Consider the following 72,089-nt stretch of genomic DNA (forward strand, 5'->3'; position numbering starts at 1 on the left):
CAACAACACAAACATTTAGGAAAGGGCGCAACATTTGAGAACGTGGTAAATTTCTGAAGATCTGGGGAAAAGGAGCAGTAGTTAAAGTCACAATGACAAAGCCAAGTGAAATTGGAGTCCGAGTCTAGTCAGTCGGACCTGAGCCTCCTTCGACTAAACTTGGAGGGGAGGCTTGTGATACAGTGCATAATGATATGGTCCGGTAGTCAGAAGTCAAGGGGATGTGGCAGTCAGAAGTCAAGGGGATGTGGTAGTCAGAAGTCAAGGGGAGGTGGCAATCAGAAGTCAAGAGGACGTGGCAGTCAACGTACGGAGTAGAAACGCCCGGGGTCATCCGGTGTATAAAGCCAGGGCGGGGTCTACCGGTCAGGAAAACCAGGTATGCGACAGGACGCGTTATCAGGGCATAAGCCTGCCCTGGCTTTACCGGTCGGGTTTTCTCAAGCTAGCTCGCATAAACAGATTTGTCATTCTCGGTCGGGTTTGAATCGAGATAGCATGGAGAAGGGGACTCTGGTCACGCCCCCTTCGTCCATCCAGTCTGTTCCTCAACACTTAGCAGACAGGCCCGGGCTGCCTCAATCACACCCGAGCGGGGGACAGAAGGCGCTATGCGTCAACAGGTCAGGGAATCGTAACCACCTGTCAGAGAATAACTACTGCATGTCAGGGAATATTCCAACGGTCGGGGTCATCTGCAAATAGAACCTTCCTCCAATCTATAGGAGAAAACCACGTGTCCTCCACCACTCGACAAGTCCTGACATCCGACACCCTCTGACAAGGATCAGTCTCCAGAAGGTACACACTGTCATATAAAAAGGGGCGTCCTCTCCCTTGCGCAGGTACGCTCACTCGCACACTTGTCTACTTTTCTTCTTCCTTCATACACTGTTCTTCTGGGAAAAAAAGTACCTGACTTAAGCGTCGGAGGGCCTGCTCCGAGGACTTTTTCCCTGATTCTCGGTCTCTAACGTTCCGTGTACTTGTCTGAGTATGCGCAGAGTTCCAGTATCACCGGCTCAGACTAAATAGTCCTTCAAGGCCATATGGGGGTTCGTTCTTCGAAGCCCACATGACCGTAACATCACAGTCTCTCCTCCGTCAATACCAATGATATCTCATCCGATCTTCATCCGATTCAATTTTTGGACAGGATAAATGATGATAGAGTTTTTGCTAGTTCCTCCCATAAACATCATGTCATTAAAACCGAAAGTGTGATACGTTTCCAAGTCAAAAGGTGAACGTTATCGATATCATTTTTCTTGATAATTGTTTTGTTTGTGCTAAATTTTTGGTTATTTATTTGCTTGATGTCTGCATCAAATGTCAAATCTCCATCTCAACCTCTAGATGTGCATATTTTACATTGTATTTCCCACATAATTCATTTATCTAGTACTTTTTCCATGCAATTCAGTAATTGCTATATTACAACTGACATTTCTCATGGAAATCTACATGAACACTACTCTATCTTACTTAATGGATCAATTAACTGCACCTTCTAACAAATCAAATCAACTTGAGATTGATCATAAACCATTTCTAACAAGATTGATCATACAATGTTTGTAAGGAATGGTGACTGCATTCCACATTCTCTTCTTTCATCTACATGAACCTTTAATATTCGCCCAAATTACACTCTACAAAAACTTCAATAATTTTGTATCATATAGTGTTCATGAAGAAATACTTCACATGTCTGGATCATAGCTTCCGTCTAACACTGGGTGCATCCGATGGTTGTCTAAATATGGGACAGAGCACGGATCACAAGTCAGACAGATTTCAATTTTTGTATTCCAACATTTCATTTTGGCGGTTAGTTTGTCGATTTTTACTATCATATGGTTCATCTTTGTACAATTGTTGCACACCACATTATTATCTGTGTTCATCTGAAGGAACTCTTTGGAATTTCTACAGAAGTTTGAAAACACAAAGCAATCTCGAAAAGGAAATGAATGAAGAAGAAGGTATGATAAACTCCATTGAAGGCAAGTCGCCAAACACAATGCACGGACACAAGTCTAAGAAACGAACTCGTGACGATAGATAGATCATGATGTTGGAAAACATGCCTTTGGAAGCATTATTTATTAGCATCCGTAAGCAATATCAAGATCAACCACTTGCCATAATGATGTTGTAGATTAAAATGTTTATCGGGGATGTTTATTAAATTTAATCATTTTATATTCCCGAGTTATTAGCAACAAGTTGATCTATATGCTATAAATTTACGGATTTTATAAATTGTACATTTGTGTTGAATTACAACACGTGCATTGAAGGTAATCTTGACAAATCCGTTTAAATTTTAGAAATATTTATTTTAAAATTTGTCCGTGAGCCCAAAATTTATCCCATCGGGACGGCAAGTAATTAGCATATGAGGTATTCTTAATTTAAGATATGAGATTTAAATTTTAACATAGTCGAGATAAATATGTCTTTCATGTGTTAGTCATTATTCTAAAGACTAAGGGTACGTTTGGTTCAAGTTATGATATATAACTTTAGTTATGTGATTACCAAGTAATCACATAACCAAAATTATAGGGAATAAAACATAACCATTGGTTGTTTGGTTCAATTTAAGTAATCTAGTAAAATCTTGTTTGTTTGAAGGTTTTAGTACATAACCTAATGTGATATATTATCATATTACCCCTTGATTTAATAATGATAATATTATATTATTAATAGTGATATATATATATATGTTATATTCCTTTTGATGCGCTGTCATAATAATAAGTGGGTCCATTTTTAAAATATAAAAACTATCAGAATTTTGAATATCTCTTACTTAAAAAAAAAAACAAAAAAATGCACCTTATTATAAAATACATGATTTTTTTTAATCAATTTGATAAAAATATTATATATAAAAAATTACTTAATAACTGGGTCAAATGTTATTTAAATTTGATCAATATCATGTTAAAAATTTAAAATTGTGAAATTGTTATTGCAGCAATAGTTTTAAAATAATTTAATTCATTTTAATTTAATTAATAAATAAATACTGAATTGTTTTTTATTTTTTAAAAAAATAAAAGGTATTTTAAAAATAATTTTAATAATTGAAAATATCTTTTGATTTTAATTATAATTGCTTTACTCTATTTGGCTAAAGAAGAACAGAAAGAAAATAATTTACACCTAAGTAGCTGAGCTGTATTTAGAACTATTACAAATTCATGATGATACTAAAATGTGCAATGACGGCAAATATGACAACAGTACATTTCACTCTCTGCCTAAACTTTGACAGACGATTTTATTTAAATAGGGAACTGGAAATGCTTCCAGAATTGGCACTGCAAGTGTAACTTCAAAAGTCACAAAATTAGCCAATCATCGAAATATCTGTCTCAAATATCTGATTTCCTAGTTGTGCAATAACGTCTACAAGATACTGAAACAGTTTGAAAAACATGTTTCATCCAATGTTCCGTTTTCTTAATCTGCTCGCAATGCTGTCAATGGTAGGATTTACATCTTCAAGCGATTTGTTTGCCTTCTTAGCCGCAGCATTCTTTGCACTGTGCTCATCTGAGCTAATTACCCCAGCTTCAATAGAAAAGTATTTCTGACATCAGTACAATTCTTTCATCAGTTACTTAAAGGAAATAAATAAACACATACATAGAAATGAATAATACACAAAATGCACAAAGCTATTGAAATACTAAGTCGGAAGGCACAAAGCTATTGAAATACTAAAAACATAGCTATAACTAAGTCACTTGAGGTTCAGTAAAATGCCACATGACTTGTATATTTTATCCTGACAAATAAATAGGTTGTATCACTGAAAGGATAAGCAGATAATCTACAAGTTCCAGTAACCAGATCATAATCCTTAGCGCACTAAAGAATGATCATGAACTTAAATGTAACAACTAGTTTTTTGTAACTTTCAGAATTACCTACTATTTAATCTGAGCTCCATCATTTGGACAAAAAGATCCACACAAAAGTGACGGGCAAGCTGAGAGGCATATATTCCAACCAATTCCTCATGTTGTTTAGAAAATAAAAACATAGAATACCTATTATTACATGCAAGTTTAGGACGTTTTGGTTAATTGTTTATGCAAAAATCATGAAGTAAGAGCATATACAAACTTACATATAAAGTAGCAGAATCCTAATTTGTAAAATATGCATAGAAGTAAGAGCATATACAAACTTACATATGAAGTATGAGATCACCAACAACCATCAGCTTCTCCTTGAAGGCTTCCTTCATGTCATCATCAAGTAGATTACGAAGAACCAGAACTAATTGCTGAGTATGCATTGTAACAATCCAATTGGGATTCTTGCTTGTTTCCAGAATATTTTCACCATATCTAGAAAGGGCAGTGCAGCTTAGAACTGATTAGCATATGATATAAATGAGTAACTGTTAGGAACTATGGAGGTTAACAGAGAACCATAAACTTATTGGTTCAAAGTAACAAGTTAAATCATTCGAATGTCATAGCACCCAGGGGCGTAGCCACCTTAAGGAGAGGGGGTGCGATCGCCCCCTCTCACATTTTATTAAAAATTAATAGTATATATATATATATATTTGGAAGTCCTTATCGTCACTTTGAGTAGTTGATTTATCATCATTCAATGTCGAAAATTGAAATGGATCACATATTTGAAAAGTTCATGACCTAAGTTATCCATTAGTATCACTTCTACGAGAAAATATCATGATTTGAAATGTTAAGTATTGAATTTTAAAAATAAAATATATAATAATAAATGGATGAACTAAATCATATGGCACAAAATAAGGAAGCTAAATTAAAATTGAATCGAGTTTGAACAAAATTCAACGGGTAGATATGGAGATAAGAATTATGTTGGTTCAAATTAGAATTGATTTGAAGTTAAATTATGACCAAACCAAGTTTAATGTTTAAACGAGTTCGAACGATTTAAAAAGAATTAGGATATTTTTGACGAAACCTTTCTTTTTTTTTTCTCCCTCTTCTCCCTATGCATGTTACATCCTAACGTACCGTATGCCACCCCTTCTCCCATTCCTCTCTTTTATTTTTTTTCTTCCTCTTCTTGCTTCTTCTCCTCTTCTCCAATGTTAGTAAACCTACAATTTTTTCCTCTCCTCTTCTAAAGCACATGAGCTTTTTTCTTCTCCTTTCTCTTCTCCAGCAAGCAAGAAATACAACACCAGTTGCTACCCTCTTCTAACAACAAGATTAAGCAGCCATCAACCACCCTATCTTCTTCCTCTTGTAGTATTTTTTAGGATTTTATTGGCACAGCAAAATAGTCATATTTTGTCTTAGCTTGCTCTCTTTGTGTTATTGCCGAGCTCACCGAAACTAGTCAAGGTTGCTAACGAAGAAAGTAAAGTTCTCTTTTTTTTTTTTACTTCTTCCTCTCTATTTTATCTTCTCTATTTTTCTCAAAAGCAATGATCTTCCAACAGTTGTAAGTTATTCCTTTCTCATTTCATGAATTTTTTAAAATTGCCCCTCCTAATCGAAAATCCTGGCTACGCCCCTGATAGCACCTACTGCAATAAATACCATATTTGCAGGATACAAACTTTAAAATGATGCCCAAGAAGATTATTCATACAAGATAAAAGAATGAATTGGATAATAGAAACAAATGTTTTGCAAGAAGACCAGATTATAATGTATAAGCACAATCTTATTGATTTCTCCTCCTATCTTTTTGTAGAAAAAAAATTACCTCGTAAACAAACAATTTCCACAGAATTGCCCCCGGAGGTACAAATAAATCCAAACAAGCACAAGATGGGACGACAAATTGACCAAATCAAAGTTGATCAGTTCTAACAATGTATAAGATCAGTTCAAATTGACCAAATCATGATGCAACAATCGCTAACAGTGTATAAGATCATATCTTTTCCAAGAAGCCGACTCGGGATCGTCGCAGAGAAACGTCGCTAGAAGGCCTGAGCTTCGTGTGCGCGAGGGGGAGGATCGGCGTGTTCGCGAGAGGAAGAGCGGCGAAAAGCTAGGTTTCCGTGCGTGTTCGCCAGAGGGAGGAGCGGCAAGTTTCCGTGCGTGTTCGCCAGAGGAGAATCGGGAGGGTTTGATTATACTCGAGGTAGATTGAAATTTGATAAATGTATAAGGTTATTTTTGTCACAAAGTGTAAATAGTGAAGGGTAATATTGTCTTAAATTTTTGGTTAACCAGGGAATCAAGGAAAACCCCAGGTTTATGGGGTTTTCTGATTCCGGACTTAATGCCCAAATTGCTGATGTGTCAGGTATCTATCATAACTTAGGAATCATCAATTATCAAAACCAAACAAGGTTTTGGTTGATAACCTTGGATGGATAACCAAGGTTATCAAAGATAACCCCGAATCAAACGCACCCTAATAGTCATCCGTATATTTACCTTAGCTTTTCGTATTAATTCTAGAATAAATTGAATGACTATAGCCTAACACAGTCATCCTTAGATTACGAGAGTTAAAAATTTATGTAGCTCGAGGATGTTTTCTTTTTCTATATAAAGACGACTAATTTTAATGTATGCATTTGACGAAGTATAGTTGTCCCCTTATAAAACTATCTTATTTTTAAGTTCTATTATTTTAATTTTTTTTAAAAAAAATCTATAGCATATTCATCCTTTAGCGCTAGGTCAATGGTTCAGCGTGAGGCTACCTTCTAAAGTTTTCAATTATTTAACTATGGAGTCTTAATTTTAACGAATTAGTGGATGAATTTTTTTTCATAGGTAATGAAAAAATTTTGTTGGGCCCTATCACTGACACGAATAATAGTTTATATATATATAGTGTATATTCTGCTGCTGGCCAAATGCCGCGGACCGTACGTGGACCTACCCTCGTGGTAGGTCCACATTTTTTTCTAAATCGTCACATATTTCTTGTCGAATTGCTCCTCATCATGCGACGTCGAACTTTTGCCCGCCTAGTGTCCGTCGCGCCTATCGCGCCCGTCACGTCTACCACGCCCGCCTGCCACCCCTACTTAGCGCCCAGCCGTTCGCCCATTGTCAGTAGCTTCTGACCGTTTATCCCGATCCAAATTGTAATATGAAAAAATGTGAATTAGGAGGATCATAATCAATTGTGGTCGGATTCTTATAATGATCTGGTGCGATCACGAGTGGAATTCGTCCGCTGCCGGTTCACGGCCAGATTGTGATCGGATTGCAATCGAAATATGACCGCAATTGACCGGATTCAACAGGACACGATCCGACAAGAATCCAACCATGATCCGATCAAAATCCGACTGTGATCCAGCCGTGATCCAGCTGGGGCTGGTTGGGGTCCGACCTGAGGTGATCTGTCGGCATGATCTGCAGAGAGGCAACACTAAAAAAATAAATTAAAAAAAAAAACTTTTTACTTTGTATAAAAGAAGACTAAGACGGAAGAAAATTTATTTCCATTCACAAATTAATATTAAATAATAGTTTTTCACCCGTTATGTTTTAAAGATAGTTTCATTTTGCCCTGGCTACCTTAGTAAAAGGTGGGACCGACACCCCAAATGACATTTAAATCTAATATAGGTATGTTATATTTGAAGAATTTGGAAAACTTCTAACTTTATCTTGGCATCACCTAATCTCCCTGGGATACCTTAATTTTATTATTTTATTAAAAATTTCTCCCCTTTATTAATTAATTTTGATACAATTTAAAATGAATTTACGTTAATATCATTTTTTCTATTCGCACTAAAAATAATTCCAAGGTTTATTAATAATTTCACAAGCGAAACAATCAGTGAGCTAGAGTTCGAGACTCAGCAATGGCATATTATTATAAATTTTTCTCATCATTAATTTTCTCTGGTTATTTTATATAAAAAAAATATAGTTCTCTTTAGTCCCATATTTTAAAATTGACAACACTATGATCAAAAAAGTTTCTATAAATATTTTAGGCTTAAAAAAAAAATTTCTTAATTTTTTTTACTAATATAAGTATAATAATAAATTAAATTAATTTTTTTCATAGGGAAGTCGTATGACACTCGAAAATCTAAACAATTCGGATTTTCAAAAACCCAAATAATTCAGATTTTCAAAAGTAAGTACTTTATTCTAATAACTCTACTTTAGTATTTTAATGCTAAATGCTTTAATTAATATAATTTCATTATAAAAGGTCAATGTGATTTCAATGTATTATATTAAACACGCGACGCGTGTGCACGAACATTAAAAAAAAAATCATTTAAGAAAATGACATCAATCATTTAAGAAAATGACATCAGGTCGTGGACGGTCCCCAGTTGGTTTTCTCATCTCTCCTAATATCCTCATCTGCTGACCCCAACTAATTTTTTACCTTTACACCTTTTTCTTATTCTCACATTCACATTTTTTTTAAAATTTTTGTTTGTTTTATTTTTATTGGTTTTATTTTTTAATCAATTTTTTATATTTTTTTATCAATTTTATTCTTTTTGAATAATTTGTTTTTTATTATAGGTTTATAATCTTTTATTTATTGTTTACTGGTAGATTTTAAGAGTTATTATTTATAAAAAAAATTAAAAGTATAAAAATTTTAAAAATGACGTAGGCGCATGGTATCTCTGACGTAATGGAGGGGGTTGTTAATGTAGCGATTTATATTTTAAAAGTATAAAAATATGGATCAAAATAAAAATTATATATATAAAACGAATAAAAATATTAACAATTAATAGTAAACACATTTATAGCTTACGAATAAATTTTTTTTTCAAATGAATAGTACATGTAATAATACATTAAAAAAATATACGAAAATATATAAAAATAAAAATTTTAATCAATTTAAAGGGAATAGAAGTTCTGACATGTGTTAAGGATTGGAGGGTGGGTAATTAAAAAAAAAGGAGATTCTGACATATATCAAAAATAGTGAAAAGTTTTGACATATGTCAAGAGTTAGAGGGAGATAATTTTAAGAGAAAGGAAGTTCTGACGTGTGTTAAGAATTAGATGAAGATAATTTGAATATCGAATTAAGAAAGTAATTTAAAGAGAGAGAGATTCTCACTATATTGAAAATTATATAAAATAAAAAATTTTGGTAAAAAATAATAAATAAAATTGATTAAAAAAATTAAATAAAAATTAAATAAAATTGGGGAAAATAGGAGTATAAAATAAAAAATTTGATGAAAAAAATAATAAATAAAATTGATTAAAAAATAAAACAAAGTAAAAATTAAATAAAATTTTTAAAAAATTATAAGTAAAGAAGTTAGGGGTATAAAGGTTATTTAAATGGGAGACAAAATTTTAAAAGGAAGGAGGGAGAAGAAATTTATAAAATTTAAATAAAAATTTAAAAATATATACAAGTATTGATGAAAAAAATAATAAACAAAATTAATTTAAAAAATAAAGTTAAATAAAAATTAAATAGAATTAAAAAATAATAAATAAAATTAATTAAAAAATAAAACTAAATAAAAATTAAAAAATATATAAGTATTGATGAAAAAAAATAAATAAAATTAATTTAAAAATAAAATTAAATAAAATTGTAAAAACAAAAATACAAAGAAAAAAAAAAGTAGAAATGGTATTCTTCCCCAACGTGAGAGCGGTTCGGCCCGGCCCAGATCGGGGCATCCGATCTCAAATTAGGGTTTCTGGTTTGTTTTCCCTACTTAGTCCTCTATATAAGAGAACCGCAGATAGTTGAATCTCCGTCTCAAATCCGGGACGGCGGGACGCTGTCGTGGAGCCGGCGCCGTCTGTTTTTTTTTAAATATTTTTTCTTCGATTTTGTTGATAAAGTTAAAATCTTTGTTTGTTTAGTTAGATGGCCATGATGAAATCAAATGCTTGTGCCGGAGACGGATTCGTCTATCGCTGACGGTAACACAATCCCTCTAAGAAGTTCTGAGTCATCCCTTTGATTCTCTCCTTTACTCTTTTCGGATTATTCTCTTTTTTTTTTTTTTGCTCGAATTATTTCTTTTACTTGGTCGATTTGTCGATGCTATGCTTATTCGAGGTTTTTTATTTGGGGAAATGAAGTGATGTGAAATTTCATGGTCTGTCAATCCACTGATTTTTCATGATGTTTCTCATGATCCCGACAGGTTCTGATCATTCTCCCCATTCGGATTCCTAAATATTTTTTTTTCAAGATTTTTTGTTTTAAATCTCAAAAAAAAAAAATCAAATACAGTTCTTTACCTCCAAATGTTGCTCTTTTGTGTGTGTGTGTGTGGCTCTTATCTATTTTTCTCATTTATCAACCATAATTTTCAACAAAATTTTCATTATGTCGAAGTCTTTCATCTACAAATTGTCAGAGAAAGATCCTTTATCTTTTCTTTGATACTCCTCTCTACTTCGAAAGAATTACTATGTAGCTATTTATTAAGAATGGTATTCTATTCATGATATTCAAAATATCAATGCCATAAATCGATCAATTCAATTTCTATTTATTTAACAAATTCTCCAAGCCAATTCAATTTGCAAAGAGACTTGGTGTTTAAAGGGTATTGAATTTGACCAAGAAATTGTTCTCATAATTGAATATTTGTCTTTATAGTTGTTATTTGAAAAGTTCTGAATATATCAAGTAGATTTTGAAGGTTGTAAGGGATGGAATTTGAAGATAATAGATAAAGTAATAATCTAAACAATTAAATAATTAAGATTATGAATCATATCTTAATAAATTTTATTATGATTATTATATTAATATTGATATTTATAATTATTTAAAATTTTAAAATAAAATGTGGTTTAATTGTCATGTTCAGGTAGTTTTTGTTAGAAGAAATTTTGATAGTATTTCTTTTGTACTTTTGACAATATGAAACTATTCTATAAGGTTTTTAGAAAAAAAATGTGGAACCGTCACATCAGTGGCCTCCCTAGAGCCGGTCCCACGGATATGGAGAAAGGTAAATGCAGGTACACAGGTGGAAAATACATGGCGAAGACGTTAACCCCAGGCAGTGACACCCCGGGGATCGACCCCTAGACCTTTCAGCCACAGAACCATGCACTCTCCATCTGTGTTATGCCCTGGGGACTTCTATAAGGTTTTTAGGGTTATATATATTTTGGTCAATATGGTCGGAACAATAATAATAAACATAATTAAACAATCATGCAATTTATATATATTGGTTGATATAATTACGTAGTTTATATTTGAAAATCACATATTCCATTATAATGAAGGAAACCTTAAAACCACGATAGAGAAACCAACACAGTGGAAAAAGAAGTGTAGTAGATCGAAAACTCAATAAAACTCCTCGAGCACAAACATATACATCACATACATATATATGAAATGTAACAAGGAACTAAAAGACTAAAAAGTTAAAAATCGACTCGACACGAAGTGGGGATTAGCGACTGGAACCTCTTAATAGTATCAACCAGAAATGGTAATATTAATGGGGTGAGTCAAATCTTCAGCGGGTATCGAATTGATATGTATAATACGAAATAACTAGTAGTAATAAATACATGTACAGTCTCCTGGAGTAATGGAAAATGCATAACTGAAAGAAAAGGAGAAATTGTACTTATTAGGACCTTCTATCAGAATAATAAAGTCGTCAGACCAAAAGTAACATGTCCTTGTATGCATGTCAAACATATATATCCATCCAATATGCAGCAAATAAAATACAGCAAACATAAGTAATAAATGCAATCATACATATGATGCAAATGATATGGTCATCCCTGATGTCAATCAGCCATCTTATATACGATGGTGAGATCGAGTGGGTAGGGTTATACCAATTGTACACTCTGCTGTCACTCTTCTTGATGAGTGATCGAGTGGACAAGATGTTGTCGGAGTATACATATCCTCCTACCCTAAATCATAAGTGGAAGAGCTCAATGTTCTCATCTCCCTGAGACAGCCCAGATGAGGGATCCCTACTGGCTACCACGTTGCATCACACTTAACAGAGCAAAATTGCCACACACCCTGACTGATATATCACTAACCCATGAGTGGTTGTGTGTGCAGATCCATATAACTAGTGATATGCTCAACAATAATGGAGCTGTTAATCGCTCAGCATGCAATCATGCGAGATGGTGCATGACACTAAGCATGAAATAATCAGATCTAGATACATATGTCAGATATGGTAAATGACTAGTCCGGTGTATCGTAAGGCATGGTATGTCATTACCTCTATGAGCATAAATAGTCATTACAATAAACAAGATGGTATAAAATATAAATGTAGAACAGATAAAAGCATACAACAGGTATCGTGTAGTGGCATACCAAAGCAAAGATAAACATAATTATTATTAAATGCTAACCTACTACGAATATTAATATGACATATCAAAAAAGATAAGTCAAGGTACCCCCGCCTCAAAAATGGAGATCGTCTCCGAAATAGATTTCACGTCGAGACATCGTCTTGAATCAAAGTCCTGTAATAGCAAACATATACGGATTTAGATAATTCCTTTATGCATTAATTAGCTAACCATTAATTCAAATCCAATTAAGTTTATCTTAACTCATTTCACAACTACATTGAATTAGGTATTCCCAACAATCTACAATCAAATTTGATTAGATTAATACATGGACCAACCCAAACTCACCCAATTCAGTATTTAGTTCAATCACAACTGAACACAAAACTTACCCAATTTCTGATGCCTAAGCACTGCTCCAATCCTGAAGAACCTACTATCAAATTTCTGGCCGCATCTACAATGGTTGTTGAAAACAAATCAAATATCCTATGGAAATCTAACCTCTATAAATTAACCCGAAGCATGTTAAACTTCTAAACTCTATCCACATACCCCCTTACCTCCTCCACGCTCATTTTGGCTTCCTCTCCAGGAAATCGCAGATCTGTCCCAACAATCTTCCCTACCTCTAAGGTCCTCTGACCTACTGTAGTGACCAGAATCCAGTAGGAAAGTCATTGCTGCTAGGGTCCTGCAACCAGAGGTGCCGGCAGGAAGGTGTCGGCAGAACTACTTCAGGGGTCAGTGATCGGGCAGAAGGAAACCAAGGAGAGATCGACGGTAATACCTCAACACCAGCGCACGAGAGGAAGAAACCAAACTAGGGCACGGTGAACAGAGAGTTCTTACGCTCGGCTTCCAGCGAGCTACTGGTGTCCGCGATTGGGAGAGGGGAGAGTGTTGGCGATGGGAGGCGGCAACGGACAAGGATGGTGGCAACAGTGGCTGGCAACGTTGGGCGTCAACGTCTCAAGGTCGTGACACAGCAACACGAGAGGTTGGAGATCGACGGCTTCGCCTCGGATTATGCCAAGCGCTTGGCGCTAGGGCAGAAAGAAGGTGACTCTGCTCGGTGATCGGAGGAAGAAAACAGAGGGGAAAGAAGAAGCGGTGACGAGTAGAGGAGGAGAAGGAGATGGGGCCGAGAAGAGGGCTAGGGCACGGAAGCATGGGAAGAGGATCTGGCCCGGGGAAGAGTAGGAGAAGAGAAGAAGAGTCGGGCACAACGTCGGGTGAGGGTAGAAGAAAAAGAAAAAGACAAGAAAAAGAAAGAAAAAATAAAACTTTTCCTCTTTCAATGGGGTAGCCTAAACAGGATTTCTCGTGACTCAATATTTATCTCCATAACCTACACCATACGGCCTTCGAAAAATTTCTAGAAAATTTCTAAAAATTTCGGAAAATTTCGTTAAGGTTATTCCTCTATTTAACCTTATTATTTAATTATTATTTGTTACCATATTTTATATTAATTTTAAAATATTTATTAAATTTTAAATTTGAATTCATCTCAATTCACTCTAAAATTTTCAATTCTAATATCTTCCGATCCAAATTTGAAAATCTCTAATCCTTCAAGTTGACTTGGATCGTTGAGTACTCATTAAGGAAACAAAAGAAGAAGAAAAAAAAATACAAATATAGATGAAAATAAGTATTTGCATGGTAATTGATGGATTATTTTTTTTTTAAAAAAAAAAGCTTATTGAAAAAAAAAAACTACTGAAATTTGTTAAATTGACAATATATTATTTTTTTATTAATATGAAATTATGTGCATGAATTTATTAATAACACAGAAGAGGGCCATATGTTAGATAATTATTATTAACTTTTAAGGAATTGATTTTAAAATTAAAAGATTTGAAATTAAAACAAAATAAGTGTTAGGACCTTCGGATGCGGCTAGAGAGGGGGGTGTGAATAGCCGACCTCAAATTCGCGTTTCTTCCTACGAATTAGGTTAGCGCAGCGGAAATACGATGTAAAAATGAAACAAAGAATAGCAAACCTTAAAACTCGACGATGTAACGAGGTTCGGAGTTGAAACTCCTACTTCTCGGCGTGTCCGTAAGGTGGACGAAGCCTATCAATCCGTCGGTGGATGAGACCCCGGAAAATCGGCTAATAGAAACTCCTTCTGGGTGGAGAAACCTCGCCACAGTCTCTCTTGCAACAGCAAGATCAGTGTACAAGAAATACAGCAAGAAGATAAGAACAATATGAATGTAAAAACACTAGTTTGCTTGCCTTCTCGTCGACTGGTGATGAAGCAACCACTTCACGCCAACAACAGCAGCAACTGATCAGTTGGAGTCTAGCCGAGGGAAGCTCACACGAAACTTCAGCAAAGAGGAGCTCAGCAAAGCTCAAATCGCAGTAAGGAAGAAGCAGAAACTCAGCAAGAAGAAGAAGAAGAACTAGCAGCACTGTAGAGGCCCTCCAACTTCTTTTATATCCTCAACCTGCGAAGAAAAAAGACACAGAGATCTAGCCGTTGTGTCGCAAAGGCTAGGGCCTGGACCGATCAGGCACACTCCTGATCGGTCCAGGAGTGTTCTGATCGGTCTGGGGACCTATCAGGCCCTATACTGATCGGTCCCCAGACCGATCAGCCAACTCTCACAGAGAGTTGGCTTCGAGGCCTGATCGGTCTGTGGACCGATCAGCCTATAGGTGGATCGGTCCACAGACCGATCCCCCTTCCTTTCTCTCTGCCTCCTGATCGTTTCCTAATCGGTCTGCAGACCGATCAGATAACATACAGTAGCATATTGTTTGGTTACTGATCGGTCACCAGACCGATCAGATAACCCAGTGTATCACTGGATCGATCCAGCTCTTGATTTTTGCCCAAACCAAGTCTCACGCCTTCCAAACCAATATCCGGTCAACCTTGACATATTGGTATCTCATGCTTAGCATCTGGTCACTCCCTTGACCTGCTAAGACTCCCTACCAAGTGTCCGGTCAATCCCTTTGACCCACTTAGACTTTTCTCTTCGTGCCAAGTATCCGGTCACTCCCTTGACCTACTTGACCTTCACAACACCAGATGTCCGATCAGCCTTGATCCATCTGGATTTTTCCTTGCCCGGCTTCACTCACCAGGACTTCCCAACTGCCTGGCTTCACTCACCAGGACTTTCCCTTGCCTGGCTTCACTCACCAGGACTTTCACCAACTTCATGGCTTCACTCACCAGGACTTTCACTTTCACCTAGCTTCACTCACTAGGGTTTTCACCTGGCTTCACTCACCAGGATTTCCAATCTGCCTGGCTTCACTCACCAGGACTTTTCCGTATGTCTGGCTTCACTCACCAGGACTTTCCATCTGCCTGACTTCACTCACCAGGACTTTCACCTGGCTTCACTCACCAGGATTTTCACCTGGCTTCACTCACCAGGATTTTTCATCTGCCTTCCTGATCTAGAGAACGAGCTACCAAGCCATCTCTGACCTAGTCCGAAGAACGAGCAACCGAGCCCTCTCCGTCTTTCACTTCCGGTCCAGAGAACGAGCTACTGAGCCCTCTCTGACCTAGTCCGGAGAACGAGCTACCGAGCCCTCTCCGACTTCCACTTGCCAAGTTCCCATACTTGGACTTCTCCGTGCCAAGTCTCCATACTTGGACTTTCTCCCGTGCCAAGCTCCCTGCTTGGATTTTTCCCGTGCCAAGCTCCCTGCTTGGACTTTTCCGTGCCAAGTCAACTCACCTCGGGTCAACCAAGTCAACCTTGACCAAGGGTTGCACCCACAACCTCCCAAGTTTCTGTTCTTGTCAATATCAAGATACAACTTGAGTCAGGTCAACTCGAGTCAGATTAACCAGGTCAACCTTGACCTAAGGTTGCACCAACAATCTCCCATCAAAATACAACTCTTCTGTTCTCGTCAAACATCAAAATACAACTCGAGTCAGGTCAACTCGAGTCGGGTCAACCAGGTCAACCTTGACCTAAGGTTGCACCAACAATCTCCCCCTTTTTGATGTTTGACAAAACCATAACCTAACTTAGGTTTTCTAATGTTCTTCCTTGAACATTCTCCCCAAACCTACACTCTCCCCCTTTTTGACACACATCAAAAAGAGTGAATCAAGGTCAAGAGTTTCTTTCTAATGAAGGTCTCATACCTTTCATTGAAACTCTTAATTTCCCCCTTGATACTAAGGTCAACAATTAACTTAGTGATAATCTCATATCACTTAAGTCTTTAGGAGTAAAAACTCCCCCTAAGAGTCAACTCCCCCTTGACTAATACGTAAAACTCCCTGAAGGTCAACTCCCCCTTGACCATTGCACCAACAATGTCTTGGAGAGTTTCAAGCCTTTAGAAATCCAAAACACCAACTCCCAGCTGAAATTTCAGACAAAACAGTCGAAAATCAGCAAGTTGGCGCTCGCTGATCGGTCACCTGACCGATCAGACCTTCCCTGGATCGGTCACCAGACTGATCCACACTTCCCTAGATCGGTCCAGTGACCGATCCAGAGTGCCCTGGACCGATCAGAATCCCCTCTGATCGGTCCCCAACTCTGATATCAGAAGTTTCTGATTTTTCTACTTCCGAAATTCAGAAACCTCTCAAAAATCACATAAAATTTCAAAAATTGTAAAATTTTGAGGATACATTCCTCATAACATATATTATCACGGAAAAATAATTTTCGATGAAAATAACTTCCATTTTCAAAACTTGATACAAAGTTCGAAAAACTTTGAAATAGTTCAAGTTTAACTCAACTTTGTATCAACTTGCTCAATGATGAATGCTATCACTAGAAAAGCTTTATCAAGGTTTTTCAAATCAATTTTAAAATGATTTTAAACCCTTTAATTTAGGACCATAATCTCAGGACTATATGTACATGACTTGTACACAAGTTTTCCCTATGATCCTCCAATTTCGAATTAGGCTCATCTATGTACAAGAACTATGCACCTTAATCCTAACTCATCATCCTAATATCTTACACACATCTAAGGTGTATCAAACACATCCAAGTCAATTTTGATGTGAGATATGGATTTAGGTCATCTTAACTAGGTTATCATGCATTTTCTAAACAACAATTTGATCTTCATATCAAATTGTGTTTTAGTCCTTAAATCAATTTCATTGATTATAAATGCAAGAGATGATGACATGGCATAAAATAGTATCATAAATGGAACATGTGCCAATGTCATGATGTCATGGCATAAAGTGTGAAACTCTAACTAAGGCATGACATATAAATAACCTAAGCATTATCATGACATTTCAAATGATACTAAATTAAATATGATGTCATGACATGGCATATAACAAACAATATATGGCAAATAACATGTAAAGGTATAGGAAATACCTAATTCTAGCCTTAGTTGCCATTTTTGATAATTTTGATCATTTTTCCATAGGTTCTATATTCCTAAGTGTAATAGACCTAGCATCTTATACCAAAGATTTTTAGATCACTATGTGCCAATTAGATTGACTCTAGACAACTCCTCTAATATGATTGGCACATCCTAATCACCTTAGGAATAACTCTTAATTTCATTTTCAAGGCTTGATCACACCTTGAAAATTCCTAAAGTGCCATCTTTTGCCATGATTAGGTTAACTACCTATTCAAGTAAGGTTGGCACACCCTAACTCATCTAGCATGATGAAATCACGCTCCTAGGAACCCAATACCTATTTGAGCTCATTGGGTTCACTAAATATTCACTAGGGATGACTTCCCTAGCAACCCTCCTAATGACCCTCCTACTCCTAGGCTTTGAAGCCTTGGTCATTTGGGACTCATCAAGATCAACTCTAGGGGTGACTCTCCTTGTGACCTTGGTGATGGTCTTCCTAGTCCTAGGTTTTGTTCCATAATCGAATGGAACATCATGGTAAGTGGGCTTAACCACTTGGGACTTAGGTTTGTGACCCAAACCTTTCTTGTCCTTGGACTTGGGTTTTTGACCCCTAGACCCTAGAGTCAAATCCTCAAGAGCCTTTTCTAGAGAGTCAAGTCTTGACCTCAAGACTTGATTTTCTTTCTCTAATACCTCAAGCTTTAATTTATCATTTTTCTTTGAGGTATTCCTAGGCATATGTCTAGATGATTTGGGATTTCTACCTAGATTTTCCTTAGCCTTAGATGGGTTAATTCTAGGGTTGACATTTCTAGTATTATCCTTATCTAGGTTAACATGTTTGGCTCCTAAGCTCATGTATTGGTTCCTAAAGTTAACATGCTTATCATTATTAACAATTGTAACAAAACTACTAGCATGTGTCTTATTGCAAGAATGAGACTTAAATGTTACCTTAGGGTTTGCCTTAGCTCCCCCTATTGACGTACTCGGTCTCTTGTCCTTGTGAGGTTGCCTCCCCCTCGGACATTGACTCCTATAGTGTCCCTTTCGCTTGCATTGGAAGCACACCACGTGCTCCTTGCCTTTGCGTGTCAGGACTCCGGCTTCCTTGACCTTTGGCGCCGGTGGAGTCTTCCTAACTCTTTTTGGACACTTACTCTTGTAATGCCCAAATTCCCTACACTCAAAGCACATTATGTGTAATTTATTTGAAATTAAATGGCTTGAGTTACCTAGGGTTGAGGATGGATGTGAGCTCTCTTCTTCATCCCTTCCGGAGATAGAAGCTTCTTCTTCTTGCTCCGATCTTGAAGAGGAACTCTCCTCCTCTTCTTCCTTAGATGTTGAGTAGCCCTCAACCTCTAAATCCATGCCTCCATGATGTGAGCTACTTGGCTCACTTGACTCCTCTTCATGACTTGAAGTGGAGTTCTCCTCATGGAACTTTGCCAAGTTATTCCACAACTCCTTGGCATCGTTATATCCACCTATCCTACACAATGTTGGTGCAACATCCCTCAGGTCAAGGTTGACCTGGTTGACCAAGCTGAGTCTTGGTTTGAGTTTAGATGTTTGACAATAAGAAATTGATTGAAGAAGAGTCAAGTAGGTCAAGGGTGACCGGATACTTGACTGGGAAGTCCTAACTGGGATGTTAGGTAGAATGGAAGTCCTGGTGAGTGAATCCAGGAAGAAGAAAAGCCCTAGTGAGTGAAGCTAGGCAGATGGAAAGTCCTGGTGAGTGAAGCCAGGTGAAAGCCCTAGTGAGTGAAGCTAGGCAGATGGAAAACCCTAGTGAGTGAAACTAGGTGAAAGTCCTGGTGAGTGAAGCTAGGCAGATGGAAAACCCTAGTGAGTGAAACTAGGTGAAAGTCCTGGTGAGTGAAACTAGGTGAAAGTCCTAGTGAGTGAAGCTAGGCAGATGGAAAACCCTAGTGAGTGAAACTAGGTGAAAGTCCTGGTGAGTGAAGCCATGCAAGGGAAAATCCAGATGGATCAAGGATGATCGGACATCTGGTGTTGGGAAGTCCAAGTAGGTCAAAGGATTGACTGGATACTTGGCACGAGGAAATACAGATAGGTCAAAGGGATTGACCGGACATCTGGTGGAAGTCCAAGTAGGTCAAGGGAGTGACCAGATACTTGGCATGAATAGAAAAGTCCAAGCGGGTCAAAGGGATTGACCAGACACTTGGTGGGAAGTCCTAGCAGGTCAAAGGAGTGACCAGATGCTAGGCATGGTGTACCAACAGGTCAAGGTTGACCGGGTGTTATTTTGGTAGGCTTGGGACTTGGTTTTGGGCAAAAACCAAATCTGGATCGATCGATGGATCGATCCAAGCCTTTCCTAGCGAACAGAGTCGGATCGATCCGTGGATCGATCGGATGTCCCAATCAATCGGTGGATCGATTGGGGGGCTATCAGAGCTCGGATCGATCCATGGATCGATCCAGCGCTTCAGTGGGCGCCCGGATCGATCGATGGATCGATCCAAAGCCTCCCGATCGATTGAGAACATTCGGATCGATCGGGATCCGACCGTCGATAAAGGCCGCAGCGCACGATTCCGGTATCTCTTCTCGATTCACCTCGGATCTCTCGCTGCGCTTCCACAGCCTCTCGAAGACTCCGCCAGTTCTTGAAGGTTCTTGGAGGCTCTTCCAAGTCAAGAGGCGGATCAAAGCAAGAAGAAGAAACTAGGGTTAGGGTTTGTGCTTTCATTGTAAGCTTGTAAGCTTGTATTTCTTTACTACCCTTTCTTCTTCTTGTATTGAGAGTCTTGTAGGGCTTCTCCGCCCTTGGTAGTTACCATAAAGGAGAGTTTCATTAGTGGAGGGTGTGTGCGTTGGTGTGGATCCTTGGACTAGTCACCTCTTGTGAGGTGGATACTAAGTAAACCAACCGTGTTAGCGTTGTGTGATTGTTTCTTTGTATTTCCGCTGCACATCTTTGAAGAAACAAGTAACGCCGAGCAACGAGCGAACGCGACGAGCTATTCACCCCTCCCTCTAGCTACTTTTGGTCCTAACACACAAAACATCATTAGGTAAAGGAAATTCAATGATTTTCGTTACCTCATCATTGATGGTTGATTGGTGGATTTGCTCCTTCGTCCACTTCTTCTTCTCCAAAAGTTCTCCTTCTTTATCCAATGGAGGAGTAAAACCTAATTGCACACACCTCCAATTTTCTAGGTTAGTCATAAGAAAGTACTTCATTCTTACCTTCCAAAACGCGAAGTCGTCGCGATCGTAGAAGGGTGGAATCGTGACGTCTTCTCCAAGTCCATCCATTCTCTAGCTTGTGCTCCCTTGGGTGTTAATCCGATGAAGAGCAACCTTGCTCTGATACAACTTGTTAGGACCTTCGGATGCGGCTAGAGAGGGGGGGGTGAATAGCCGACCCCAAATTCGCGTTTCTTCCTACGAATTAGGTTAGCGCAGCGGAAATACGATGTAGAAATGAAACAAAGAATAGCAAACCTTAAACTCGACGATGTAACGAGGTTCGGAGTTGAAACTCCTACTCCTCGGCGTGTTCGTAAGGTGGACGAAGCCTATCAATCCGTCGGTGGATGAGACCCCGGAAAATCGGCTAATAGAAACTCCTTCTGGGTGGAGAAACCTCGCCACAGTCTCTCTTGCAACAGCAAGATCAGTGTACAAGAAATACAGCAAGAAGACAAGAACAATATGAATGTAAAAACACTAGTTTGCTTGCCTTCTCGTCGACTGGTGATGAAGCAACCACTTCACGTCAACAACAGCAGCAACTGATTAGTTGGAGTCCAGCCGAGGGAAGCTCACACGAACCTTCAGCAAAGAGGAGCTCAGCAAAGCTCAAATCGCAGTAAGGAAGAAGCAGAAACTCAGCAAGAAGAAGAAGAAGAACTAGCAGCACTGTAGAGGCCCTCCAACTTCTTTTATATCCTCAACTTGCGAAGAAAGAAGACACAGAGATCTAGCCGTTGTGTCGTAACGGCTAGGGCCTGGACCGATCAGGCACAATCCTGATCGGTCCAGGAGTGTTCTGATCGGTCTGGGGACCTATCAGGCCCTATACTGATCGGTCCCCAGACCGATCAGCCAACTCTCACAGAGAGTTGGCTTCGAGGCATGATCGGTCTGTGGACCGATCAGCCTATAGGTGCATCGGTCCACAAACCGATCCCCCTTCCTTTCTCTCTGCCTCCTGATCGTTTCATAATCGGTCTGCAGACCGATCAGATAACATACAGTAGCATATTGTTTGGTTACTGATCGGTCACCAGACCGATCAGATAACCCAGTGTATCATTGGATCGATCCAGCTCTTGGTTTTTGCCCAAACCAAGTCCCACGCCTTCCAAACCAATATCCGGTCAACCTTGACATATTGGTATCTCATGCTTAGCATCTGGTCACTTCCTTGACCTACTAAGACTCCCTACCAAGTGTCCGGTCAATCCCTTTGACCCACTTAGACTTTTCTCTTCGTGCCAAGTATCCAGTCACTCCCTTGACCTACTTGACCTTCACAACACCAGATGTCCGATCAGCCTTGATCCATCTGGATTTTTCCTTGCCCGGCTTCACTCACCAGGACTTCCCAACTGCCTGGCTTCACTCACCAGGACTTTCCCTTGCCTGGCTTCACTCACCAGGACTTTCACCAACTGCATGGCTTCACTCACCAGGACTTTCACTTTCACCTAGCTTCACTCACTAGGGTTTTCACCTGGCTTCACTCACCAGGATTTCCAATCTGCCTGGCTTCACTCACCAGGACTTTTCCGTCTGTCTGGCTTCACTCACCAGGACTTTCCATCTGCCTGGCTTCACTCACCAGGACTTTCACCTGGCTTCACTCACCAGGATTTTCACCTGGCTTCACTCACCAGGATTTCCACATCCGGTCCAGAGAACGAGCTACCGAGCCCTCTCTGACCACAGTTCGGAGAACGAGCTACCGAGCCCTCTCTGACCTAGTCCGGAGAACGAGCTACCGAGCCCTCTCCGACTTCCACTTGCCAAGTTCCCATACTTGGACTTCTCCGTGCCAAGTCTCCATACTTGGACTTTCTTCCGTGCCAAGCTCCCTGCTTGGATTTTTCCCGTGCCAAGCTCCCTGCTTGGACTTTTCCGTGCCAAGTCAACTCACCTCGGGTCAACCAAGTCAACCTTGACCAAGGGTTGCACCCACAACCTCCCAAGTTTCTGTTCTTGTCAATATCAAGATACAACTTGAGTTAGGTCAACTCGAGTCAGATCAACCAGGTCAACCTTGACCTAAGGTTGCACCAACAATCTCCCATCAAAATACAACTCTTCTGTTCTCGTCAAACATCAAAATACAACTCGAGTCAGGTCAACTCGAGTCGGGTCAACCAGGTCAACCTTGACCTAAGGTTGCACCAACAATAAGTTGTTACCAAAGTTACTAATCAAATATAACTCATCTATATATATTCATTATAAATCATACATAATGGATGCACGAAAATAAAGATATTATTGTCTATAAATAAGAATGTATAATAACGTGTCATGTATGCTCATAACTTTAGTAACCTTGTCCCCAGGGTGTAGCGCAGACGGTGGGCGCATGGTATCTCTGGCGTAATGGCCAGTGGTCGATTCTCAGGAACTGACGACCTGGGGTTTACCCCGCCATGCGCCTATGGCCTGTGTACCTGCATGAACCTCCCTCCATATCCGTGGGGCCGACACTAGGGGGCCGCTAAGGTAACGGATCTACCTTTTTTTAGTATGTTTAACCATGATAGTATACTGTTCTTTTGAAAATTAAAGAAGGTTGATATGGAGGTTATTACGACAATCGATTAGTTTATTCATTATCATATTTGGTGTTGTGTATCCGGGAGAGGTTTCTTGGTGATGTTTATTTATGAGTTTCACTCCATTGTTACTCAAAGACTATTATGAAAGGCACTTATAGAGTTTGGGAGGACTATCTTTGAGCCATGGATGATCATGAACAATTTCAATTCGATATTATCAATTCATGATAAGCAAGGAGGCTCTCTAGTCATAAACCATGAGTGATTTTCAAATATTTTTTCACGCAATGCGGTTTAGTGGATTTTCATTCCATCATATTGCGGCTCACTTGGTCCAACGGTACAGTTTCTTACAAATTGGATAAAGCTTTAGTGAATTCATATTGGTTGATGGTAAATTTTAAAGTTTGTGTGGAGTTCATGACTCTCATATGTCTATTGGACCATTCTTGTGGCATAATGCATACCTTAGCGAAAGATTGAGCTCTAAACGAGTTGTTCAAGTTTCTCAATATGTGGTCGTTGTATGAAGACTTCAAAAGGGTGGTGGCGGACTCATGGGCAGTCCTAGCCATTGGGAAAGCTCAGTTTGTACTCAAGTCAAAATTGAGCAAGTTGAAGGCTGGTTGAGGGAGTAACAAAAAATAGTTTGGACACATTTCGAAAAAAAAACAAGAAGGGAAAATGCAAATTTACAAGAGATACAAAAAGGTATTCTAGCGAGAGGGGCTATACCCACGAACTATAGTTGTATGCGGAAGCAAGTCACTCTTCTTGTGAAGGTGGATAAGCAATTCTATCAATAAAGGACAAAGAATGTTTATTTAAGGAGATCGGATAAGTGTACCAAATTCTTTCATGATATGGTAAAGAGGAACAATAAGAGAAATGTCATTATTACACATACTAAAAGAAATGAGGATCAAATAACAAACTTAGGGGAAGCGACAGATGAGTTTGTGGACTTATTTCATGCTCTACTTAGGCAAATGGTGTCGTGCAATCCTAAGGACATCGATAGACTCCCCGAAAGGTGGCTAACTAATACCCAATTTGAGGACTTGATCAGGGCAGTGGCGGTGGTAGAGATCAAGCCCTATACAACATTGGAAGCGATAAGGCACTGGGTCCGAATGGATACGGAGCGAAATTTTTTACCTCATCATGGGATATAGTTGGTTCGGAGTTTATCGTAGCAGTCTAAGTTTTTTTTCAAGGTGGGAAGCTGTTAAAAAAATGGAACCACTCATTGATCTCTTAGGTACCAAAGGCAGACCATACCCCGGGAGTTTTGGATTATCGACATATCTCTGGTTGTAACGTCTTCTACAAGGTAATTGTCAAGGTGTTGGTCGACCGATTAGCTATGGTATTGGGTTATTTATTGGATTATGCACAAGCGACTTTCGTGCAAGGGCGATCTATAAGTGATAACATCAACTTAACCCAAGAGCTACTATAGAAGCATGCACGCAAAATAATTTTACCAAGGTATATGATTAAGGTGGATTTGAAGAAAACATTTGATATAATAGATTAAGATTTCCTCATGGCGGCCCTTGTTGGTTTTGATTTTCCTCAACAATATTGTGAATGAGTTAGGGAATGAGTTGATAGGACCTTTGCTATTGGCTAGAGGGGGTGAATAGCCTTTCTTCGATTTTTCCTACACTCTTGTTAGCGGAAGCAAATAGAGATAAAGAAAATACAAGAAAACAAGAGAACAATGCTAACTCCTTGGTTTACTTGGTCTCCACCTCCTTGAGGTGACTAATCCAAGGCACACACCCACACAATCAAGCTCCACTATCAACTTCTCCTTCTCGAATCACAATCGAAGGTGGAGAAACCCTTACACAATTTACTCTTCCTCTTTACAGAATGAAGCTTAGAATCAGAAGGAAGAGAGTGAATATCTGTAGACTTGAAGATCACTTGATGAGCACTTTTTCAGTTTTGAACAGTAGTAGTTTCTCCAAGCTCTAACAGTTTGCTTTTATAGTTTTCCCGACATCAGTCGACTGGTATACATATCAGTCGACTGATGGGCTTCAACGGCACTAAAGATTTGATGAGATTTTGAGCCGCCACTTCATAACGATCATCTACCAGTCGACTGGTACTAGTACTAGTCGACTGGTGCTTGACTCCAATCTGTTTGCCGACCTTCTGTTCATTCTATATCTTGGTATCAGTCGACTGGTGTGGGAACTAGTCGACTGGTACCTTATATCTTTGAAGTTTACAGCACCCGTACAGTTTAAGATATACATTATTTTACACACTTGAAATATTTCCTTAGCTTAGACTTCATGCCTCCAAGCACCTTCCCTCAGCCTTGCGCCCTTAGGATGCTTCCATCTCCATGACTCCTCATCCTTGCGCTTGCCTTCAAGGGCTACCGTTGGCTTTGTCATGCGAAGTCTCTATTTTGCCAATAGATCACACCTCAGGAACTTTCCTTGCCAAGTCTTCATACTTGGTCTTCTCTTCATATCTGCTCACTCAATACTTATGTTAGATCACAATTAATGCCCAACTTAAACTAATTTAATCAAACATCAACAATGAGTAATGTTTTGAGCAAGATTGCTCCAACATGAGTTACCACAATCTCTTACCCTATATCTCTAAATGGTGATCTCTATGGATTTTTAAGTGGATGGCGCCCCGCTTAAGGCAAGGTGACCCCCCTATCTTCCTTGCTTTTCAGGTTTGCATTGGAGTATTGTTAAGAAGATTGCAAGTTGTTTCGTCGCACTCTTTTTATTTCTGTCCTATGTGAAAAGAGGTTGGTATCACTCACCTTTAGGGATGGCAATGGGGTGTGTCAGGGACAGATTTGTCATCCCCATCCCTAAAGTAAATCTCCACCCTTATCCCCATCCCCAAACCCATAAGGATAAAACCTCCATCCTTGTCCCCATCCCCGCCACAAAGATGACAATGGGGCGGGGATGGGGGCGGATCCCCGAACCCGAGGGATTAAATCCACATCTCCATCCTCATCCCCATCCCCACTTGAAATATCCACTTTTTTCCAAGTTAAAACTCAAATCACATAGCAAAAGTGCAATTACGCACAGATACAAAAATCCAAACACATACATAATAACATAAACACTAATATTCCTTAAACAATACACCTCGTAACATTAATAATCGTTCAATAAGCAGAAAGGATCAAACTCATCACTATCATCATCATCAAATTGGTCATAAGGTTACAAACATAGTCTCATATTGAAAACACATGGGAAATATCATGAGTTTATAAGAAAAAGATATCTCCATTGACATGAGGTCTTTTGGATAGAGCCCAAGAGCAAAACCACGAGGGCTTAGGCCCAAAGTGGACAATATTATACCGTTATAGGGATATCTAAATTCTTTTCGATCCTTCAATTGGTATTAGAGCAAGGTCGCTCTTCACCAGACTAACCATCGGAAGAAGCACGAGCCAGAGCCATGATCCAAGATTAAACCATGTGGGTGAAACCTTGAACAAAGTAGGGAAAGCTCTGAGCCGATCAAGAGTGACCCAATATTTAAGGGGAGACTCTGAGCAGTTCAAGAGTGACCCGATACTCGAGGGGAGACCCTAAGCAAGTCACTTCTGACCTGATACTTGACGGGGACCCTTTGGTCCTTTATTTGAAGGAAGGATTATTGGGGTTGCAAGGTTGCAAATATAGTCCCACATTGAAAACACATGGGAAATATCATGGATTTATAAGAAAAATATATCTTCATTGGTATAAGGCCTTTTGGATAGAGTTCAAGAGCAAAACCATGAAGGCTTAGGCCCAAAGTAAACAATATTATAATCATTATGGAGATATCTAAATTCTTTTCAATCCTTCATAAATTACTTTCTTCTCTATCATGTCACATCATATCACTCCATCCAATAATCAAAATTACTGTAGTGCGTAATCAATCTCGAGCACACATCAAAATCCCCACAGTTTTAGGATGAAGCCTACTACGATGAGAACTTAAAACTCTACCACTAGTACTTGAATGTTGATTCGGAAGAAATAGTTGTCACAAGAATGAACAACACATACTTAACAATATCATGCAAAATGAGATATTTGATCTCATTCATCTTCCACCAAGATAAGATATCAAAGTTACTTATGTTTCTTGGCAATATTTGATCTCATTCATCTTCCACCAAGATAAGATATCAAAGTTATTTGTATTTGGTGGTCTGACTCTTCTAAATAACTACAATTCTCAAGTTCATTCAGTTAAAATATAAACATCTCAAATTCTAGATACTGCATTACCAAGGAAGTGTAGGCCTTGAAGATGAATATTGTGAATCTTTCACTTCCTGAGATTGTTTAGATTTCTTCTTATACTCTTCAACCATGTTACACAACTTGTACCTTAGTTTTTCAATCTCAAATGAAGACATATCACCATAAACAAGAAGATAATAGAACTAATTTGTCTTTGTCTTATACCTTGGATCTAAAATGCTCCAAATTGCCAACAAACAATTCATTACATCCCAATACTTTTCAAACTTTATTTTCATATTTGTTGCCATTGTCTTCACTACATTATCATTTGAGAGAAGTCAATCACTAATTTCCAACTTAATATCGCAAATAGTGAGAATAAAATATTATACTACAAAAATATCCAGCAATACCGACAGAATTATCTGTCGGTATTCCGTCGGTAATGGGCCTTATCGACAGATTACCGACGGATATTAATCTGTCGCGAGAATATGCGTCGGGACCTATTTTCCCGACGGAGGCAATATTTCCGTCGGTAGCTACCGACAGAAATCTATTTTCGTCAGTAAACACGCGGACACCTGGCGCCAAACTTTTCCGACGGAAATATAATTTCCGTCAGGGGGGCCTGATTAAAATCTTCATATCGCAATATTCCGACGGAAATAGGTTTTTCGTCGGCAATTTCCGACGGAATTAGGTTTTCCGTCGGAAATTCCCGACGGAAATACCATTTCCGTCGGAAATTGCCGACGGAAAATCTATTTCCGTCGAAAATTGCTGACGGAAAAGTCAATTCCGTCTAAAATTGCCGACGGAAAAGCCAATTCCGTCGGTATATTACGATATGGAATACCGACGGAATATGAATACCGACGGTATATTACGATATGGAATATTCCGTCGGTATTCCGTCAGTAAAACAAAAAAAAATTACCAGGTTCTTTTTGTTTCCCATTCACCCCATGTATACAAATTATAATCACAAATACAATCACAGCTATAATCTCAAATACAGATATAAACTAACACAATCACAGATATAATCACAAATACCGACACAGATACAATCACAATTTACAAATAAACTAACCCTAATCACAGATACAATCACAGTTAACAAATAAACTAACTCAATCACAGTTTACATATTCTAACAAAACATATATAAACAAATATAATATAAACAAAATATTTCCATGCTCAAATGTATAAATTCATACCATGATAACAAATACTCCAAAAACAACTAATAGTGTAAAATCCTACAAAAAGTAAAATACAATAAATTATGATGAGATTGATATCAATCTATAATTCGAAATGTTACATAGATGTATAATGAATTTTACATTTGAAAAAATAAATACCTAGATAGAAAGAAAATGATGATGATGATGATGATGATGATCGTGCTGAATATATACACCCTGACGCCTGAAACATATATTAATGTAAATATTAGAAATGAGCAGAGTAGAATAAAACAATCAAATATATTTTGCATGTAACTTGTATGATAAATAAAGATTTAAATAGTAGTTGAACAAACCTCGAAACATGGCTAATCATCACGGTCTGATGGGTCTTGAGTCTCCTGGGACTCAAGACCATCTGGCGTCTGGGTGCGAGCGAAATTTGCCACGATCTCTCGCATACTGGCAAAGAGAGTTTCCTGGTCGGTCCTCCTCTTCTCCTCAGCAGCCCTCCACTCATCCATAGAAGTCATCCTCTCATCCATTGTCTTCAGTTGAGTGCGTAGTTCTTGATTTTCGCGTCTTAATGACTGCACCTCACTAGAAGAAGAGGAACTAGCACGACCCCTAGGAGTCCTCAAACGATCAAATGCCACTTTGGCCTAGGAGCCAAGGCTGTAGAGGGTGGAGTTTTTTGTCCTTCCACCGACAACATCATAATATATCTCATTTAGCGCGTCGGTGGATAGAGACTATGACCCCCCCCTCTGATGGTGGCTGAGAGGCCTGAGCCACTCTTTCTGTCATTTGATCCTGTGTTCAAAATTATAATATATCAATATTTAATTTGATAACAATTATTAAAAATTAATCAAAATAGAAATGCATGAACAAATGAAATAAAGTTAATAATCTTACGTGTAGGACCTGAGATCGAAAATCGACAAATGACCCATCTTTCTTCTTATGGGTCTTCAAAAATACCTCCATGCATGTGGGCTGCCGAGCAAGATCATGCTCCTACATACACAAATATTTTGAGACATAATTATACATACTAATGTGATAATAAAATAAAAAATTGTTAAAAATTATAGTTTTAAATTAAATTACCAAATCCATAGCATTCTCAATAATAGATTTCGATCCTGACATATGCCGAGCGATTCCGGTGCTCGGGCCACCTGGCTCTGTATTCCTATTAGATCGAGCCTTTTCAGCATTTTCTGGCCATCTTTCTGCAGCCTAGGTGGTCGTCCATGCACTCCATATCGTCTCCGAAATATACGCTGGCCTAATGCCTTTTTTCCTGATATAATACATGAGGTCTCTGTACAGTTTAGCACAATAACTATTCCATGTAGCTTTAAACTGTTCTTCTTGACCATCTTCCCATGTATACCTTTTCTGCAATTATAAGTATAGATTTTAGTATACGAAAGGATAAATATATTATTGAATACCAAATATATTAATTTTACTTACTACGAATTCATTGTAATAAAATGTCTTCATCTCCTGATCTACATGCCTCCATGTAGTACCAGAAGCACATACTCACTCTTTAAACTTACTAGTGATATAAGAGGCTACCCGGTGTCCATCAGGAACAAATCTGCAAGGAAAAAAAAATAGATATGAATAATAACAAGTCTTCAACAACTCTAATAACTTGTATTAATCATAACAAAAATACATACGTATCTCCGACAACTCTAATAACCTTGTAGCCAAGGGGTGCTACTGTCTGCTGCTCAGCCATAATAATATATCTGCACAAAAACATAGCATGCATGTACTAGTAATAACATTAACATTAACATCACAATACAAAAATATATATACACGCATGCATAACATTAATATTAGCAACACAATACAAAATTATATAGAAAAGTACAATTCAGACATTACATTAGCAACTATTTAATCAACATTAATAGTTTCCAAGTCTTCATCGCTAGACTCTGTTAGTACCAATTCATCTTCACTGTTGGACATCTCTCTATCATCTATCTCCTCATAAGTGACATTATCAATATCAACAAGTAATTGAGATGTAGATTCAAGTTGTGTATCAATTGAATGTCTCTCAACTTCGTCATTCTGAAATGCATCAGTAGCCTGAGTGGTATTCGACATTTCTATAATCGAGCGAGGCTTCATTCGACAAACAGACAACCATTCACTGGGCCTTCTTCTCTTTGTAGGGTATTTAAGATAGAAAACCTGTGTTGCTTGTACCCCAAAAATAAAAGGTTCAAACTTGTTGAACCTTTTGTTTGCATTAACCTCAACTAAATTATACTTTGGATGTATTCTGGTACCTATTCTTGGGATAGGATCATACCATGAACATTTAAATAGCACACACCTCTTAATAGGTAATGCAGGATATTCAACTTCTATGATTTCCTCAAGTCTACCATAATAATCATACTGAGTATTATTGTTGTCCATAGATCCTTTGACACAAACACCAGAATTATATGTTAATCTCTGTGAATCTCATAGTGCCACGTGGAATTTGAGGCCATTAACATAGAAACCAGAGTAGACCTTTATTTTACGAAGAGGTCCTGATGCAAGATTCATGATCCTATCATCTGTCACATTCGATATTCTACGGTCTTTAACCTACACAATTAGTAGACATTAGAACACTACTTAACACACACGAACTTAAATACTTAATAAAATCTCCAACTTACATATATTTCAAACCATAAAGCAAATTCAACCTCTAACTTTTCAGCTACACCATCTGCATCCATTGATGAATTTTGTAGATATAGTTGTTGTTCATATAAGCTGGAAAACCATAATGCAAATTCAACCTCTAACTTTTCAGCTACACCATCTGCATCCATTGATGAATTTTGTAGATATAGTTGTTGTTCATAGATCCTTTGACACAAACACCAGAATTATAGGTTAATCTCTGTGAATCTCGTAGTGCCACGTGGAATTTGAGGCCATTAACATAGAAACCAGAGTAGACCTTTATTTTACGAAGAGGTCCTGATGCAAGATTCATGATCCTATCATCTGTCACATTCGATATTCTACGGTCTTTAACCTACACAATTAGTAGACATTAGAACACTACTTAACACACACGAACTTAAATACTTAATAAAATCTCCAACTTACATATATTTCAAACCATAATGAAAATTAAACCTCTAACTTTTCAGCTACACCATCTGCATCCATTGATGAATTTTGTAGATATAGTTGCTGTTCATATAAACTGGAAAAGAAGGTAATTTTAAGGTAAATGAGATATCAAGCAACAAATTGAACGGGGAATGCTTTTTTAATTAGAGAAGTCAACTTACTCTATGTATGGTTTGACCTCTTCACAATTCAAGAGTATGTATGTTCTTGCAGTATGATATTCTTCTGGAGTTAAGAATCTAGAAATAGATGCACCCATTGGTTTGCCAGGAAACTTAAAAATAGAAAGCATCGAATTGTCTATTTCTTGAGCATCATCATAATTTCTAGGAACCTTGCGATGTCTGGTTTTGACATTATCAGCAAAATAATAGGAGCAGAAAGAAGATGTTTCTTCAACCAGATAAGCATTACATATTGAGCCCTCAACTCTTGCTTTGTTACGAACATTATTCTTTAATTTTCTCAAAAGCCGTTCGAATGGATACATCCATCTATATTGCACAGGACCAGCTATTTGTGCCTCATATGGCAAACGTACCGGCAGATGTTCCATTGAATCAAAAAAGCTGGGTGGAAATATGCGCTCTAACTTACATAATATAAGAGGAATGTCTATCTCTAACCGAAGCATATCGTCCATCGTAATACACCTCGCTGTCAAATCTCTAAAAAATAGACTTAATTCTGTGAGAGCTTGCCAAATATTATATGGAAGTAAATCATGGAAAGCTACTGGAATAAGTCTTTGCATGAATACATGACAATCATGACTCTTTATCCCAAACATCTTTAACCTATTCATATCCACATAACGAGCCATATTTGAGGCATACCCATCTGGGAATTTTACTTCCTTCAACCAACTACATAAAGCCTGCTTCCCATCTTTGTCTAATGTATAACAAGCCTTTGGAAATCTATTAGTTGTTTCATTTTGATGCAACTCTGGTCTGTTTACTAATTGTTTTAATTCTTCACGAGATTTTGTAGTGTCCTTAGTTTTTCCAGGCACATTCATCACAGTGTTAAAGATATTATCGAAGAATTTTTTCTCCACATGCATGACATCTAAATTATGTCAAATAAGTAGATACTTCCAATAGGGGAGCTCCCAAAAAATACTCCTTTTTTCCAACCACACTGGCACATCCTAACAATGTATCTATTTATCTCATCAGAACCAGATTGAGATACTGGTAGAAATCCATAACTGTCTATTTGTTCAATGATTTCTTCACTTAATATATGGAATGCTGGAGGAGATTTTCTGACTACAATATTTTTTAGGAAATATTTCTTATTCCGCCTGAAAGGGTGATCAATAGGTAAAAACTTCCGGTGATTATCAAACCAGGATACTTTCTGACTACAAGGTAATGAAAAGACATCAGAATCTGTCATGCAGTGTGGACAAGCTAATTTACCCGCCGTGCTCCATCCTGACAACATTGAATATGCTGGGAAATCACTGATCGTCCATAATAATGCAGCATGCAATCTAAAATTACTTTTACTTGCAACATCATAAGTCACTGACCCTACATTCCATAAATCATTTAATTCTGTAATTAAAGGTTGTAAGAAAATATCTATCTTCTCTTTGGGATTGGTTAGACCAGGAATAAGCACAGTAAGAAACATAAATTCATCTTTCATGCACATCCAGGGTGGTAAATTGTATGGTGTTAATATAACTGGCCAGGATGAATATTGCTGTCCCGATTGACTAAATGGTTGAAATCCATCAGCGGAAAGTCCCAATCTCACATTACGTGGTTCCATTGCAAACGAGGGAAATACAATATCAAGATGTTTCCATGCAGAAGAATCACAAGGATGACACATAATACCTCCTTCATGCTCATGTTCATGATGCCACGTCATGTGACAAGCTGTAGCGTCAGATGCATACAAACGTTGTAATCTAGTAGTTAAAGGAAAATAATACATCACTTTTCAAGCAATATTTTTCTTCTTCTTCCCTGGTATGCGGGTAACATTCTTATAACGAGGGTGAGTACAGATTTTGCATTCACTCAGTTCGTTATCTTCATGCCAAAATATCATACAGTTGTTTACACAACAATCAATCTTCTCTACTGGCAAACCTAAACCTCTAACCAATTTCTTGGTACTGTAAAAACTATCTGTCATTATGTTGTCAGCAGGAAGTAACTCTGACATTAATTGACATATGTCATCATAACATCTTTCAGAAAAATGATGTTCTACTTTCATATTCAACAACCTTGCAGTAGCTGATAATTGCGAGTGACCTGAGGGAATGTCTTCCGACACTTCTCTTTCACTATCCTTTAACATTTCATGTAGTTGCTGATATTCAGGTGCAGGTGTTTCGTTTATATTGGAATAATCAACTGCGACATTTATTGCATCGTGAACCATTGATTGCATTCCAATATCATAAGTTGATGAGTCATGTGCAGTAAAAGTTGTGCCAGATGATGAACCACCAGAAGGCCCAATTGGTTCATACAAATAAGGTTCTCCATGACAGTACCAATTGTAGTAATTTGGCACAAAACCATTCCTACATAAATGCATTTTTACAGTATCTTCATCACGGAAAGCTCTATTTTGACATTTTTTATGATTGTACGGACACTTTAATTCTGCACCATTCATACATTCTGGATGACTTTTAGCATAGTTGACAAATTCTTCAACTTCAGCAATAAAATCATCTCTAATAAATTCATTTTCTAATCGATTATACATCCAAGCTTTATTCATAGACATTTTCACCTAAAACTAATAAATTGATAATTATAAATTATCTTAAATTAACGTACAAACACAAAACAAACAAAAGAATGATATTATATTACAGATTAAGATACGAACATAACATATATGTAAATTAAACAATGGCAAATAATATAAAATACAATAAACTAAAATATACATGAAGATGTGAATGTGTACCGGAGAAGAGAAGCAAATGCTATCTGTTTACAAAATAAAAATAATTTAGCACAAAATTTATCAAAAAATTAACAAGTAGAAAAATGACTAGCACAGGCCAGCACAACAGCATATATCCGACACACCCGTCAGCATAGCAGTTCTGACATACCTGCAGCTAGGGCTGCAAACGAATCGAGCCGGCTCGCGAGTTTTTCGAGCCGGCTCGAAAAATATTCGATTCGTATTCGAATTTATCGAATTCGAGCCGAACTCGAACATGTTCGAACTTTTTTTCGAGCCGAACTCGAATCCAAATTATATTGTTCGAGCCGCTCGCGAGCCGCTCACGAGCCTTAATATTTATTAATATAAGTTAAATATATATTAAATAAATAAATTTCGAGCCTTTCGAACCTATTTTCGAGTAATAATTCAAATAGTTCACGAACATGTTCGAATATTTCGAGCCGAATTCGAACTCGAACCCTAATTCGAACCGAACTCGAACCAAACATTTTAAAATTTTCGAGCTTCGAATCGAGCTCGAACTCGAATATACCTATTTCGAGCCGAATTCGAGCCTTAAATTTTTCAGCATATTCGGCTCGATTCGATTCGTTTACACCCCTACCTGCAGCCGGCACAGTAGCGTCCGACATAGCGGCCAGGAGGCCACCGGCGTCCGACACACAAACCAGGAGGCCACCGGCGTCCGGCACACAAACCAGGAGGCCGCCGGCGTCCGGCACAGCGGCCTAGTGGCCGCTGGCGGTCGCCACAGCGGCCACCACGCCGCTGGCGGCAGGCAACTGCCAGCGCCGGCCGGCACAAAGGCCAGCAGGGCGTTGGCGGCCACAAAGAAAGGAAGCTAGAAAAGAGGAAGAGGAAGGAGCTTACCGGCGAGATCGGGGAGGAGGAAGAGGAAGGAGATCGGCGAGATGCTGCCGCGTGCGTGGAAAGAAAGGAAAAGGGGACGGGTTAGGGTTTATTTTGGCTTTACCGACGGAATCTAGATTCCGTCGGTAAAGTTATTTTTTTAAAAAAACAACATCACCGACGGAATTTTTTAATTCCGTCGGTAATGTTAGTACATTACCGACGGAATCTTTTATTCCGTCGGTAACGTATATTTTACCGACAGAATATAATATTCCATCGGTAATATGCACCCTCTACCGACGGATAGAAATTTCCGTCGGTAGCCCCATCGGTAAAGCTGTTTTTTTTGTAGTAATGTTAAGCATTAAATATGTAGAGTTCCACCGTATTTTGCAATCAAGTTCCAATTTTTTAGTGCTTGGAACCTTCAACTATCGAGTTGTTTCAACAAATTTTTCATCCCTTTTTGGCGTTGCTATCCAAAATCCAACACTATAATAAATAGTTCAATACTATCACTGATTAAGTCTAACCCATCTCTTACAACCAAATTCAAAATATGGGCACAACACTACATGTGAAACAATTTTCCTTCTAAAATTAGTGAACTTGGAGGAAGCTTGTCCAAAATAAACTCAACCATAGCATCATTAGTTGTACAATTATCAATACTTAAATGGATAATTTATGATCCGAGAGGCAATCAACAAGGGCATAAATAAATTTATAATAAATAAATATAATATACTGATGAGGCAAGGTCCTCAGCCGTGTGTGGACACGGTAGATACACAAACCTAGTAACAAAATAAATATAATAAATTTTAATAATAATAATAGTAATATTATTAATGATAATTACAAGTACAAAATTAAAGATAAAAAAAATTAAACTCACAAGCCGACTTTGTAACTTCCATGAAACATCGATGAAATGTGAAGTGATGATCATGAATCCTCTTTTCTGATTACTTAATATTCACGTATCAGTTGTCAATACAATTCGACTAGCATTTGAGTCTAATAATTTCATTATTTTATCTCTTTGATACTCAAATATCCTCATGATGTAGTTTTTAATTGTGTTTCGAGAAACAACTTTAAATAATGATTGTAAGACATAAGAGTACATTCTAAACCCCACATGATCAACCATCGATAAAGATATTCATACAATGTAATCATATTGGCAAGCTCTGTCCTCCCGTGATCTCCCATGATCTTTGGTTAAAATGTTATGTCCCAAGCATCATTGTCCCATCACTTTTTATTGGCTGCAATATTGATTGCATTATTGTCTTTTGTTTTTTTTGTACAAACATGATCTGATGTGATCAAATAAATGACTCGTACCATTCTTATTTTAACCACCTAAGGGCTTCTTACAATCATTGTAAACCACTTTCCATTTTCCTCCGTTAGCTTTCTCTCAAAATGATCTCACGTAGAAGATCTAAATTTTCTTTTATTTCCACCCTCTGATCCCATAATTTCAGTTTCTAAATTCTCATTTGGAGGTTAATTAGTTTGCATCATAAAACACTCTCATTTTGGAAATGTGATGTTGTCAATGCAAGTGCTTGACTTCCCACAGTTGGAACATTTTGCATACCATCCTCAACCTCTTTACCACTCATTTCCATCTGAAATAATATATCATAATATCAAAATGAATAGATAATAATGAATGATCGTAGAACACAACATAGTATGCTCATTTGTAATATGTTAACCAATTAAAATCACTAGAATTAAATTGAGTTGGATTATTTTACATTGAAATTTATGGCAAGTAATAAATTAGTAGAGAACTCAAAACTGAATAAAATATCTAAATAAATTAGTAGAAAACTCAAAAGTGAATAAAATATCTAAGAGTGAATTTGGTTGGGGATTATTTTGAATAATATTAGTATACATCTAAAGTTATCAAAAAAAATCTTGTTTAGTTTAAGTAATTAGTGATCCCCGAGTAATGATCCATGACCAACACGTCAGTAAAAAGGACATGCAACATGGAATCAGGTCATCCCAGCGAGCATTCGGTTATCCTAATCCGCTCTGGGCCTTTCCCGTAAGCATCCAGTCACCCTGACCTGCTCCATGCCTCCCCGCAAGCATTTGCTTCCGGTCACTCTTGACCTACTCTGAGTCTCCTTGTGAGCATCTGATCACCCTGACCTACTTCAGGCCTATCCTCAACTTCGTTCAAGGCCACCTCACATTGCATCTGGTCTGGACCATGGCTCTGATACCATTTGTTGTGCCAAAAGGATATTTATATATCTCCACAATGTCATGATATTATCCACTTTGAGCCTAGCCCCTCATGGTTTTGTTCTTGGACTCTACCCAAAAGGTCTCATCCCAATAGAGATATCTTACATCCTTTTAATCCCATGATCTTTCCAATATGAGACTTTGATTGAATCCCAATAATTATCTTATCCACAATAAAAGCAAAGTTTGTAGCATGTTTTGAAGCCACAATCCATGCATTATGGTTGTGAAATTTTATTTCAAGACTTAAAGTTATCACATTATTACCAAGTTGTTAAAAATTTAATGTGATAATTCCACAATAATATTCTTTTCAAAAAATGATAAATGCTCAAGATGAGCCAAACATATAAAATTAAAATATTTTTTTGTTAAAGAAGAAGTTCATAAACAAGAGTATTTATTAATTATGTTAAAACACATCTCATTATTACAGATCCATTAACTAAATGTTTTAAAAAAATATTTAAGAAACATGTATATCAAATGAGTCTTCATTATCCTTTTGAATGATTTATTAAGTTGATATTCTGAACTCACTTATGTATTTCTGATATACGATTTCTAGTTATGATGTGCACATTATTATAATATAACGTAAATTGTCTAGAAATATTATTGTAGACTATTATGAAATTATATGTCATTTATAGGTCTAATATAATTGGATGCTGATGTTCATGAGCGTATCCAGTAGGGGGGCGGCATCGGCGGTCGCCCTCCCTTGCCAACGATGAAACCCCTAGTATTATGAGATTCTACCGGTGGAGATGGAGAAAACCACCCATTGTTTATCGTGATCGTCCCTCCATACTTAAATTCCTGGATTCGTCACTACTGATGTTTATGGTATATTGAAGGAAGTATGTTATATAATATACCGTCGTTATAACCCACATTTAGTATTCTATTATACTAAGGCAATTATGATATCTTAAGAGAATAAATTTTTTTTTATGCTTAAAGTTATAATGCATAATACTTATGTTTTAAGTTTTAATTTAATGTAATTTTAGGCTCAGTGAGAGAATATTAGATAATTATTATTATCTACTAAATAATTGGTCTTAAAATTAAAAAGAAAGAAAATTAAAACTAAATTAATTTCATTCAATTGAAGTTACTAATTAAATATATCTCATCTATATACAATAATTATAATTATTTGTAAGGAATGCAAATAATAATAATTGATTATAAACTATACATGATGGTTGCACATGAATAAAGATGTATATGTACATTGGCCCTCTCTCTATGTCTATAAATAAAAAAATATAATAATGTCCATCAGATCATGAATTGAGTGCTTTAAGAAGAGAAAAATCATATATCCTAGCGATTATGTACATACATTACGTGTGTAATATAATATATAATACAAATACATTTTATAAAATGAATATGTTAACATTATTCAATGAAAATATGATTTATTCTTAAATATCATCCTTACATCTATAAGGACTCTCCTTCATAAAAATTAATTTAATTATTTATATTATATATTAAACTAATAAAAATAAATATTATATTTAATCTTAACCAAAAGACCACCCATAAATTAGATAAGAGTGAGACCATCCATAAATTGGATAAGGATGTGCTAGTTCTATGCAATAGTATAATGCATTTAATATCATACTTGATCCTAGCAAAAAAAAAAGTATACTTTTTAACATCATTGCTCTGAAAGTTCTCCACTCACAGTATTGTCAATCCTAAGATGTGGGACTAAAGAAGATCAAAGAAAATTATCGGTGAGAAAAATTCTCAATAATACGTTGTATCTGAGTTTCAAATTCTAGATCCCTGATTAATTAATGAGAAATTTTTTAATTAATATACCGCATTGAGTTTTGAACTATAGATCTCTGTTTGATGCATATGTAGAAATTACTAATAAATCTTAAAATTATTTTTAGTATGAAAAGAAAAAAAAATATTAATATAATTTAATTTTAGATTTTTACTAAATTAACCAATAGTTAATGAGTAAATGTTTTAATTTTTACTAAAATAGTAAGGTAAAAAAATTAAATAATTAGATTGCAATGACTTTTTAATTAAGCTCAAGCATCTAAAATATATAGATTATTTCATAAAATAAATACAATGATCACTTCTCCGAAGGAAACGAGTAGACCGACGAAGGCATCGGCTTCCGGAGGCCGTACCTGAGCGGCTCCGCCATGTCACCGGTGCGCCGGCAGAAACCTTTCCACCGATCTTCCTCACATCATGGTTCATTCTAAACTCATCTCCAATCTCGATGGCGACGATCAACACCAATTACAAATCCAAAAAGAATCAAACTCCTCACCTCCATTGACCATTGTCATTGCGGACGAATCCCGGCGTTGATCGGGGCATGCTCCATCTCTCTGCATTGATCCATCAAAAATCCACCTTTGACGACGAACCAAAGAGAAAATCCATCATCACCTATCAAAATCCGAGCTTCATCGCGGATGAATTACCTATCCATAAGTAGGGGTGTAAATGAATCAAGCCGTTCGTGAGTTATTCGAAGCTCGATTCGATAAAAGTTCGTTTGAGCTCGTTTAATGAGATTCATTAAGATAAACAAATCAAACTCAAGCTTCACAATATTCGACTCGTTAACCCGTGAACACATAAGCAATTTTTAAATAAAAAAATAATAATTTTGATATTGAATTTATATATTTTACACTCTACTTATGAAAAATATAGACAAATATAATAAATTTATTTATTAGAATAAAATTATAAATTTTAATAATAATATTATAACTTTCTTTAAATATATAATTTAATTTTTAATGAATATTTAAATTTATGATTTATATTTATTAAGTTTGTTTAGACTCGATAAAAGTTCGAATAAACTTATGATCTATGAATATATTCGTTAAATAAAATTCAAACTCGACTCAATTATAAATAAACCAAGTTCAAATATTCAAGAATTCGACTCACTCGAATACATCCCTATCCATTAGCACCAAGTCGTCGGGACACTGAGATTGAGCTGCCATCGAAGGAGAAAGTGACGGCGGCCCGTGGCCGAATCAATTGTAAAATCGAATGAACTTGTTAATTCGATTTGTTTCGGCCCACTACTTGGCCCATTTGATGGCTTGGCTTGGCTTCGCTTCGCTTCTATAGTTCTATTCCGTTGCCTCGAGGAGCAGCCATGGAGGAGGCGGTGTGGATGTGGGCGGTGGCAGCGTGCGTCAAGGCTCTCCTGATCCCGTCGTACCGCAGCACCGACTTCGAAGTGCATCGCCACTGGCTCGCCCTCACCTCCAGCGTTCCCCTCCGGCGCTGGTACTCCGATACATCGGCTCCCTGCTGTACCCTCGATTACCCCCCACTCTTCGCCTACTTCCAGCGCCTCCTCGCCCTTCCGGCTACTTCCCTCGGCCTCCATCCTCCATCCCCTCCACCTCTCCCCCTCCCCTCCTTCATCCGCTCCCCTCCCTGTCCTCCTCTACCTCCGCCTCTCGGTCATCGTCACCGATCTCGTCTTCCTTCTCGCCGCCATCCGACTCGCACGCCGCAGGCTCCCGATCGCTCGTCGAAGCATTGTCCTTGTGCTGCTCCTTTGGTCGCCTGCGCTTCTCATCGTTGACCATATCCATTTCCAGTACAACGGCTACCTCCTTGGCATCCTTCTCCTCTCCCTCTCCTTCCTGGAGGAAGGGAGGGATCTTGCCGCGGGCATTGCTTTCTCTGTCCTGATCTGCTCCAAACACCTCTTTTTGATCGCCGCGCCGCTGTATTTTGTGTACCTCCTCAGACATTACTGTAGAGGCAGTCTGTGGAAGGCGTCGGGGAGGTTTCTAATCATGGGAGGAGTGGTAGGAGCCGTCTTCGTTGCTGCATTTGGTCCGTTCTTTTACTATGGACAGGTGAGAACTGTGATTGCAAAATTTATCGTTCTTTGAATTACATAATCTTAATTTTCCGTGTAGAAAGCTTCCTGTTTTGTTTTGCTAACAATTTCTGGATAATTTTGTAGTAAAATTTTGAAAATTTTCTTTTCTTACTTGGTCCATCTGTTTGAGCATTAATCAGAGAATATATTGCTTATGAACTTATGAAAAGCACTCTAAATGCACATTTTTGTAGGGAAACTAGAAAATTTTAGATTGTTATTTGTGTTCATCAGTTGTTCAAGGGCACTGACTGGGAACAGGACTATTTGAGGAAAGAAACTTAAGGTAAGCAACCGAGAGCTAATAGAATCTAAGCTGTTGGCATTACTGCCACTCTAAATAATTACCATTAGTCCTTTTAATCACTGGGATCTAGATGAAAATCTTTATTACATAACATCAGCATCTGTGTACCTTGTAAGCACATATTCAAGTTTACACCAACTTCTCCATGGTTCCTTACAATGTGCTTTACTCAAGACTATTTTGAGCTGTTGTAACCATCCTAGTAGTTCAAGAAACTGTCTATTACTGTTTTCTTAAGCAAAGGTTGTCAAATTGCAAGAGATCCTTTTTGTACCATTTTTCATATTATTTGTATGTTTTTCAGTGTAACTGTTTGTAACTACTATTCCAGGGCATTGTCATATAATTTCTTGGCTATGCTTTCTACATTTTTCTTGTTGGATTTCATTTGATGTGCATATTTCTCTTTGATGTGTATCATCCTAAATGCCAATTGAGGGTTACTTTGCCTTCAATCTTACAGCCATATGAATACTGCATATTTTCTTGAATATTATACAGTAGTGTGCATCCATTGTTCTTGTTTAGTATCTTTTTCAGCGCTCAAACTGTTCTCCAAGAAGTGATGTTTTCAGAACTTTATGTTAACCATGTACTCTACGGATAGAGGAATACATAGAGTTGAACACAGTAAAATAAAAAATTGAAAGTTTTCATTGAAATTGTTCATTTGTAAATTTCCCGAAAAGCTAATTATAGGTTCTCCTCTCCATTGGAACAATAGGGTTGTTATGCTTATTGCTAAACTTGTTGAAGAGATGAAATATAACCAAGGTCAAACTTCTTTATGTTTACAACTCATACATTAGCAATAGAGATTGCTATGGTGTTAAGCTTTCATTCATCGATCTCAAGTAGGTGGATAAAAAGAACTCACTTTTGTAAGTGAGCCTGCTAACCATTTGTGCTCGTTAGATCATATTACCAGGTTCCCCTCAATTTTGGTGTCCTTGAAATTAATTATGTATCTGCTATCAAGGATATTTGTGTTGTCTCTCCAACACTTGAATATGCTGAGAATTGGAGAACTTGTTCACACTAGAGGCTAATGCAGTGGTGGAATGTTAAGTCAAATGCTAATATGCTACAGAGATTGAAGAAAGGATTTGAAGAACTACTCATTGTGTATTGAACAGAGATTGAATAATTAAAAATTGCAATTTCGGTTAGTTTATTGACTTCTCTTGGGTTGCTGTTTGTTATACAGTGCAATTTCTTCTCCTTTATGATTGCCCCTTGCAGTATGATATGCTTTTTCCAAACTATTTTTGACAGTATGATAGTTCTGCAGATTCAGCAGGTTCTTAGCCGTTTATTTCCATTTGGTAGGGGCCTCTGCCATGCATATTGGGCTCCAAATTTTTGGGTCTTTTACATAGTTATTGACAAGCTCCTAGCTGTTGTGCTTTCAAAGCTTGGATTTGATATCCCTTCTCCTGAAGCATCTTTTACTGGTGGCTTGGTTGGAAATTCTTCTCATTTTGCTGTGCTTCCTCAGGTATTTAAACACTTCTGTGCTTGGAGTGTATGATCATTCAGCTAGCTGTTTTGATCTGATTTTTGTTGTACTTCTGAACTGATGATAGGTCACCCCTTTGATAACATTTGTAACGGTGTTACTTAGTATGTCTCCATGTCTCATCAAAGCCTTCCAAAAGCCCCAAGCAAAACACCTTATCAGATGGGTGGCATATGCCTTCACATGTGGCTTCATGTTTGGCTGGCATGTTCATGAGAAAGCATCACTTCATTTCACAATCCCACTCGCTGTAATTTCAGTGGACAGTTTGAATGATGCAAGACACTATTTCTTGCTTTCAATAGGTATTCCTGACGCTTGCTAATCGATATACTTTTTTTACCTTTTGTTTCTTGATCAACTAGTTTTATTGCCACAGAGGTGATCCATCATGATAGTAGTTTTTCTTTATTAACTTGCCATGATGAACAGATTTATTGACTTATCATTAGTCCAAATCTTAGTGGTGGTGCTCTTTCACTCCAATTTTTATTTTCTGGTCGTGTCACCCAAGAGCTTCTTGAGATAGTAGTAACTTATGATTAATTGTTCCATTCCTTGAACTTGCAACTAAAATCTCTTTTTCATTCTCTGCAGTATCGTGTTACTCCATGTTTCCTCTGCTATTCGAACCGCAGGAATATCCAATAAAAGTACTGCTTCTCACTCTGTATGCCATCGCCATGTGGATTGGCTTTTCTTCCTATTTCAAGCTGGTTGTTGTTCCTGCAGAAGATAAAGCCCACACCCCAAGTGCTTCAGATCGAGAAGAAACATTTATTGGAAAATTTGGAACAATTTATCTTCTAGGTTTGCTAGGTGTGGAGTTATGGGGTCAGTTACTGCATCCATATATTTTTGGTAGTAGTTTGCCATTTCTTCCTCTCATGATGATTTCGATATACTGTGCTATTGGAATGGTTTGTTCATGGGCATGGCAACTTAGGCAAATATTACAACGTACTTAAATATTTATCCGTCTCCAACAAATTCTAAATTTTGAGTATATTTATTTGTCAGAGGGATTAGTCTCGGAAGCATGGAAGAATTTTAGCTGTCGATTGTGTTTTGCTTATGCTTCCTGTTATAAGCATTATGGAAAATTTACTAGTAAAATAATCAGCATATGTATTTTTTTAGCATGGAAGAATTTAGATGTCGATTGTAATTTGCTTATGATTCCTTTTAGAAGCATTATGGCAAATTTACTAGTAAAATAATCAGAATATGTAGTTTTTTTTCCTTACAACAAATTTTCACTATTTTTAAAATATTTTTTAAAAAACACTCAATGCACGTGTTTTTTCAACATATGTGTGTTTACGAGAACTGCTCGGTCGATATTTAATTTATGTGATTAATATTGGAGATGATCGATTTATTAATTATTAGGATAAATTAGAAAGTGCTCTTAATGATGATTTATCATCCCACTAATTTTTAGGTAGCCGTTGATATCTGTTTAGGTCAACCGTTAGATTTAATTCTTAGCTGTAGAAAACACGTGCTACTATAAATGCAACCATTATAAATACATGGTTTTGAGATTTGAGATTTTTTTTCATCTCAAAATTAAAGTGAGAGTAATAATTAATAATGTATAAAAAATTGATAATATAATCCATACACTATTTAAAAAGTAACTTTTTACTGATCGGTGTATATAAGTTTATAAAATACTCATTTTAGGTACATAACTTCTAAATGATCAAATCACGTATGGGATATCGATTTTACCTCTTGTTCACGTTGTTGCTCATCCATGTCATCATCCACCTCATGTGCTCGTCTGAAGCAAGAAAAAGCATCCCGACCCACTTTAATTTTGTGAACTCCTGTTTATGTTAAAACCCAATCTTGAACCCTAACTCCTCCTCCCCTCTCGATGTTGCTCGCTCGCTTTCATTTATTTTTTAAAACGCAATTCTAAACCCCTCCCGAACTTGATCGTTTGCTCCTTCCCATCGTTCAACGTTTCACTAGTGAAGTCCTATATCACTGATCGTCCTCATATCTGGCTTCTTCACCTCCATGGGCGTTGTCATTTGCTTCTGTACTCTCTAGAAGTTGTGAAGTTAAAATCATATCATCACCGGCTACTATATTCCCGGAAGCTTCATGACCTAGGTCAAAGTTCGGCTTCACCACTTTTTTCACCGCATTAGCTCGTTATTGTCTTGAGCTTCACCACCTTCTTCGTCACATTATCTCCTTATCCCATTGCACCACATCAATACATCTATGAGAATGTCAAAATATACATCATCATCTCTAAAGGTAAAAATATTGAGAGTAAAAATGTCTTTTTAATTGTTCATTTATTTCTCATTATAGCTTTATTTATGAAAACATATTTTTTATATTTAATTTTGTTAATATTAAACAGATGAATTGTCCAACACATACTTTATCTAAATAGGTTAATATTATCAAGATAAATTGTTAATACTATTTAACTTTGGTAAAAAATATACAATTTGATTTAATATTTGTCATACTTCGTACCTAAAATGTGTTAAGAATTTCTTAATCTAAATATGTTATATCATCTCTAAACTGACCACCTTATGTGTGTATATAATTCATAGTGTTGTCAACAAATTTAATATTTTAAAGATTATAGTGTGTATAGAACTCTTAATTCATTTACTTAGTTTAAGTTATCAATAAATGTAATATTTTTCTAGAGTATATGATATTGATATTTGCATTCATTCTAATTTCATAATTGTTAATTATGTTTTCATTTGTTGTATAGAGTTAGTGACTGAATTTAGTTTAACTTTGTTTTACTATTGATATTTTATTGAATTTTAGTAAAAGAAATACATCAAATTCAAGAAGTGCAATTAAATTATCAAGTTTTTAGGACAAGTTACAAGAGGAAAGACAAAGGGTCATTCGGGAGTTGTACTTCACGAAAAATACATAAAGATTATAAGAAGTAACCCCTTTTCGTTATTCCTGAGCATACCAGAAATTTGACATCTTAAGGGATTACTTGTGAACATATTTGAGAGTTGAGATTGCGAAAAAGAGACATTCAAATTCGCCAACGTGGTTGTCTCCTTCACAATATAGCATTATTACTTAGAATCCCAAATAGAGACAAATATGTCGAGATGAATTCCAATGTTGCCTCTGGTGCATTATTCGAAACATGTTTTCCAAATAAAGACCTAAATCGATCTAGATTGGAAAATCTAATGAGGACATATTGTCTCCGAGTCGATTCAGATTCAGATGTTTTGTTATTTTACAACTTTTATATTTTGTATTTTTTTTCTTCTGCTTTATTTGCTTCTAGTACATATAAGTTACTTTTTAGAATTATATATATTATCAATGATTTTGACAATCTAGGAAGTTATAATTGGATTGAGTCCATCTATAATTATATGGCTCCTCAACTCCTAATATTTGCGAACGCTTTTGCATCAAAGACTCCTAGACGTACCCTCTCACTACCTTATATGAAGAGATTTGTCGGTTTACTTGTTGTAAGTTTTTATTGGTTAGTTAATATATTTTATAAATATTTTAATAGTATCTAATTGTTGAACTATGACATAGGCTTAGTTTCTTGAGCATGCGCCTATTCAAGTGACAGACAACATTGTAACATCGAGGATAAGTAAGTGGAGGTCTACTTATTCTTATAAAAATAAAATAAATGCTAAGTTAGCAAAAGTCTTATCTAGATAGGTAATCATTATATGTATTTCAACTCATGTTAAATTCATCTTATATAATTAATAGTTTTTAATTAATTACGTATCGTTATTGATTTTATAGATTATTGTTGATATTCTCCCTGCCCCCGTTGGAGGATCGGTGGCCGGGTAGAAGGGGGGTTGACTGGATGGCGCCCCTAAATCGATAGCTTCCTACACTTATTAGTTTACGCAGCTGAATAATACAAAGCAAGCAAGCTAAAGACAATAAGGAAAGCACAAATCGCTAACACGTTCGTTTACGTGATTAAGAGATAACTTGCTCCTACTCCATGGCTGCCCGTAAGGCAGACGATCCCTCAATCCATCGATGGATTAGTCCCCGAAAACTCCGGCTATCTCAAACCTCCTTGTGGGTGAAGAAACCTCACCACAACACTTACCAAGAACACTTGGACACAAAGGAAACTTTGAGCACTTAACGACTACTAATTAGACTTTAACCAAGTCTAATTTCGTCACCTTGGCCAATCATCCCAAGCTCCTTCTTATAGAGCTTGGAAGAAAACAACCCTGCTGTTTTACCGTTACCAGTTGACTGGTCTTTACACCAGTCGACTGGTGCCAGCCCAACGACTCTCTACCAGTCGACTGATGTCATGTACCAGTCAACTGATCCCAGTCGTTTCGAGCACAGAAGCTCTCTATGCTCTCCCCCAGTTGATTGATCCAAGTACCAGTTGACTGGTACAACCTTGAACCTAGGGTTTCCTTTCCGAGTACATTTCTCTTGCACTCAGACCCTCACGACTCACTTAACGCTTCTTTTTTGCAGCTTTGACCTCTTGTCTTCAAGCTTACTTCCTTTGGCTCTCGTCCCTCGGATGCATCTAAGCCCACGGCTCGTCCCAATGCCATCCTTCGCGTATGCCTCGAAGTGCGCTTCCCTCGACTCTTGTCTTTACTGCCTTGTCCACGGTCCCTCGGATGCTCCATCCTTTATCGGACTCGAAGCCATCAAGCTAAGTCTATGTGTATCCTGCAAACTTGCACACTCACATACACATATCAAATAACGAGGGTAATCCTAACTTAAACCCTTTGCCCAAACACCAAAACACATGGTCGCACGGACGATTGAGATTGCTCCAACAATCTCCCCTTTTTTGATATTTGGAAATACGTTTAAGTTAGGAAAAATATATAGCAAACAAACATGCTTAAAAGAAACAATGGACTTACATTGTCAAGGCTACACACTTTACTTACACAACCGAATGGATTTATGTTGCCAAGGCAACACATTTGAACTTACACTATCGAATGGACTTACGTTACCAAGGCTACACACTTGGACTTACATCGTCAAATGGACTTACGTTGCCAAAGCTACGCACTTGGACTTACACCGCCGAATGGACTTACGTTGCCAAGGCTACACACTTGGACTTACAGTGCCGAATGGATTTACGTTGCCAAGGCTACACACTTAGACTTACACTGTCGAAACAAAATGCAAACATATATTTAGAACATATCACAAGACTCCCCCTACACTTAAGCTCCCTAATGAGCTAGGATTTCCCCACGGGGATTTTTAAGAACCTATCACAAGGCTCCCCCTATGCAAAGACACTAAAGGTTTTCCTAACTAAATCTTACTTCTTCCCCTTTGCCTAACATCCAAAAAGCTTTCCAAAAATATCTCAATTGTTGAAAACTTGCTCATCAAACTGACCCTAAATTCATATATTTATCCCCCATGAATCTCATACATCTAAACGAGTTGACCTAGTCAAGAACAGCGCTGAAAACACTTTCAGGATGATATCAGTCGATTGCCCCCTTTCATTTCAACTCACAAAGCCCTCTGTGTTCGAAATTCACTATTATCAGTTGACTGGTACCCATCAAAATGAGCTTACAGAGATATTCTGTGCTAAAAAATACTATTACCAGTCGACTGGTATCTGCACCAGTCGACTAGTGCCCTATTTCTGCGAAAATTAACCTTTTCTGACTAATTTTAAAAATGCATCAGAAATTTTATAGACCTCCAAAAATTCTCAAATTTTGTGGAGAGGTCTGTTTTACCAATGTCTACTTGAGAAAAATACATTTAAAAATGTATATATCTTGGATCCTAAGATTGACACAAAACTCAAAATTATTTAAATAGTTTAATTGAACCTTGACCTAAAGTCCTAGTTTTAGCTTTCTCTTGATGTATTTGCTCATACTAACCCATAATGCATCCCTAGCATTGGTTTATATGACATCTATACATCCAAAATTAATTATCATGCTATATGACCCCAATGCCATATTTCTTGCATGAAACACAAACTAATTGTGTCAAATCCCTATGTTTGAGATTCAAGTCCGTCTCCAAACCACTTGGCACATTCCATGACTCCTTTAGACACTCAAGTAAAATCCACTTGAGATATATTCGCCATGGGTCTCAAATTGACTCTTTGAGCTCCCCCTAGAACTCTTAATCTTAGTCACCTCCCTAGGTGACTAATCCACAATTGTTAGGCCATATCGGTGCACCTCCGGTGACACTTGGCCTACAAACCTAACCTTTTTAACCTTGGACACCTTGTCCTTGGTTAACTTCTTCTAACCTTTAAATGACTTTCCCTTGCCATTTATTGACTTTTCCTTACTATAGTCATATGCAACTCTGGCATAAGACTTTTCTTTAGCTTTGGAGACATTAGATCAGTATCCCAAACCCGATCTATCATTGTTGGGTCTTTGGCTACCCAACACCATACTTAACCCTCTAGATCCAACATTAAATCTTGCTATGATTTTCTTCAATTGATCAAGCTTTGCCTTCAAAGCTTGATTCTCCCTTTCTAGGTTCCTAACCCTAGAGTTGATTTATCTGTATTGGACATTCCTAGCTAGACCTACCCTTTCTAAGCATGTATCTCCCCTTCTTGGGATTAATGTCTTAGTTCTCCTTAGGTCTACTGTGTCTAGATTTATCATGAATTGGTCTCCTAGGGTTATGATCCACATTGACCCTACTACTATCATGATATTTAAATCCAAAATTTTGCATGGGCATACAATGATAATCAAAATCATTTCTCTTAGCATGTATGGGAACATAAAAATTTAAATTTAAATTTGAATTATGATTCAAATTAGGGTATACCTCCTTTACCCTTGAAGATCCCCCTTGACTTGAGCTCCTTTTCTTCTTCTCCCATTTCTTTAAATGTGTAAGCTTCTTGATTTTCCTCTTCTTGGGGCATTTGGTGTGGTAGTGTCCCTTCTCTCCACACATGAAGCATCTAATGCACATTCTCTTCCTTTGGGCTTCTTCTTTCCTACAACTCAAATTAGATTCTAAAGGAATTGAATTGAGGTTAGGAGTTACCTCTTCCTTACCCAATGGGCACCTACTCTTGTAGTGCCCCTTCTCATTACACCCGAAGCAAATGATGTGACCCTTTGACTTGACTTCGGTGGAGACGCTTGTTGGTGCAATATCCCCTAGGTTAGGCTGACCAAGTTGACTAAGCTTAAGTTGACTCAAGCTTGAGTCTTGATGTTTGAGTTTCGATATTTGACAATATGTGGAGATTGCAGGTGCAATCGTCCAATTGGGGAGATTGTTGATGCAATTTCCCTCTGGTCAAGGGTTGACCAGGTTGATGTGAAGAAGAGTCAAGTATGTCAAAGGAGTGACCGGATACTTGACTGGAAAAGTCCTAACTGGAGGTTAGGCAGTTGAAAGTCCCGGTGAGTGAAGTCAGGCAGTGGGAAAGTCCTGGTGAGTGAAGTCAAACAGATGAAAAGTCTTGGTAAGTGAATCCAGGCAGATGGAAAGTCACAGTGAGTGAAGTTAAGTAGAAGGAAAGTCCTAGTGAGTGAAGCCAAGCAGACGAAAATCCTGGTGAGTGAAGCCAAACAGTGTGAAAGTCCTAGTGAGTGAAGCCAGGCAGATGAAAAGTCCTGGTGAGTGAAGCCAAGCACGTGGAAATCTAGGTGGGTCAAGATTGACCGGACACCTGGTGTTGGGAAGTCCAAGTAGATCAAAGAAGTGACCAGATACTTGGCACAAGGAAATTCAGATGGGTCTAGGGTGATCGGACATTGGTGGGAGGAAGTCCAAGTGGGTCTTGGAGGATCGAACACTTGGCACGAGACGGTAAGTCCAAGTGGGTCAAGGTTGACCAGTCACTTAGCACGAGGAGGAAAGTCGAGGTGGGTCAAAGGATTGATCGAACACTTGGTGAAGAAGTCCCAGTCAGTCAAGGCTAACCGGATGCTAGACATGAGGAGTTCCAACATGTCACGGTTGACCGGATGTTGGATTTGGAGACCCTTGAGATTGATTTGAGCAAGTCAAGGGTGGTCAATCGATCTGCCAATCGATTAGACCAAAGCCCAATTGATCAGCCGATCGATTGGGAGAATACTGTGATAAACAGCAGCTCAATCGATCGATCGATCAATTAGGAGTGTTTATTGCGCAAACTAAACAGTCCCCAATCGATCAGTCGATCGATTGGGGGCTAGAAATCGTGCGAGTCATGATAAAGGCTGAATCGATCAGCTGATTGATTCAGGCCTTTTCTAGCAGAGCATAAAGGCGCTCTGAATCGATCAACTGATCAATTCAGCCTCCCCAATTGATTGGTCAATTGATTGGGATATGACCGTTGCGCAGGTTAAAGCCGTTGACGAGCGATTTCTTTTGTACTTCTTCGCCAGCTCTATCTCGATCTTCACGTGTTCTTCTCCACGGAGCTTACACACACACACCAAATCTTGGAGGCTTAGAGAGAAGTGTTGTTGCACTTCCAAGCAAGTCAAGAGATGTATTCAAGCTAGAATAAGAGCAAGCTAGGGTTTCTTCATTGTAAATCTTGTAAGATTTGCTATTGTATTAGCTTGTATTTCGTTCTTCTTATATATCTTATTGTGTGAGTCTTGTACGAGGTTTCTCCACCTCCAGTAGTTACCGAGGAGTGTTTTTATTGGTGGAGTGTGTGTCACGTGTGGATCTTTAGATTAGTTACCTCTTCTTGAGGTGAATACCAAGTAAATCTACATGTTAGCGTTGTGAGTCTTGTTTCAAGTTCTTTCCGCTGCATATCAACAACACTGAAGCAAGCTAATGGAGCGCGACGAGCTATTCACCCCCCTCCCTCTAGCATCAATTGACCTTAACAAGTGGTAGCAGAGCGAGATCGCTTTTCACCGGAATCACCACCGGAAAGGACAACAAGCTAGAGGGAGAAGAAGTTGAAGCACCAAATTCAACAAGTCAAAGATTTCATCAAGGCTCAACTTCAAATGGAATTTCGAGATGGATTCAGATTCGACACGAGGGTGCCTCCACCATACACATTAACAAGTTTTGATCTTTGAAAATTAAGGATAAAAAATTTCTTCATTGTGGACATAGAGCAATGGTTTGCTCTAATGGAAGGTTTCCAAGCTCCAACAAAATCAAAAGGTAAAATTCTCAAAAAGAGCAAGTGGAGCCAAGAGAAAATTCGAAGAAGCGAGGCCAATGACAAAGTGACCAGAGTATTGGTCAACACATTGCCGAACAACATTTTAAAGTAAATAGGAGAATTTGAAGATGCAAAGGAGCTATGGAGCAAATTGGCTAAACTCCATGAGATCCCCTCCACTGTACCAAATCAAGAAGAATCTAAAAAGAGTGACTCATTGGATCAAGATCAAGAGGAAGAGGACTCCGAAGTTGAGAGATGCTCAACTTCTGAAGGAGAAGAACAAGAAGCTTCATCCTCAATGGAATGCAACAAAAAGGGCAAAGAGGGAGCATACTCTTTATTCAATGAGCAAGAGGATGAAGATGAAGAAGCCTCCACTTCTAGGATTGAGGGGGAGTGTCATGTATTGACACCGAAGCAAGAAGAGGCTTCCACTTCCGGGTCAAATGAAGAAGAAGAAGATGATGTCACCTTCACAAATCAAGAAAAATCAAATGGAGGATCATGTGCCACCCCTACAAGTAAAGGTATAATAATTTCAATTTTAAATAATAAAAATTACATTATTTGCTTTGAATGTAGGAAAAGAGGACACTATAAGAGTAAGTGTCCAAAATTGGCCAAGAAGAAGGGCCAAGTGGCACCCAAGGGCAAGGAGAAACCCAAGAGAGTCGATCCCGTGGAACGCAAGGGCAAGGAGCACATTGTGTGATTCTCTTGCAATCAAAGAGGACATTATAGGAGTCAATGTCCTAAAGGGAAGAAGCTGACCAAAGTCAAAGGAGGAAGCACAAGTCAATGGGGAGCTTCCAAGGTACTATTCATTGAACCTATTCCTTTGACCCATGATAAAAAGTATGATAGAAATAATTTATATCATTTTAATGCTATTTATCATGAAAATAGGAAGCGTGATAGAATTAAGAAAAATCATGTGACATATCATGCTAAGACTACCATACCTAAGGCTAGAAAGGTAGACAAATTAAATAATAACTCTAAGGATTTTAGTTATAGGCCTAAAAATAGAAATTCTCATAGAAATCAAGAAAAATCAAAATCTAAGGATTTAAGATTGGAAAACCAAGCTTTGAGGTCAAGGCTTGATAAATTAGAAAAGACCCTAAAGAAAATGAAAAATATTATTAAGGGTCAAAATGAGCATAACCTAGGGAGAGTTAGACATGAACCATCCAATGATCATAAAGGTTTGGGATACAAACCCAAAGCCAAGAAGGGTGTTCTTTCTTATCATAGGGTTCCATATAGCTATGGAACCAACCCTAGGTCTAGGGGTCAAGTCAAAGATACAAGGAAAGTTATCCCTAGAAGTATTTTTTCCAAGACCAATGTGACTAAGACTTCTAAAAAGTCTAAGAATACAACTAAGAAGGTCACAAGGGAAGCAATCTCTAGAGTTGACCTAGTGAAAGTGACCAAGGCTTCTAAGAAGCCTAGAAACATCATTAGAAACGTATCTAGGGAAGTTATCCCTAGTGTGTACCTAGAACATCCAAGGAGCACCAATAGGTTTTGGGTTCTTAGGAGCATTTTCTCTACACCCTAGATAGGTTTAGAGAGTGTCAACTCTAATTGGAAGGGTAGTTAACCCAACCTTGATGAAATTGACACTTGGAGGCATTTTCAAGATTTTGTTAACCTTTAAAAATGAAAAGAATTAATCAGTTACTCTTTAAAAGAGTAAAATGTGCCAAACTTTAAGGAATTGGACTTAATTTTAATTGGTATAATTGGGAAAGAGTAAAAGAAATGCTAAGTTGGATTTTGACATTTTCTTGAAGAAGATAATAGGGGCAATCTAGGCTTAATTTTAAGTTTAGCTAAGGATTAAGGATACTTAGATAGATGATTTAGGTATATTTTGTTTATGCTAATTTTCCATAATTGATTACTCATTCTATGTCATGACATCATATTTTGCATTCATGCTTATTATGAAAAATAACAAAAATATCATGTCATGTCATACATACATCATGTACTAATAGTATATTTTCTTTTGAAAATTATTTCTTTTGATGTATGTCATAACTCATCATGCATCATTTTAATTTCCTTGTAATTAAGGACAATGACACTTACTAACAAGTGACATTGTAGGTGAATATTCATAATTTCTAAAATGCCTAGATAGATATGCATGATCCCTAGTTTAGGGTAAAATCAAAATCTACATCTCACAAAGACTATAATGTGACTTGTATATGTTTTAGTATACATTAGATACAAGTGAGATGTTAGGATCATGAACAATGCTCAAGATATTGATTTAGTGCATCTATTTGAGTTTTGATTTCATCAAAACACATAGTTATATGTACTCCAATCATTGGAAAAGCTAATGTACAAGTCATGTGTATTAAACCCAAAGAACATGGTTGGAAATTGACTTTTTGAAAATCACTTTAAATATATTTTGGAAAACCTTGGTGAAGGCTATCTTTTGATAGCAATCATCATTGAAAATTTAGATACAAACTAGAAGAAAATATTGAAGTTTTCAAGAGTTTTCAAGTTTATGTCAATCTTTGAAAATAGGAAGTATTTTCTTAGAAAACTATTTTTTTTCATAATAGTATACACCCTAAATAATGTCTACAAGAAGTTTCATGATTTTTAGAATTTTTAGAGTATTTCTGAATTTCGGATGAAATTCACTTTCAGGAAATCAGACTTTTAATCGATCACCCGATCGATTAGAGTGTCTTAATCAATCGAGCGATTGATTGAGAGGGGTTTCCCGTGAGTAGAAGCTCACTAAATCGATCAACTGATCGATTCACTCAAGTCTGGATCAATCAGTGGATCAATTCAAGCACTTTCTCTGCGAATAAAAGCTCTCCGAATCGATCAGGCGATCGATTGAAATAGTATCAACCGATTGAGCCCCAACCCCAATCGATTGAGAAGGCTGATTTTGACTGGAAAAGCCTGATTTTAGTACTTTAAGCCATATTTTGTCTCATTAATCACTTTTAAATCCTTGGAATATATTTATATAGATTTAAAGATAGTTTTCATGATGAAAATAAGGAGAAATGGTTAAGGACCACTAGATTAAAGCTTAGGATAAGATTGGTTTCAATATTGAATCTTCTAAACCTCAAAACTTCAGCTTTTGGGTTTCCTAAAGGTTTAGGGACCCAAGTCATTGTTGGTGCAATGACAGAAGTCTGGAGCATGTCTTTAGGGGGAGTTGCTCTTTAAGGACATGAAAATTAATTTTTCAAACACCATGGAAGGTGGTTAACCTTCGTTAGAGTAAATACTTAAGGTTGAGCATTGAAAAATAATGGAGAGTGGATATCTTCATTGTTGAGTTGTGGATGCTCTAGGATGAGCATTATGAAGTAGATAATGCTCAAGGGTGAGCATTGACTATAATGAAAGGTATGAGACCTTCATTGTTGGAATAATGAATGCTCTTGGATGAGCAGTGTGACGTGGTTTAATGCTCAAGGGTGAACATTGGATACAGTGAAGGGTATGAGATCTTCATTGTAGTGTTGTGAACAACATGTGAGGTTGTGAATAACGTTGAGTAACTCTTCATGTGAAGAGTTTTTTATGTGTGTCAATAGGGGGAGAATGTAGGGTTTAAGTTAGACCTTCATTGCCCTCTAGGAAAGTTTGGGGAAGAATATAGGATTTAAATTATGTCTTCATTATCCAACGGGAGAGTTTGCTCTCTAGGAATGGAGAGAATGAAGAAAACTCTCATTCATGCTTTGACATGAAGAAGAAGTTGAGGCTATGAGATTAGCCTAACTTAAAGATATTGTCAAACATCAAAAAGGGGAAGATTATTGGTGCAATATCCCCTGTGTTAGGTTGACTAGGTTGACTAAGCTTGAGTTGGCTCAAGCTTGAGTCTTAATATTTGGGTTTCGATGTTTGACAATATATGGAGATTGTAGGTGCAATCGTTCGATTGGGGAAATTGTTGATGCAATTCCCCTCTAGTCAAGGGTTGGTTATGTTGATGTGAAGAAGAGTCAAGTAAGTCAAAGGAATGACCGGATACTTGACTGGGAAAGTCCTAACTAGAGGTTAGGCAGTTGAAAGTTCCGGTGAGTGAAGTCGGGTAGTGGGAAAGTCCTGATGAGTGAAGTTAGGCATATGAAAGTCCTGGTGAGTGAAGCTAGGCAGATGGAAAGCCCTAGTGAGTGAAGCTAGGCAGAAGGAAAGTCCTGGTGAGTGAAGCCAAGCAGACGAAAATCCTGGTGAGTGAAGTCAAACAGTGTGAAAGTCCTAGTGAGTGAAGCCAGGCAGATGAAAAGTCCTGGTGAGTGAAGCCAGGCACGTGGAAATCTAGGTGGGGTCAAGATTGACCGGACACCTAGTGTTGGGAAGTCCAAGTATATCAAAGAAGTGACCGGATACTTGGCACAAGGAAATCCAGATGGGTCAAGGGTGATCGAACATTGGTGGGAGGAAGTCCAAGTGGGTCTTGGAGGACCGAACACTTGGCACGAGACGGTAAGTCCAAGTGGGTCAAGGTTGACCGGACACTTGGCACGAGGAGGAAAGTCGAGGTGGGTCAAAGGATTGATCGGACACTTGGTGAAGAAGTCCCAGCCGGTCAAGGCTGACCGGATGCTAGACATGATGAGTTCCAACATGTCACGGTTGACCGGATGTTGGATTTGGAGACCCTTGAGATTGATTTGAGCAAGTCATCATATGAACATTTATGATATAATTACACTAATTTTTTATTATATGTTGAATCTTACAGTCATCATATGAACATTTATGGGAAATAATTTTATGTCTAATTATCAAAACAAATCCGGTTGATTGAGAAGTATACGTATATTTTTATACCTATAAATACTGATCGTGCACATTATCATTTAATGATCATAGACATTGAGGCAAAAATATTCTACCATTATAATTCATCGTCCTACAACTATAAATATGATCAATATTTTGCAAAGCTAGTTAGTATTAAGATATGAAATTTATATTCTAGCATTATGATACTTGTTATATATTTTTATGAATATTTTTTATTTGTCCAATGCTCATAGGTCTCTAGAATGAAAATATTTTCCAGTTATAAAGTGAAGGAGCTGCATAATGAGTTACAAAAATATCACCCTTTTGAAGAATGGACTTCTACTAAAGTAGATTGTCCTTAACAGATGTTGTTGTAAGTAAATTATTACATTATTTGTAAATTTCAATGATACATTGTCATTATAATTTTATTACTAATTTAATTTTGTGATACTGTAGGAATGATTGTGCCTTCTTTGTTATGTAATATATAAGACATCTATTATACAATATTGATATAAAATTCACTCAAAAGACATTCATAAATTTAGAGTGGAGGTTACATTATCAATCAGTAGTGACAAATTTTGTAAATTCAAAGTAGAATGAATTATTAACTTTGTTGTTGACAAGTTGTAGTATGTTTGTAAATGATGTGTTGTAGTATGTTTATAATTGAAGTGTCGTGTAGTATGTTTATAATTGACGTGTTGTATAGTATGTTTATAATTTGTATATCAAAGTTTGATGTATGTTTGTTTGTTTCAAATTTAATTATACTTCATCTAATTATTTGTTATGAAATTTGTTTATTCTAGATTCTTGTAATTATTCATTGTATTTTTTTAAAAAAATGTTGTGTTTTGTTCTTTTTGTATTGGATTGTTTAAAATTGATCTTGTACTAGATTGTGTGTAAAATTCATATATTGTTCTTGTATTGGATTGATATTCAATTGTTTAATAATATTGTGTTATGTTGTGCATAAAAACTATAAATTTATCTTGTACTGGATTTTTGTGTTTAAAAATGATGTGTAGTTCTTATATTGGATTAATATTGAATTATTTAAAATTATTATGTTGTGTTGTTCTAAATTGATCTTGTATCGGATTGTGGAAAATTATTATTTATTCTTGTATTAAACTGATATTGAATTGTGTAAAATTATAGTGTTGTGTTGTTCTAAATTATCTTGTATTGGATTATGTAAAATTATTGTGTTGTGTTATGTTGTGTTCGGTTGAATTGATCATGTAAAATTGTATGATGTGTAAAATTTTTGTTTTATGTTGTGTTATTCATTACGATGTATTGGATGTATCGTAATGATGTTAGAGGACATAATACATTCAGTAGATTAACCTGAACACATAAGACAATTGTGGGTCGGTGATTATCGTATAATTTTCATTTACTTTGAGTTTACGTCATTGTTTATTGTGTGAGAATAGTGTTCAAAAATTTGTAACTCTTAATATGTTGTATCATAATGAGGTTCGAGGGCATTTACACATCTAGGAGACCAGCCTGGACACATAGGATCCGACTACATATCGATCTAATGTAGTTTGGGCCATCAATCGGTTTTGACTAAAATCGACTGATGGACTTCGGTTATCTAAAAAATAAAAAATTAACACCATCACATAGAGGGAGACTCAAAGATCTCAAATATGATATGAGTTAGTGATTACCATATAATTTTCATTTACTTTGAGCTTATAACATCATTTATTGTGCCTGAATCGTGTTAAAAAATTCATAACTCTCAATATGTTATGTCGTAATGAGATTCGAGGGCATTTACACATTGGGAGACCAGCCCGAACACATAGGATCCGGCCATATGTTGATCCGATATAGTTTGGGTCATCAACCGATTTTGACCAAAATCGACTGATGGACTTCGGCTATCCGAAAAATGAAAATTTTAACACCATCACATAAAGGGAAGCTCAAGGATCTAAAATATGACGTGGGTCAGTGATTATCATATAATTTTAATTTACTTTTAGCTTATGACATCATTTATTATGCTCAAATCGTGTTTAAAAATTCATAACTCTCAATATGTTATATTGTAATGAGATTCGAGGGCATTTACATATTCAGGAGACCAACCCAAACACATAGGATCCGACCACATGTCGATCCAATATAGTTTGGGCCATCAGCTGATTTTGACAAAAATCGGCTGATGGACTTCGACTAATCGAAAAATGAAAATTTTAACACCATTACATAGAGGGAAGCAGATGATAATTACTGAAAATTGAAAAATGAGTTTTTTTGACTCAATATAAATTAAATAAAGATGATAATCACTGAAACGCACTATATTTGAGATGTTTCATCCATTCTCTTTCTTAATATTTAAAATTTTTAATTTTTAGGGTCTCTAAAGTCCATCAGCTGGTTTTGACTAAAATCGGCTGATGGACTAAACGACATCGGATCGACATGGGATCAGTTCCTATATGCTCGGACTGTGTCCTGAACGTGAAAATACTCATTAATATCATTATGATACATCGTATTGAGTGCAGTAATTTTTTAAACACGATTCGAGGCATGAAAAATAAGGTTTTTAACTCAATATAAATAAAATGCAAATGATAATTACTGAAACACACCATATTTGAGATGCTTCATTCATTATCTTTCTTAATATTTAAAAATTTTAATTTTTAGGATCTCTAAAGTCCATCAGCTGATTTTGACCAAAATCGACTGATGAACTAAATGACATTGGATCGGCATGGGACCAATTCTTATGTGCTCAAGCTGGTGTCCTGAATATGAAAATGGCCATTAATATCATTACGATATATCATATTGAGTGCATAGATTTTGAGATACACCTATCAAGACCAGAGAATTTTTAACAAATTTCTACCACAATAAATGACACAACAACACAACAATTTACAACATAATTTTTTTTTACACAATCCAATATAAAAATAATTTAGAACACAACGCAACAATTTATATCTCTACATAAATGAACATATGAATATAGAAACATAATATAGACAACATTACATTGAGATATTTAAATGTATTTAGCAAAACACACATATGAATATATTTAGCAAAATGCACTTATATGTTCATTCATCAGGATGATAGGCTTGTGTAACAAATACATACAAAAGTTGAGCACTATACAAAAGAAGACCAATAAAAGAACACCATTACATATATCAACTTGTTGGAGGCATTTTATACGATCTTTTATTGTGACCCAATTGTTTGCACCTGCTACACTTGTTTTTAACCTTTCCCATGTTCTTGGACGAGATCCTCGCCTTCTTCCTTCTTCTAGGTTACACAAGGCTACTAGGTGGTAAAACAATACATTCTTGTCCACCTATTGACCAATATTATTTAATTCTACATGGATAAATATGATCCATGTAAGTACTCTTCCAAGTTTCAAATAAGAAATAATGTTCACAATATTTATATGGGTCCATGTTCCTATATAATGCACTACCATAGTGTGTGGGCAAGGAAGTCCTGAAATCTGAAACTCACTATATACAATCACATTTACAACACTCCATATCAACTATATATAATGATGATGAAATTTGTACCTCTATTTCTGTTCTGGTATGTGGATGAACAGTATAGTACCCAATTTTTTTGTCTCCTAGTCTCAATCTCCTTCATAGAAAATGACATCAATAATCCTGTAGAATTAGCCACTTGCTCCCTACAGTTATAAAACCATTGAGCAACCCTCCTCCTTGCGTTGTTTATTAGTGCTATAATAGGGAGTTCTCGAGTCTTCTTGAACAATGCATTCATACTTTCAGAACAATTCGTTGTCAACATTGAGTACCTTCTACTATGGAAATGCGCATTTGCCCATTTTGTAGATTCTATATTTTGAAGCCATTTATAAGCATCTACATGTGTCTCTAACATAGTCTACATGATTCAATCAAATTGTGGAATTGTATTTGCTCTAGCTGTAGTCCAAAACATTCCTAATACAGCTCTATCATGAGTATCAGTAATCATATTATAAGACAAGTGATAATAACATAATTCATGGTAAGCAATAGGGTAAACTTTACTAATTGCAGATAATATTCCACGATGTCTACAGATATAATTGTCATATTTGATGGATCAACTGTAAAAAATATCTTTAAATGATTTAAAAATCACTCATGTAGAGCCACACTCAATCTCAGCAATTGCAAAGCCAATTAGAAGAAGATTTCCATTATCAACTATTGTTGTGGTCATCAATAACACACCAGGGTACTTGCCCCTTAAGTATGCTACATCAATTCTAATTAATTTTCAAAAATAGGTTGGAAAAACTCCTCCACATGCACCAAAAGCCCAAAAACAACGATGAAATTTAGCCTCATTTCTTTTCAATACAACGTATGTGATCCGGTGATGACTCGGGAGGCCCACCTCCAAGGAAGTTCAGTGCTTTGGTGGTCGCCAAGTCAAGGGGCGGTCAACTAAGAAACTAGCCGATCAGAAGGTCCTTCATCCCCGACCAGCCAGAAGAGTTCGAAGAGGGTTGGTCGAGCCTACAACGCACCGAGGCAAGGGGCACTCAAGCCGATCGGCCTAGACATAGGCATATGAGGTCAAAGAAGTGGTCGGTCGGACCGATCAAAGGGAGTCCAGTTAGACTAACAGCTGACAAATAAGACGTGGGATACGTGCCAACATCCTTTTGGGAGTCAGTGCCGCCGATTAATGTTGCATATGGACAAAGCAACCTTTTGGGAGTCAGTGCCGCTGACTGACGGCGCGGATGGATAGAAGATCGTACAGAAGAAGATTCCGCCGCCTCGGCAGAGATGCGTTTGCCCCGTTATGGTAAGATGTCAAGGATCCTTTCTCGATATTAGCTTTTGGGGAAAGTTTGGGGATGCGCATCCGTCTGGGAAGCGTGTAGTCTACCCGTCGAAGCTCTATATAAGGAGGGGAGTAGCTATCCGCGGAGGTACGCACACACATCTTCGGAAATCACTGTTCATTGCTTCATCTTTGCTTTCTTTGTTTTTCTCGCTTGCCGGTGTGTGACTTGAGCGTCGGAGGGCCATCGCCGGGAGCCCCCTTCCGGCTTGGCACTAACGACTTGTGGTTGTAGGAGCGGAGGAGCACCAGCGAAGACGAAGAGTCACCTCAGCGTTGCTTCCCAGTTGCCATCTACTCAACTTCAGGGCAGGATCAAATTGGCGACGTCTGTGGGAACTTCAACCTGAACCCAGAAGCAGAAGATGGAGGACGCCGGAAGATCAATGACCGTAACGCCAGAAGAATTGGAGAAGCTAATCCAGGCCGGGGTGGCAAGGGCAATGGAGCAGCAGCAGCGAATGTTGGCCGAACGACTGGCACAGGAGCCAGTCGTCTCAGGATCAGGCCAACCCGGGGATCATGGTAGCAGGATGGAACCCGCAGTCTATCCGGACATCTGTAAAAAATCGGATACGTACGGACCAGCGCCCAACGCGCCAATCCCCTTTCACCGAGCATTGTTCCGGACACCCTCAGAGGAAGGAGGTCAAGCCCGCCGAGACCCGGGCTCCTCGTCAGATGAGGCGCCCGAAAGGGATGCCGGAAAGGGAAAAGCGTCGCGAGACGAGGACTCGCCTGAAAGGATCAACGATCAATTCTCAAGAGGAATTATGGAGGATCCCCTACCCCGATATTACACTCCATTGGCGATCGGAGAGTACAATAGAAGCACCGATCCTGACAATCACTTAGACAAGTTCGACAATGCGGCTACACTGCACCAATACACCGATGGGGTTAAGTGCAGGGTCTTCTTGACAACCCTATCAGGGCCGGCGCAGTGGTGGTTCACAGGGCTGCCGAGCGGGTCCATCCGCAACTTCAAGGATTTCCGGGCGGCCTTTCTGCACCATTTTGCGAACAGTCGCTGACATCAGAAGACAAGTGTCAACTTGTTCTCGCTGAAGCAAGGTCCACGAGAAACGCTCAGGACCTATATCCAGCGCTTTAACCAAGTAGCGATGGATATACCCGCAGTCTCTTCGGACGTACTGGTAAACGCTTTCAGCCAGGGACTCGTAGAAGGCGAGTTCTTTCGGTTACTCATCCGCAGGCCACCACGAGATTTCGCCCATCTACAGAAGAAGGCCACGGAGTATATCAACGTGGAGGAAGCACAGGCGGCCCGCAGAAAAGAAGCACCCGCCGAGCCCCACATGTCATCCGAACGGAGAGTACCCAGCAGCCATCTGCCCCCATGAGGGTCCCGTGTAACGACCCGGCCCTCTTGGCCCATTTGGCGACCTCTAATGTCGTCGACTGACAACCCTTGGCCGTGCCGTTACTCACTAGGTCTTCCCACCCCTAGCCAGTGGATTTTTTCCTCCCCCAGGATTCTAACTCTAAACCTCCAGGCTTAGGTATTAGAGTTTATGAATCCTGGTAACCAAGTGAGATCATCTCACTTGGAGGGGAAGCTGTCGTCCCCGTGGAGATTGGAGTTGAGTCCGATCGGGTGTTGCACTACGACGAGGGAAATGACGAAAGGAGGCAGATGGAACTCGACATGATCGACGAGGCTCGTGACAAGGCAGCTACCCCGCTTGCGGCATACCGACAAAGAATGCGACAAAATTATAATCGGCAGGTAATCCCTAGATCTTTTCAAGTGGGTGATCTAGTCTGGAAAAGGGTTAAGCCGGTCGGCGATGCCAAAAAGTTGGAAGCTCTATGGACAGACCCGTTCAAAGTAGTGGAGAAGTTACGATCAAGTGCCTGCTATTTGGAAGATACGGAAGGAAGAAGGCTGGATCGACCGAGAAGCGCAAACCACCTCCAACCTTACAGTGCCGGATAAGAGGTGCACGAGTGAATTCATGTATCCTTGCATGTATGTATTCTTGTTGGTCGAGCGGCGACCTTAAACCCTTGTGTCATCGGCGGACGAGCGGTGACCTTAAACCCTCGCGTCATCGGCGGTCGAGCGGCGACCTTAAACCCTCGCATCATCGGTGGTCGAGCGACAACCTTAAACCCTTGCGTCATCGGCGGTCGAGCGGCGACCTTAAACCCTCGCGTCATCGGCGGTCGAGCGGCGACCTTAAACCCTCGTGTCATCAACGGTCGAACGGCGACTTTAAGCCCTCGCGTCATAAAAATTGTACCCAGATCATCGTTCGATAAGTGGGGGTCAAGACGATCGCCTAGTCATATTCGAAAACCATCGAAAAAATGGGGAAAAGCATCAAATATAAAGTAAGATCGAGTTACGCCTTAAAATTTATGTCGGTCGGGTACTCACGGGGGCAGACAAAAGTACAGTTTAAAAATTACTTAGCAAACTGAGCAAAAAGAAAACATTTTTAAGGTTTCACTCCAAGTAAGCCAGAGCATCGTCAGGGATAGAGTCATTGAGCTGATCGCGATCAATTGTAGTACCGGGTAGATCGGCAGGCAGGTGCTCCTTTTTCTTGAGTTGATCAAAGATGTTGTCCACGGCACAGCCGAATAGTCTAAGGACCCGGGCAACGAACTTGTCAACGAAGGTATCAGATCGGATGTAGGCCACCTTCATTTCCTCGAAGCGGTTAGGCTCGCTTTCTTTATGCGCCTCCAAGGCCGATCGGGCGCTCTCCAGGTCCGCCTTCACCACCGCAAGATCGACATCCTTGTCGGATAACTGACTCCTTAAAGAGGCTTCTTCGGACTCACGGGCTTGCCGTTCGGACGCCAGGAGGTCCTCTGCCTTCTTCAGCTCGTCCTCTGTCTGTTTTAGCTTCTGCTCAAGAGCTCGTGCCTCCACATTCTTCTTTTCCAGATCATCAATGACCCTTTGCTTGCTGGTAGTGCCGAGCGTGATTTTGCTCTCAAAGGTAGTAATCTCCTTTTTTAGTCGGTCGATGTACCCAGCCTGCTTTGCACTTTTACCCCGTTTGGCAGTTAGTAGCTCTTCACTCTTGGCCAAGTCGGCCTGCAGTTGAGCCACCTGAGTGACGTTCAGACCATGCGTGGTACCCGACTAACCGGGAGCTTCCTTCAGCCGTCTCAGCTCTTCCTCCACAAAAGCAAGCCTTTGGCACATCGCCAGGCCATCCATCCAAAACTGCAAAAATCAAAACCCAGAGTAGATCAGAGATAAGGCTAGACTAGTTGGTGCAAGAGCTGAGAGAAAAACTCACGCCAGTAAGTTGCCTAGTGTGGCTATCCGCTAGCACACCCGGGGGCGCGGTCACCGCTCGAGCACGCGCATCCTCCCACACCTCGGCCAAGTGGCCTCGAATGATAATCCGATGTTCAGTCTGACCTGCCAAGCCCCCCGATGCTAAAAGCTCTTCGGTAGGAAGATGGAGGGTTGCAGTGACGCGTCTCCGTCCGGTCGAGGCTGAGTGAGAGGAAGCCTACCGGCCAGTACGGGAAGAAGAGGGTGCAAGGTTTAAATACGACCCTGACCCGATAGTGGCGGCAAACTGATGATTGGAGAGGCAACAAGAGGGTCGGAGGGTGTCTGGTCGGAAGAGACATTGGCGGCCTCCGGCAATGTCGGTCCGGAAGCACCAGCCTGATCGGCGATCCTCATCGCTGAAGACACTGATCGAGCAGCTTTCTTCGCTCGGCGCCTCTTGCGCGTATTCTCGAGTGTTATCTCCGATATCGAGCCCTCTTCTGGAGTTAACTGAGTGGCAGGAAGCTCTGCAATCGGCGCACCAATCGACGCTCCTTTGATCGGCACCTGGCCCGACTCCCCACCGACCTCTTGAATATGCCCGCGCTCAGAGGGTATCGGCTCCGGAAGATCTTCCGGCTGAAATCCCCGCTCGGCCAAAACTTCGACTACTACTTTGTCAACGTCGGCGTTAGTAAGCTTCGATTGCCTAACCAAGCGTGTCCTCATCGTGATGTCGGCTGCAAAATAAAGAAAGAAATTAGTTAAACAAAGAGAAAAGAAGCGAGTGAATTGTGTACCTAAGTTGATCGGCTCGTCTGGGCTGATCGGGCTAAGGCCAAAGAGTGTCAGGACTCCTTCCTCCAGCAACTTGTGAATGTTGAACTTCTGACCGGCCAGTATGGAGGCAGCATGTAAGTAGGTCGGAGTCCTCTTATAGCGGGGCAATGAAGGTTGGGGTCCCAACGAAAGTTACCAAGTGGTTTGGAAAGAGGGTCAATCGGGAAAATGAACAAAAAAGAAATATTCTCTCCAATGTTTGTTGGAGGAAGGTACCCTGTCGAAAAAGACCAGGCCAAGGCGAGCTTGCAAGAGGAAGGTGCCTAGCTAATCGGAAAGCTTTGGGTAATAAAAGTAGTGGAAAATCGAAGGGGTCAGAGGGATGCGAACAAGATAATTACCCCGCACAAAAGAAGAAAAGAATTCGGGACTAACTGGGAAAGGGATAAACCAAAGTATTTACAAACATCTACGATAAAGGGATGAAGGGGAAGCCGCAGGCCAGCAACAAATTGGTCCCGGAAGAAGCAGACACAGCCGCTCGGCGATGTGGAAGGCCGATCGGTGGCTAGCGGGACATGGATCTTGTAGTCGGGATGTAAAATATCGAAAATGGACATAATACCTTAAGGGAATTTTCTGAAATTTTTAGAAATTTTTCGGAGCTCGTATGGACAAGTTTACGGGGACAAAAATGGGGCCCGGGGAAAGCCTGTTTAGACTACCCTCGTTTTAACGAGGAAATGTTGATTTTCTTTATTCCTTTTTCCTTTCTTTTTCTTTTTATTTTTTTTCTTATTTGCTTTCCTCGCCGTTTTCTCTCCCTCACTACCGAACCCGACGCCGAAGCCCTAACCGCACGCGCACGCGGCGGTTTCTCCTCTTCTCTACTTCTCCCTCGCCGAGACCCTTTCCTTCTTCTCTTTCCCTTCTTTTGTGCCCTAGCGAGCCGCGAGCCTCCACCTTTCTTCTCTTCTTCCCGACGTCGACGCCACAAGGGAGTCGATCGACCGACACCGTCCAGCAACGCCATCGTCGATTGGGTCGTGCTCTAGCACCGCCGGCCTCACCTGTTATCTTGCGTCGTCCCTGTGCGCTTCTCCCCTCCCGCGACACCGCAGCCACCACCACCGTCTCCTCCTTTCCTGCGCGCCGATGCAGATCGCCGGCCCCTGTGAGCCCTAGCCTCTCCGCAGTCCCTGAGCCGAGCACCTTTCCCTCGTGGCGACTCTGCCCCGACACCAGTCTGTGCCTTCTTCCTCTCTGTCGCATCTCGGCACAGCGCCGCCGCCGCAACCGAGCCCTAGATTTCCACTGCCGGGTTCTTTCTTCACTCATCGCAGCAGCCTCTTCAGCTTTGGGTAAGATTGATCTAAATAAGAGTTAATTTGAGTATATGGCTTGGAGGTCAATTGTTTCTTACAGCACAACTTCGGCAGTGGGTTTCCCAGATCGCGTGCAACAGTAGAGTGCTGCTGGTCAGATACACGAATCGCCAAAGAGGAAGCGATTGATATCGATTTAGGTAAGACGTGGTTGATATCAAATTTGGTAGGGATTGGAGTTGTGTTTATGTATATGGGTGCATTGATCATTTAGTAGTAAATTTTAAATATGGATTTGTGATTTTGCTAATTCATGTAGGTTGGATAATTGTAGCATGTCAGTGTAGAAGGGATACAAATTGACTAAGTGTGAATTAGGTTTATGTTCATGTGTTAATTAGGGTTTTGCCCTAATTCAGGGGTAGAGATTTTTTTATTTAGCTATTTATTAAATTTGTAGCTAAATAAAAATGTATGTTTGATATCACAGGACTTTGACGCGAGACGAGTATCTCGACGTCGGATTGGACTGTATTGGACCGTTCTGTGGAGGCGGGTACTTTGACTTATGTCTTTTGATATGCATAATAATGTTTTTAACATATAGCAATGATTATGTTTCTCATTTGCTTCGGTTGATCACTACCTGACCTGTTACATGCTTACTTGTTTATTTATTTTACACATCATGCTAGTGTATACCTGATTATGCCTATTTATAGAGGTAGTGACACAACCATGTTATTTATCATGTTCAGGACCTAGGGTTTTTGATACCTTATCTGGTCTGTGTACTTTGATTTGATTCACTTCCAGATGGTACACATTGTACATGTATATGGATTATTGCTATGCTGCTCAGTATTTTGTCATGCTTAGTATCATGCACCATTCGCACGATTACATGCTGTGCGATAGTCTACTCCATTATTGTTGAGCACATCGCCAGTTTCATCACTGTCGGTGCTCCGTTGGTCCGCTCATGGGTAGCGTGACGCAACGTGGTAGCACGTCAGTTTTGCTTTGTTCGGTGCTCCGTTGGTCCGCTCATGGGTAGTGTGACGCAGCATAGTAGCACGTCAGAAATCCCTCCCCGTCATGGTGTACCGGGAGATGAGAGCATTGCGCTCCCCCATTTATGATTTGGGGTAGGAGTATGTGTGTACTCCGACAACATCCCGTCCACTCGGTCACTCATCAGGAGCAGTGATGACAGAGTGCACGGTTGTCACAGTCCTACCCACTCGGTCTCACCATTGTGTGTAAGATGACTGACTGGCGTCAGGGGTGACCATGACATTTGCATCATATGCATGATGCATTTATTGCTTGTGTTTACTGCATTTATATGGATGCATATGATTGACATGCATACAGGATTTATGACACTCTCGGTTTGACGACCCTGTTGTACTTATACCTTGGTCCTGGTTAATGCAGTTTTCTCCTGTATTCCTCAGTTGCATTTATCCTTCTTGTATCAGGATACTGTACGCATGATTAGTGTTAGATGTTGTTTTCTTTATTATGCATATCAGTTGTTACCCGCTGAGTGTTGGACTCACACCCTCCTCCGTTGCTATTTTCAGGTTGATGCTGTCTAGAGAGCGCTCTAGTTGCTAGTCCCCTAAGACCGCGAGAACGTGTGGTTTATCTTTTGGTTTTCTTTATCAGACTGGTTCTGTTTGATACACTTGGATTATGGTTTTTGCGTTATGGATATCGCACTATCTGGACTTGTATTAGTTTACTATATGGTTACCATCAATGATTTTCATTCAGATTTGTTTTACTACATGCCTGCCTGGATGACAGAAGAGGTGAGTTGATTTTATCGTCAGATTTGAGTTTTATGAGTGTAGTGGAGTAGGGTTGGTTTTGAGTCTGCTTATCACTGTTCAGTTTGTTTACTATTAAACTGCATGGTTGTGTCAGCCAGAGACTGAAATTGATATAAACTACGTGGATGTCTGTGTTATTATTTGTTTATTATTGTTATTATTCCAGCCGCATGTGGCTGATCTATATGGTGATGTAGTAAAGTTTCAGATTGTCCGCCGTACAGGGGAGATGCTGTCGAAATTTCTTCGGACAGGAACTCCTCCGGGGCATGACAATTTATATATTTGAGACTCTTATGATCTGTGAGAATCTCAAATGTAATGCCGTATAAATGATGCCGCCAAAGCTTCAGAGCAAAGATGATGGCAGCTAACTCCAGATCATGAACTGGGTAGTTCTTCTCATGCTCCTTCAACTGTCGAGAAGTATAAGAGACTGTTAGGATCCTTTGTACGGCTAGAGAGGGGGGTGTGAATAGCCGACCCCAATTCGTTCTCGATTCTTTCTACAATGTCGAGTTAGCGCAGCGGAAATAAAACAATAGAAGCGACAAAGAAAGAAATCAAACCTCAAACTCGATGGATGTAACGAGGTTCGGAGATTAGGGCTCCTACTCCTCGGCGTGTCCGTAAGGTGGACGAGTCCGGTCAATCCGTCGGTGGATGAGTCCCCGGAGAACCGGCTAATATAAACTCCTTATGGGTGGAGAAACCTCGCCACACTCTTTTGCAACAGCAAACAAAGGAGTACAACAATGGAGAAAACAAACAAGAACAATAGAAATTGTAATACACTTGCTTGCCTCTTGTTGTCGACTGGAACCTTGATGAAGCAGCAGCTTCTCGGATCCAGCAGCTAGAACACCAGCAGGAAACTCACGCAGAGCTTCGACGAGTTCAACAGAACTCAGCACAATGAGAGCTCAACCAAAGCTCGGCGAAGCGTAAAAGATTCAGAAGAAGGCGGAACAACAAAAACATTTGGCTCGCGGTAGTAGCCTCCTTTTATAACTGCGGCGAAGAAAACGGAAGAAATCTGGCGTTGCGGCGCGGCTAGTACTGATCGGTCGGGGACCGATCGGGACCTATTCGATCGGTCCCGGACCGATCGCTCTTCACGTAAAGCTGCCCACCTTACATGCGGGTTACGATCGGTGCGTGGACCGATCGAGATGGATCGGTCCACGACCGATCCCAACCTCAGCGACATCGTCTCGATCGGTCCCCGACCGATCAGGACCTGATCGATGCATGGACCGATCACCTCTCTTTGCCTCTGTTTGGCGATCGGTCACCGGCCGATCGAACGAAAGACCGATATCGATCGGTCACGGACCGATCGAGCAAACAATATCCTGGATCGGTTTGGTGACCGATCCGGAGCTTGGTTTAGCCCAAACCAAGTCCCAAGACTTCGAACCAATATCCGGTCAACCTTGACCTATTGGTACTTCATCCCTAACATCTGGTCACTCCCTTGACTGCTAGAACTCCCAAGTGTCAGGTCAATCCTTTGACCTACTTGGACTTTCAACACAAGTCCGATCATCCGATCCATCTGGATTTTCCTTGCCGGCTTCACTCACGGGACTTTCACCTCACTCACCAGGATTTCCACATTGCCTAACATCCCGTTAGGACTTTCTCATTCACCTAGCTTCACTCACTAGGATTTTCACCGCTTCACTCACCAGGATTTCCAATCTGGCTTCACTCACGGGACTTTCACGTCTGCCTGGCTTCACTCACAGGACTTTCCTTCCAGCTTCACTCACCGGGACTTCCAACCGCCTAACATCCAGTTAGGACTTTCCAGCTTCACTCACCAGGACTTTCCAACCGCCTAACATCCAGTTAGGACTTTCCAGCTTCACTCACGGGACTTCTCGTGCAAGTCTTCATACTTGGACTTTTCCGTGCCAAGTCTCCATACTTGGACTTTTCCGTGCCAAGCTCCTGCTTGGACTTTTCCGATCAAGTCACTCATACTTGGATCTTCCAGGTCAAGCTTGACCACGTTGCACCCACAATCTCCTAGTTTGGACTTTTGTCAAGCTCAAGCTCCAACTTTTCGATCCTCGTCAAATCCATACACTTTCGATTCAGCTCAACTCGGAC

General features: G+C 38.8%; 2 non-coding genes and 1 pseudogene across 2 annotated transcripts; all 3 read left to right on the forward strand.

Moving 5' to 3' along the window:
* Positions 1-9,832: 9,832 nt before the first annotated feature.
* LOC122025987 lies at positions 9,833-9,919 on the forward strand. The gene has a single exon (XR_006123974.1). It is a non-coding gene; the product is annotated as a small nucleolar RNA U61 (small nucleolar RNA).
* A 124-nt stretch (positions 9,920-10,043) lies between these two features.
* Positions 10,044-10,125, forward strand: LOC122025991. Its single transcript, XR_006123978.1, has one exon. It is a non-coding gene; the product is annotated as a small nucleolar RNA snoR14 (small nucleolar RNA).
* A 31,156-nt stretch (positions 10,126-41,281) lies between these two features.
* Positions 41,282-45,068, forward strand: LOC122025066 (annotated as a pseudogene).
* The last annotated feature ends 27,021 nt before the right edge of the window (positions 45,069-72,089 follow it).

The sequence above is a fragment of the Zingiber officinale genome, chromosome 9B (assembly GCF_018446385.1).
Source record: "Zingiber officinale cultivar Zhangliang chromosome 9B, Zo_v1.1, whole genome shotgun sequence".
In the NCBI taxonomy this organism is placed as follows: domain Eukaryota; kingdom Viridiplantae; phylum Streptophyta; class Magnoliopsida; order Zingiberales; family Zingiberaceae; genus Zingiber; species Zingiber officinale.